General features: G+C 46.0%; 1 protein-coding gene across 3 annotated transcripts; it reads left to right on the top strand.

Moving 5' to 3' along the window:
• Positions 1-28,257: 28,257 nt before the first annotated feature.
• On the top strand, positions 28,258-45,848 carry ADNP2 (ADNP homeobox 2). 3 transcript variants are annotated; one of them, XM_088475883.1, is made up of 4 exons: positions 28,444-28,574; positions 32,879-32,996; positions 37,631-37,720; positions 42,109-45,848. In XM_088475883.1, exons 1-4 carry the CDS (start codon positions 28,444-28,446, stop codon positions 44,887-44,889), a joined length of 3,120 nt encoding a protein of 1,039 aa, XP_088332009.1. In that variant the 3' UTR covers positions 44,890-45,848. The 3 variants fall into 3 exon arrangements, with proteins under 3 accessions (XP_088332008.1, XP_088332009.1, XP_088332010.1); XM_088475884.1 differs by lacking the exon at positions 28,444-28,574 and adding an exon at positions 28,580-28,674; XM_088475882.1 differs by lacking the exon at positions 37,631-37,720 and having other exon boundaries at positions 28,258-28,674.
• Positions 45,849-68,583: the final 22,735 nt, after the last annotated feature.

Below are 68,583 nucleotides of genomic sequence, written 5' to 3'. Positions count from 1 at the left end.
AAATGTTTAGATCACAGGTTCCCAAACTCGGTCCTCAGGAACCCAAACTGCATGTTTTCCAGGTCTCACAGAATCAAGTGAAATAATTAGCTCCACCTGTGAGTACACCTGTGCACATATGAGTACACCTGTGCACATGCTGTACCAGAAGTGGATGATGGATCCAAAGGACCAGGATACCCAGAGGAGCCTTCATGGTGAGGGGCTGTCATGGGAGGATTAGGATTTAGACCCAGAGTGGAGCTAGGAAAGGTCTTCAGGGCAGATTGCTGGTACTGGAAGGATGCAGGTTTCAGAGGAGAATGATTCATGAGTGGCCCGCTGGCAGGTGGTAGCCCAGACGGAGGTAAACCCAACAGATATGCTGAGTACTGCCGACTGGTAACTGGCTGACTGGGGAGAAGTGCAGACTGTTCGGATGTCAGCAGGAGTCCCCCTAGGAGTGGCAGCCTGGAGAAGCACTGCTGTCTCACAGAGGTCTGACAGGAGTAGCTGGAGTCTGGAGCAAGCAGGGTCTGTGGATAATAGCTAGGAACAGGTAACAGCAAGGGAGTACAGAACTAGTACCCAGCTTGCACTGGGATTAACCGCAGGGTCTCGTCGCAAGCCCGCAAGCTCGATGGTCGCGATGGTCTTGACCATCGCGACCATCATCATGGACGCTCGCATAAGCTGTGGGTGGTAACCCACAGCTATTCGAGCGTCCAAGAGGCCGCTCCAATATTAGGTAGGAGGGCCCTGATTCAGAGCGAGCGCTCTGGTCAGAGCATCCAGCTGTGAATCAGGCCCACAGTTCCGTTAAGGATACGGTTTCCATCAACTGCTGACAGGGCGATTTCATGGTCAAGAGTCTCAACAGGTATCCAAAACTTCTCGACAAGTTCGGCTGTGATGAAATTCCTCGAGGCTCCTGAATCAAGGAGAGAAAGCACAGTTTTATTATCCTGTACCATCTCCAGAGAAAGAGATAGTCGATTCTTTTTTGGATGGAGACGAAGTCATAGCTCCTAACCTGGTGCCCTCAATGCCAGTTAGGAGCGAAAGTTTCCTGGACGCTGAGGGCAGGACGCCACCAAATGTCCATTGCCACCACAATACAGGCATAGATTCTCTCGGCGATGTCTCTGTCGTTGTTCGGAAGATAGATGAGCTCTATTAATTTGCATAGGCTCGTCTCTGACTGGTTCTGGCGTGGGAGTACTGGAAGGATTCGTTGGGTGAAACCGATAGCGGTCCCCTTTTGATTTCTCAACTTGGCGTTCTCTGAATCTCAAGTCCACCTTGTTACAGAGGGAAATAACCCCATCCAGAGTAGAAGGAAGGTCTCTCATAGCCAGGTCATCCTTCACTTGATCTGAGAGACTGACCCAGAAAGCCGCTATCAGAGCTTCCTTGTTCCATCCCAACTCAGATGCCAGCGTCTGAAACTGAATAACGTACTGGCTCACAGGACGGTTGCCTTGACGAAGTCGTATAATCTCAGCAGCAGCTGAGGTTGTTCTCCCTGGCTCGTCAAAAATCCTCCTAAAGGAGGCCAGGAACTCAGAATAAATGTCCAGGATCGGGTCGGATCTTTCCCAGAGAGGAGATACCCAGAGCGGACCCGGACAGAAGAGACACGATGTAGGCCACCTTGGACTTAGCCGTAGGGTAGTTCGCTGGTTGCAGCATGAAATGTATGTCACACTGGTTGAGGAATACCCTGCACAGTTTTGGGTTCCCATCAAACTTGTTGGGTGTTGGAAGGTGCAGGTGGGATGGAGCAGTCGGAGCGGGTATCACTGGGGAAGCTGTCTGACTAGCGGAGGTTGGCATGTTTATGGTGACCAGCGAAGTCTGTAAATTGTCTTGGCGGAGGGACATCTCCTGTAAAAACTGGGCCAGCTGTTGCTGCAAAGCTTCCAGCCCCTCCAGGCGGCTGACGATACTTGGAGGATATCCTGTCCACTGGCCGAATCCATTTGGCCAGTGCAAACTGTCACGGGAGAATTAAGACTTGGACCCAGAGTGGAGCTAGGTGAGCCCTGTGCCCCCCTAGTCCAGTCAGCCTTCCCAGCCCTGTGCCCCACCTAGTCCAGCCAATCTTCCCAGCACTGTGCCTCCCCTAGTCCAGCCAGCCTTCCTAGCCCTGTGCCCCCCCTGTTCAGCCATCCTTCCCAGCCCTGTGTCTCTCCCACCCACCCCCGTCCAGCCAACCATCCCAGCCCTGTGCCCCCCCTGGTTTTAATGAAATCCATGCTTAAGGACCGATGGTTAAATCAAAATAACTGAGGTACTCATTAAGTCACCTGTGCTCATCTATGACTATCCTTAAAACCTGGACTGTTAGTGTGCCGTGAGAACCGTGGTTGGGAACCCCTGTTCTAGGGTCTGCAGTTTCCACAACCATGATGTTAACTAATCCTCCTTGTGGAAGAACCTTTATAATTCCTAAGTTCCACAAGAGACTGCAAATTTGGACACATTGTTCCAGTTTTTCTGGTCACACCAGGCTTCATAAAACTCTGGAACTCATGCTCCGGGATTACTTTGTCAATATGTGAAACAGTTAATTGAAGCCTGCTCTATGTATGCCCAACATAAGGTTCCTCACCAAACCATATGCACTCCATTACTCTCTCTGCCAGTTCCACACAGACCAGGGACACACATGTATAGCGTTACTGACCTGCTATCTTCTGATAGATAACAACACCATCTGGGCAAGAGCATTTAAGAGAGGAGGGGGCCCAAGTACAGACTCAGTGCGGGCCCCCTCCTCTCCGGCGGTGCCGAGGCATCTATTCCGCATGCGCGGGTCGCCAGGAAAATGTTGCCTGTGCCGTTTTTACAGGGACAGCAGTCCTGCACATGTGCAAGTCACCGGGAAAAAGGCCGCCGCCATTTTTTCAGTGATTTTTGCTGCTCTGCAGCACCGGCCCGGCTATGCAGAGCAGCACTCTGGAGACAATGGATAGGTAAGTATAAATACTATAATAAGTGCAGGTTGTGCGGTGTGGACCCCCCTGGACCCAGGGGCCCATGTGCACCGCACATCATGCACCAATTATAGATACGCCCCTGCATCTTGGTAATGGTGGATTGCTTCTCCAAGATGGCTCACTTTATCCCTCTCAAAGGTCTAACTTCTGCAGCCATTTTAGCAAAACTTTTGTCAGGGCTCAGCCGGGGATCGGCGCCCGCTTACCGCACCGCCGGCTTCCCCTTTCATCCTGGGTGGTCGATCGGCCTGCGCGACAGCGGGGGAGAAGCTGAGTATTTTCCCCGCTTGCTGTGGCTTCCTGGAGGGCTGGTGTCCGGCATCACAAATCCGGACATGGGCGCCGCTATGACAGTCGGCCCATGTGACTGGATCCTTCTTCCTGATAGGCTCGTTTCCAGCTGATGCTGTGCACCTGTCTAAGGGTTCCCCTGGGTATAAAACTGTTCCACAGGTTATGGGAAATTGCCTGAACACCGGTTGTCTCCTAGCCTGCCTTAGTGAGTTCCCGGTCCAGGTTCCTATTCATCCGTACAGCAGCAGTGTTACCACCTTTACCTGTGTGCCTAAACATCTCTGGTGAATACCCGTGCAGCAGTGTTACCTCCTTTACCTGTGTGCCTTTACGTCTCTGGTGAATACCCGTGCAGCAGTGTACCCACCTTTACCTGTGTGCCTATACGTCTCTGGTGAATACCCGTGCAGCAGTGTTACCATCCCCACCTGTGTGCCTCACGTCTCCAGTGAACATCCGTGCTACAACGTATACTGCCTCTACCCGTGTGCCTTCTATCTCTGGTGACGTCTCAAGTAACCGTGAGTCGCTTCCCACTTGAAATCCTTATTGACGTTTTGATCCTTGTGTCAAGGTGTTTTCTATACAGTATTTTAAGGGACTGTTTTGTGCCTAAACAGGCATATCCTCGCTGGGCACGGGTGTAGTGTCTCTATCCCTGCAGGGCTTGGGTACCTGGTCAAAGGACCGCGACCTGCTCACGGGGTGCAGCTAAGCCCATATCCCAATTGGGGGGGTCACTGGCGAAACCATCCTGTGGGTTAGACTCCGCACCTTTGCCCAGGTCTCGCCAACACTCAAGACCTGTGGATGAGGAGAACGTACATCGAGGCCCCTCGTCTCCGCTTCTTTCCCCAACTTAGGCCCACCACATCCTCTTCTCCAGTTTCAGACGTGACAGTTTGTTCAGGCCCAATGGAGGCTGCAGGATCCCAAGGTACTGGGTCTCTGCAGGAGTTGACCTCTCGGATGGACAACCAGGAGGCGCAACAACAACAAGTGGCTCAGTATTTACAGGAGCTCTCGAGGCAACTGGTTTCGATCCAAACCACGTTGGCTTCTATTCTCCCGGTTCCCCCGCCTGCGGTTCCTGTACCTTCTCCATCAGGTCCTCCAATGGTGGTTCCTACTCCCAAACCCCGACTACAGCTTGCCACTCCAGAAAGGTTTGATGGCGACCCCAGGCGGTGCCGCGGGTTCATCAACCAATGTGAAATCCAATTCGAATGTCTTCCCCAGAACTTTCTCACGTCTCAGGCCAAAGTAGCATATGTGATTTCATTATTAACAGGAGCAGCGTTAGACTGGGTCTCCCCTTTATGGGAACGGGCCGACCCCATCGTATCTACCTACGAGGAATTTGTTTCCGCATTTAAGAGAATTTTTGACGAGCCAGGCCGTTCTGCATCTGCATCCTCTGACCTCCTCCGAGTGCGACAGGGCACACGGTCCGTGGGGCAGTATGTAGTCCAATTTCAGACCCTGGCATCTGAATTAAAATGGAACGAGGAAGCTCTTAAAGCGTCCTTCCTTCATGGACTCTCTGAGAGGATGAAGGATGAGCTTGCCTCCAGAGATTTGCCAGAATCCTTCGCTGATGTTATCTCTCTCTGTATCAAAATTGACCTTCGCCATCGGGAAAGATGGGCTAGTAGGGGAAGAGGTGAACGTCTACCAGTCCGCTCTTCTGCTGTTAGTCCACCTATACCCACCCTAGCTAGTGAAGAGGAACCGATGCAGGTCAACAGAGCCAAACTCACCCCGGCAGAGCGCAATAGACGCTTCCAAAATAAATTGTGTATCTATTGCGCTGCACCTAACCACATTCTGAGGAATTGTCCTTTACTTGCGGGAAATGCGAAACCCTGACTGAAGTAGGGAGCATTCAGTTGGGGGTTATTCTCAAGCCATCCCAATTATCCGAGAGTCTTTTAGTAGTGTCGCTTTCCCATAAGTCCAGGACAAGAAAGGTTCACGCTTTAATTGATTCTGGAGCCGCTGGTAATTTTATTACAGAGAGATTGATTCACACCTTGGGTGTTCCAGTCGTTTCCCTACCTAATAAATTGTTACTGTCTGGTCTAGATGGTAAAACTCTGGTGGGGTTACCCATTTCTTCACTCTCTCATCCTGTGTCTGTCCAAATTGGGTGCCTATATCATGAAATGCTGGAATTTTTTGTGTTACCCGAATCCTCCTATGAGCTGGTATTAGGGCTGCCCTGGTTGAGAAAACACAATCCTGTGTTCAACTGGGATGCTATGCAAATCCTATCCTGGGGTTCACAGTGTTTCCAAGATTGTTTGACCAAGGTCGTTCCAGTATGTAACCAAGCGACGGTTTCTAACCCGGCTAAGAAGTCCCTTCGAACAGAGTCTTCTAAACATTCCCCCCAGCCGGGCTTGCCCGAGACTTATCAAGACTTTGCTGACGTATTTTATGAGCAAGCCGCAGATAAACTTCCTCCGCATCGACCTTGGGATTGTGCCATCGATTTGCTTCCTGGGAAAAGTCCTCCACGTGCCGTGTTTACCCTTTGTCCGTGCCTGAGACCGCGGCCATGGAGGAATACATTAAGGAAAACCTTGCTAAAGGATTCATTCGGCCTTCTTCTCCTGCAGGGGCAGGTTTCTTTTTTGTAGGGAAAAAGGATGGTGGACTCCGCCCCAGTATAGATTATCGAGGATTAAATCAAATCACCATAAAGAATCGGTACCCTCTACCTTTAATTTCAGAACTGTTTGACAAGGTTCAAGGGGCTCAGGTTTTCACGAAGCTGGATCTACGTGGTGCGTATAATCTGATTCTAATTAAAACCGGGGACGAGTGGAAGACCGCGTTCAATACCAGAGACGGACACTTTGAGTACCTCGTAATGCCCTTCGGTCTTTGTAATGCACCAGCTATTTTTCAAGGTTACGTCAACGAGATCTTCTGGGATATTCTTCATAAATTTGTTGTGATTTATCTCGATGATATTTTAATCTTTTCCAGAGATTTACAGAGCCATCGTCTTCATGTACGGGAGGTATTGTTCCACCTTCGCACTCATTACCTCTTTGGGAAACTTTCCAAATGTATGTTTCACCAAACTTCAGTACCTTTTTTAGGCCATATTATCTCCGGGGGGAGTCTCCAGATGGATCCTGATAAACTAAAAGCAATCTCTGAATGGCCCCTGCCTACTTCGTTAAAAGGTACTCAGCGTTTTCTAGGATTCGCAAACTATTACAGGAGGTTTATTCCACACTTTTCTACACTGGTAGCACCCATTACCTCCCTCACAAGGAAAGGAGCCAATCCTTCTAAATGGTCTGTTCCAGCAGTACAAGCCTTTCAAAACCTAAAAGGTGCCTTTTCTCGAGCTCCCATTCTCTGTCAGCCTCAAATAGACAAACCATTCATTGTGGAGGTGGACGCATCCTCCGTTGGAGTAGGCGTTGTATTATCTCAGTCTGCTGAAGATGGGAAGATGCATCCTTGTGGATTTTTCTCCCGTAAATTTTCCCCTGCTGAGAGAAATTATATTATAGGCGACCAAGAACTTCTAGCCATGCGCCTATCCTTAGAGGAATGGCGGTATCTTCTGGAAGGGGCCAAATTTCCTGTCACGATTATTACAGACCATAAGAATCTGATCTATCTGCAAACTGCACACCGGTTAAATGCCAGGCAGGCACGATGGTCACTTTTTTTTTCTAGGTTTGATTTAAAACTCCAGTTTCGTCCTGGTGTGTTGAACAAGAAGGCCGATGCATTATCTCGCTCCTTCATGACTAACTTGGAGGAGGAGGAGTGTTCTCAAGTTCGTTCCATTTTTGACCCAATTGTATTTGCTCCTACTCAAGTAGTGTCCTTGCCACCTGGGAAAATTTTTGTACCTCCTAATTTACGTAAAAAATTGCTGGTTTGGGCTCATGCATCCTTGTTCGCAGGTCACACTGGAATCACCAAGACCTACCAGTTGTTACTTCGATCGTACTGGTGGCCGACCATGAAGAAGGATGTCACGGAGTTTGTCCGCTCCTGTATCAAATGCGCCCAACAAAAAACTCCGCGTAGACAGATGGTTGGTCCTCTTCGTCCCTTGTCTATCCCAACTGCTCCATGGACCCACATCTCAATGGATTTTATTTCTGAATTACCTCGGTGCAAGGGACATAACACGGTATGGGTGGTCGTGGATCGCTTTTCTAAAATGGCACATTTTATCCCGCTCATTGGCCTTCCTTCTGCTCCTCAATTAGCAAAAATTTTTATTCGAGACATCTTCAGATTACACGGTCTCCCCAGGGAAATAGTCTCTGATCGAGGTGTTCAGTTTACAGCCAAATTCTGGAGAGCCCTGTGTAGTACCTGTGGAATCAAACTGAACTTTTCCTCAGCCTACCACCCACAGTCGAATGGTCAAACGGAAAGGGTCAATCAAGAGCTAGAGACCTTCATTAGGCTCTTTGTGTCATCTTCCCAGGATGATTGGGTGGACCTCCTGCCATGGGCAGAGTTTTCTCATAACTTTAAATTCCATTCTTTCTCTAAATCCACTCCTTTTTTTACGGTTTTTGGTAGACATCCACGAGTTCCAGATTTCCAGAAGCTTCCATCTATAGATGTTCCAGCTGTGAATCAAGAGATTCAATCCTTTTCAGTTTTATGGAATAAAATTCACTTATCTCTAATGCAATCTTCTAGGAATTACAAGAAATTTGCGGACAGGAAACGTTTGGCGGTTCCTCTGTTGAGAGTCGGGGACAGGGCCTGGTTATCTTCCAAAAATATTCGCTTAAGAGTCCCGTCCATGAAACTCGCTCCGCGTTTTATCGGTCCATATCGTATCATTAAGATAATCAGTCCAGTAACTTATAAATTGGAACTTCCTCCTCAAATGAAGATTTCAAATACTTTTCACGTTTCTCTCTTACGGCCCATGGTGCTCAATCTTTTTCAGAAGTGTTCCCCTAAATTGCCTCAAGTCAAGACATTACAAGGCACTGAATTTGAGGTGGAAAAGATCTTGGATTCCCGGCACAGATTCCACACCCTTCAATATCTCATCGATTGGAGGGGCTACGGCCCCGAGGAAAGGGCCTGGATCAGAGCCTCTGATGTACAAGCTCCGCGACTAATCCAGAGTTTTCATAGGCGATTTCCAGATATGCCTGTTGGGTGTTCAGTGCCCACCCTTAAAGGAGGGGGTACTGTCAGGGCTCAGCCGGGGATCGGCGCCCGCTTACCGCACCGCCAGCTTCCCCTTTCATCCTGGGTGGTCGATCGGCCTGCGCGAAGGCGGGGGAGAAGCTGAGTATTCTCCCCGCTTGCTGTGGCTTCCTGGAGGGCTGGTGTCCGGCATCACAAATCCGGACATGGGCGCCGCTATGACAGTCGGCCATGTGACTGGATCCTTCTTCCTGATAGGCTCGTTTCCAGCTGATGCTGTGCACCTGTCTAAGGGTTCCCCTGGGTATAAAACTGTTCCACAGGTTATGGGAAATTGCCTGAACACCGGTTGTCTCCTAGCGTGCCTTAGTGAGTTCCCGGTCCAGGTTCCTATTCATCCGTACAGCAGCAGTGTTACCACCTTTACCTGTGTGCCTAAACATCTCTGGTGAATACCCGTGCAGCAGTGTTACCACCTTTACCTGTGTGCCTAAACATCTCTGGTGAATACCCGTGCAGCAGAGTTACCACCTTTTGTCACTAGCAGTCCCTACACTAAACGGTTCACGTCCGGGGCGCAGAGCACCCCAAAACTACGTCAAGCCCAGGACCCCCCCAGGGCATCACACGAAAAATGGAAAAAGAGTGACAGTGCAGTGTAAAGTATAGTAGTGTGCAAGTAATTACTAAGTGTTAAGGGGTTAAAATATATGTGAAAAATTACATGAATAATAAACAAACATAAAAAGGTGATGTGAAAAGTAACTATGTGTATTAAGTGGTGATGCCCTCAGGAGGCCCAGCCAGAGCAGCCTCGGCAGCCCTACGCCCAAACGCTCACCCCAAATGTAATGTATGCCAATTAAAGCCTCATAATAAAGGCACATATATATTTTTGGCAAATGTAAGGCCTCATGATAAAGGCACATACATAAATGCATCCGAATTGAGAGCCAGCTTACCTGGGAGTCACCCCTGGGAACTCCAACTAGCACTACTAGAACCAGCATGCCCTGCTAATCCTGGCTCATTCATGCATCTCATAACCACAAACAAAAAATGGCAGCTGCTCAATCAATCAGGTAGCACTTTTTTCAGGTGCATGAAAGGGAGGGGTCATACCAAGTAGAAAAGAGAGGGGGGTTTAACCCCCTATTGTTCCTCAGCACACTGAATTATACTAGCAACAATATATGAACACTATATGGTAATAGAATTTCAGAGATATTAGTTGCATGCATTTGCAAATACATGGCATGCTGCTAGGCCTAGCAGCATCCCATGTATTTGCAAATGCATGCAACTAATATCTCTGAAATTCTATTACCATATAGTGTTCATATATTGTTGCTAGTATAATTCAGTGTGCTGAGGAACAATAGGGGGTTAAACCCCCCTCTCTTTTCTACTTGGTATGACCCCTCCCTTTCATGCACCTGAAAAAAGTACTACCTGATTGATTGAGCAGCTGCCATTTTTTGTTTGTGGTTATGAGATGCATGAATGAGCCAGCATTAGCAGGGCATGCTGGTTCTAGTAGTGCTAGTTGGAGTTCCCAGGGGTGACTCCCAGGTAAGCTGGCTCTCAATTCGGATGCATTTATGTATGTGCCTTTATCATGAGGCCTTACATTTGCCAAAAATATATATGTGCCTTTATTATGAGGCTTTAATTGGCATACATTACATTTGGGGTGAGCGTTTGGGCGTAGGGCTGCCGAGGCTGCTCTGGCTGGGCCTCCTGAGGGCATCACCACTTAATACACATAGTTACTTTTCACATCACCTTTCTATGTTTGTTTATTATTCATGTAATTTTTCACATATATTTTAACCCCTTAACACTTAGTAATTACTTGCACACTACTATACTTTACACTGCACTGTCACTCTTTTTCCATTTTTCGTGTGATGCCCTAGGGGGGTCCTGGGCTGGACGTAGTTTTGGGGTGCTCTGCGCCCCGGACGTGAACCGTTTAGTGTAGGGACTGCTAGTGACAGAGAAGCCTTGACGAGGCCTAGCAGCATCCCATGTATTTGCAAATGCATGCAACTAATATCTCTGAAATTCTATTACCATATAGTGTTCATATATTGTTGCTAGTATAATTCAGTGTGCTGAGGAACAATAGGGGGTTAAACCCCCCTCTCTTTTCTACTTGGTATGACCCCTCCCTTTCATGCACCTGAAAAAAGTACTACCTGATTGATTGAGCAGCTGCCATTTTTTGTTTGTGGTTATGAGATGCATGAATGAGCCAGCATTAGCAGGGCATGCTGGTTCTAGTAGTGCTAGTTGTAGTTCCCAGGGGTGACTCCCAGGTAAGCTGGCTCTCAATACAGATGCATTTATGTATGTGCCTTTATCATGAGGCCTTACATTTGCCAAAAATATATATGTGCCTTTATTATGAGGCTTTAATTGGCATACATTACATTTGGGGTGAGCGTTTGGGCGTAGGGCTGCCGAGGCTGCTCTGGCTGGGCCTCCTGAGGGCATCACCACTTAATACACATAGTTACTTTTCACATCACCTTTTTATGTTTGTTTATTATTCATGTAATTTTTCACATATATTTTAACCCCTTAACACTTAGTAATTACTTGCACACTACTATACTTTACACTGCACTGTCACTCTTTTTCCATTTTTCGTGTGATGCCCTGGGGGGGTCCTGGGCTGGACGTAGTTTTGGGGTGCTCTGCGCCCCGGATGTGAACCGTTTAGTGTAGGGACTGCTAGTGACAGAGAAGCCTTGACGAGGCCTAGCAGCATCCCATGTATTTGCAAATGCATGCAACTAATATCTCTGAAATTCTATTACCATATAGTGTTCATATATTGTTGCTAGTATAATTCAGTGTGCTGAGGAACAATAGGGGGTTAAACCCCCCTCTCTTTTCTACTTGGTATGACCCCTCCCTTTCATGCACCTGAAAAAAGTACTACCTGATTGATTGAGCAGCTGCCATTTTTTGTTTGTGGTTATGAGATGCATGAATGAGCCAGCATTAGCAGGGCATGCTGGTTCTAGTAGTGCTAGTTGTAGTTCCCAGGGGTGACTCCCAGGCAAGCTGGCTCTCAATACGGATGCATTTATGTATGTGCCTTTATCATGAGGCCTTACATTTGCCAAAAATATATATGTGCCTTTATTATGAGGCTTTAATTGGCATACATTACATTTGGGGTGAGCGTTTGGGCGTAGGGCTGCCGAGGCTGCTCTGGCTGGGCCTCCTGAGGGCATCACCACTTAATACACATAGTTACTTTTCACATCACCTTTTTATGTTTGTTTATTATTCATGTAATTTTTCACATATATTTTAACCCCTTAACACTTAGTAATTACTTGCACACTACTATACTTTACACTGCACTGTCACTCTTTTTCCATTTTTCGTGTGATGCCCTGGGGGGGTCCTGGGCTGGACGTAGTTTTGGGGTGCTCTGCGCCCCGGACGTGAACCGTTTAGTGTAGGGACTGCTAGTGACAGAGAAGCCTTGACGAGGCCTAGCAGCATCCCATGTATTTGCAAATGCATGCAACTAATATCTCTGAAATTCTATTACCATATAGTGTTCATATATTGTTGCTAGTATAATTCAGTGTGCTGAGGAACAATAGGGGGTTAAACCCCCCTCTCTTTTCTACTTGGTATGACCCCTCCCTTTCATGCACCTGAAAAAAGTGCTACCTGATTGATTGAGCAGCTGCCATTTTTTGTTTGTGGTTATGAGATGCATGAATGAGCCAGCATTAGCAGGGCATGCTGGTTCTAGTAGTGCTAGTTGGAGTTCCCAGGGGTGACTCCCAGGTAAGCTGGCTCTCAATTCGGATGCATTTATGTATGTGCCTTTATCATGAGGCCTTACATTTGCCAAAAATATATATGTGCCTTTATTATGAGGCTTTAATTGGCATACATTACATTTGGGGTGAGCGTTTGGGCGTAGGGCTGCCGAGGCTGCTCTGGCTGGGCCTCCTGAGGGCATCACCACTTAATACACATAGTTACTTTTCACATCACCTTTCTATGTTTGTTTATTATTCATGTAATTTTTCACATATATTTTAACCCCTTAACACTTAGTAATTACTTGCACACTACTATACTTTACACTGCACTGTCACTCTTTTTCCATTTTTCGTGTGATGCCCTAGGGGGGTCCTGGGCTGGACGTAGTTTTGGGGTGCTCTGCGCCCCGGACGTGAACCGTTTAGTGTAGGGACTGCTAGTGACAGAGAAGCCTTGACGAGGCCTAGCAGCATCCCATGTATTTGCAAATGCATGCAACTAATATCTCTGAAATTCTATTACCATATAGTGTTCATATATTGTTGCTAGTATAATTCAGTGTGCTGAGGAACAATAGGGGGTTAAACCCCCCTCTCTTTTCTACTTGGTATGACCCCTCCCTTTCATGCACCTGAAAAAAGTGCTACCTGATTGATTGAGCAGCTGCCATTTTTTGTTTGTGGTTATGAGATGCATGAATGAGCCAGCATTAGCAGGGCATGCTGGTTCTAGTAGTGCTAGTTGGAGTTCCCAGGGGTGACTCCCAGGTAAGCTGGCTCTCAATTCGGATGCATTTATGTATGTGCCTTTATCATGAGGCCTTACATTTGCCAAAAATATATATGTGCCTTTATTATGAGGCTTTAATTGGCATACATTACATTTGGGGTGAGCGTTTGGGCGTAGGGCTGCCGAGGCTGCTCTGGCTGGGCCTCCTGAGGGCATCACCACTTAATACACATAGTTACTTTTCACATCACCTTTTTATGTTTGTTTATTATTCATGTAATTTTTCACATATATTTTAACCCCTTAACACTTAGTAATTACTTGCACACTACTATACTTTACACTGCACTGTCACTCTTTTTCCATTTTTCGTGTGATGCCCTGGGGGGGTCCTGGGCTGGACATAGTTTTGGGGTGCTCTGCGCCCCGGACGTGAACCGTTTAGTGTAGGGACTGCTAGTGACAGAGAAGCCTTGACGAGGCCTAGCAGCATCCCATGTATTTGCAAATGCATGCAACTAATATCTCTGAAATTCTATTACCATATAGTGTTCATATATTGTTGCTAGTATAATTCTGTGTGCTGAGGAACAATAGGGGGTTAAACCCCCCTCTCTTTTCTACTTGGTATGACCCCTCCCTTTCATGCACCTGAAAAAAGTACTTACTACCTGATTGATTGAGCAGCTGCCATTTTTTGTTTGGAGTTACCACCTTTACCTGTGTGCCTTTACGTCTCTGGTGAATACCCGTGCAGCAGTGTACCCACCTTTACCTGTGTGCCTATACGTCTCTGGTGAATACCCGTGCAGCAGTGTTACCATCCCCACCTGTGTGCCTCACGTCTCCAGTGAACATCCGTGCTACAACGTATACCGCCCCTACCCGTGTGCCTTCTATCTCTGGTGACGTCTCAAGTAACCGTGAGTCGCTTCCCACTTGAAATCCTTATTGACGTTTTGATCCTCGTGTCAAGGTGTTTTCTATACAGTATTTTAAGGGACTGTTTTGTGCCTAAACAGGCATATCCTCGCTGGGCCACGGGCAGGGGCGGATTGGCAGGTATTTTTGGCGGGAAGAATCCCGGTGGGCCGAATGGTTGCGGGGCCGCTTTTCTGTGAGGCCCCGCCCCCTTATTTACGTCACCCGCCGCCGGGCTTTCACAGGCTCCCGGCTGCCTGTCAGCTTTGTCTGGCCCCTGCCTCGCGCGAGGAGAGGCCAGCGGCACCCTATTAACCCGCCCTGTCGGCGTCACACGCCGCGGAAGATACAAGAGAGGAGGAAGGTGGCGTGGACCCGCGACCAGTGGCGGGACATCAAGGGAGGGAGCCGGTAAGCTGCAGCGGAGGTGGGGGGGCCGCGCAGGCAATCTGTTAGCCTGATTGTCTCCTCTCCACTCTTCCCTTCCCAGGCTGTGAAGTGTAAAGTTTAATTTCACAGCCTGGGGAGAGAGTGCAGAGCGGAGAGGAGACAATCTTTGTAGCTGCAGCAGGGGCGGGCAATGGGGCTGCAGGTGACAGCGGCGTCAGCAACGGTGGATCCAAAGGGGGGGGCGATAAGGGTGATCACCCCCCGCCCCCGTACACACATGCCCAATTTCCAAAAGTCCCGCCCATTTATTGTGTGCTGCTGCCTGTCAGCTGCTACCTGAGGGCACTGTATAAAGGGGGCTGCTACTTGGGGACACTGTATAAGGGGGCTGCTACTTGGGGACACTGTATAAGGGGGCTGCTACTTGGGGACACTGTATAAGGGGGCTGCTACTTGGGGACACTGTGTAAGGGGGCTGCTACCTGGGAGGGCAGGGGCTGGGATCATGTTATTCCCCTACTCTGCACGTGTGACGTCAGCGCTGAGCGCGCTTAAGAAGAGAGGCTGTCAGTGAGGAGCCTTCAACCACCATTAGGAGGAAGAGAAAATTCAGGTAAGTGAGGAAAACACACAGGGAGGGATGGGCTGAGATTATGGAGATCCACAGATGACGAGCTGACACTATAAACTAGAAACACACAGAGGGGAGGGCTGACGCTATAAACTAGAAACACACAGAGGGGAGGGCTGACGCTATAGACTAGAAACACACAGAGGGGGGGGCTGACACTATAAACTAGAAACACACAGAGGGGAGGGCTGACGCTATAGACTAGAGACACACAGAGGGGGGGGGGGAGGCTGACACTATAGACTAGAGACACACAGGGGGGATGTGGCTGGAGACACCAAGGCGATTGTGCAGGAGACACACAGAGGACGATAGGACTGCTGGTATTATTAGAAGAAAAGACTGAGGGATGGACAGTAATCTTCAGTAAGACAACAATTCAAATGAAACCATATCACTGATGCAAATGGTACCAAATTAACAAATGTATTTTATTAATATTAATTTGTTTGAAAGGGAAACTCACATTTGTCCTGCCCAAAAACTTCTGTTACTACGGGGCCTATTCATTATGTTAATTATCAGGGTCCGAATGGACCCGGATAATTAACATTCCATCTCGCTGCGAGCGCCAGAGCAATTCATCATTGCTCCGGCACGGAGACAGCTGATCCAAAAATCAGCTGTCTCCCCGAAGTGTTTCATTGCTCCTTTCGGAGCAGTGAGACAAGTGCACATGAGTGACCTACATGTTACGCATGCGCACAAGAGCCCTGACGTCCGGTAGAAGGAGCCGGACAGGGGGGGAGGGATCCAAAAGGACCCCTCTTCACAACCCGGACCTGTTTCCCTGCAGTCAAGCTCCAAAATTATTGCATTTTCGGAGTTTGATAAAGTCTGTCGCCATACTATTGTATGGGGTCAGCGGGCCATTCCGCAAGAGGATGGCCTGATATCTCCTGCTGTACCTTCTTGATGAATGGCCTGATAACTTAATTTCTACAATTGCAGGTGAACATGTTAATTTTCACTTGCTTTTGTAGAAATTAAGTGATGATGAATAGGCCCTTAAGTATTATCTAGTTGAACTACTGTTGCATGATGGTGACATTGGCTTTATTGCTCCACAAACAGGTGGTTTCCAGACCATGTGATCTCCTGCATGAATAGTGACTACCGACTTAAGACACGGCCTGTCCAGGATCAATTTCTTCAGAGGTTCCCCATTGCAGAGAAATCATATAGGTAAGAAAATGCTCATTCACCTGCTGTGTTTATTCACTTGAAAGAGGGGCTGTGGGCATTCACATCAGCTCCTCGAGCGGTGAGTATGCCCCCAGCATGACGAAAATGGCAGGGAGTGGCTTGCGGGCATGGCATATCATGTGAGGCCACACCCCTTTCCATGAGGCCACACCACTTTCCGTGAGGCCACACCCATTTTTTTGGCGCGCGCCGTTGCCGCGTGCACGCGGGGCCTCTTTTTCAGATTTTTCCAGGGCCACTTTCAATTCCCAAACCGCCCCTGGCCACGGGTGTAGTGTCTCTATCCCTGCAGGGCTTGGGTACCTGGTCAAAGGACCGCGACCTGCTCACGGGGTGCAGCTAAGCCCATATCCCAATTGGGGGGGTCACTGGCGAACACCATCCTGTGGGTTAGACTCCGCACCTTTGCCCAGGTCTCGCCAACACTCAAGACCTGTGGATGAGGAGAACGTACATCCAGGCCCCTCGTCTCCACTTCTTTCCCCAACTTAGGCCCACCACGTCCTCTTCTCCAGTTTCAGACGTGACAACTTTTCGTCAGTGAGATCTTCTGCCTCCATGGTTGCCCAGAAGTTCAGTTTTTGGCAAATTTCTGGTGGTCCCTATCTAAAGCTCTTGTTATTCTGCTCAATTTCTTCACTGCACACCACTAACAATCTAACTACCAGACTGAACGAGAAAATCAAGATCTAGAAACGTTCTTTAAATGTATATTTCATATTCACAGGAGAATTGGTCAGTATTTGCTCATAACAATCATTTCCTCTAATCCTCTACATACACTTCATTCTACATTGTTTATGGTCGTCATCCTTGTGTTTCTCTGTCATCCTCTCTACCTGCTGTACCAGGCATTGATTTTTTACTCTGGCACTTTGCAAAAATCTGGCAGGAAGTCAGAAATAATATAAAAAAAAAACCTTTGATACAAATTCTATGCAGATAAGAATTAGAGAGCAGTTCTCAACTTAAGACCTTTAGATAATATGTGGCTCTACTCACAACTTTAGGCTACAAGTACCTTCAATAATATTTGATATATTGGACCCTACAGCATTCTGCAAGTCATTAATACAGAGTCCTATAAATTTTGTTTGCTTCCCTATCTATGGATCTCTAATTCCTTTCATATTTCTCTCCTCAAACCACTAGTCATTAACCAGCTCTACACTACAAACTGAGGTTCTACAGAAACCAAACTTAAGTTGCCCACACACTAGGCGATATTTTACACGATCAGCCCGATTCCGACGCATCGGGATGACAGATCGTGTATTTGTCCTAATCGTGAGTCTCCACTCATGATTATGATGCTAATCGTACATCGCATCTTCAGATCTTGCCTGCAGCAGGCAAGATCTGAAAATCTCAGTAACGATGCACTGGAATAGTATTGGATGCACGATAGATCGTGGGTCAATTTGGATAGTTTTTACACCAAATCTTGCCCACAACTGCCGGGGAGCTGCTGTGGGGAGAAATCAGACACGATATTGCATCGTCACCAGATCGCCTAGTGTGTGGCCACCATTAGCATGAAGAGGAATTCAAGGTTAAATAAATACTGGATTCTCAACTCTCACTGGAAGCTTCAAAACCTCATAAATTGGAAAGGTTATGGTCCTGAAGAAAGAGCCTGGGGAGAGGTGCTTTGACACGGCAGACCACAAGTGCAGCTGAATGGGTCGGGTGGCAGGTAGTCTTCCTTGATCGTCTGCTCAGGCGCTGCCTCTTCTCTGTATGTCTAGCGCACCGCAATATGATATATGCAGACCATTATCTTGGTTCCTCTTCCAAGGAGTCACTGGCCAATTAGCTTTTTAGCAACTCTGGTCATGTAATCAGTTCTAACCAATCTCAGGGACTCTTAGAATTTAGGTGCCTTATATAAACCTCCTAGTTGTGTAAATTATTGCCAGAACTTCTTCTCTTCCTTTGTGTCCTAATGTCTCCAGTTCCTTTTTGGCTCTGCAACATTCCAGTCTGTTCCTGTGATTCTAGCTTTAGTCCTCTCTGCGCTACCACAAACCTTGCTAGTCCATTATTTGCCAACATGTACAAAGCAAAATGAACAAAGCAAAACATAGGCCCTCATTCAGAGGCGGTCGCAATAAGCGATCGCTCTCTCTGAATGAGGGCGGCCGCTTCTTTTTTTTAGTGCGGCCTCCTGGTCGCTAGCTAAGCTGTGGGTTATCACCCACAGCCTAGCGACCGACCAGGGTGATGGTCGCGATGGTCAAGACCATCTCGGCCATCGGGGCTTGCGACAAGACCGTAAAGTTGGGTCTCAGCAGCCACAAGCCCCAGGGAGCTTCCTGCTCTGATCCAGCAGGAAGCTCCCCACTGACATCACTGCTGATGTCAGTGCGGTCGCCCACAAAGTGGCAGGCGTTCGCTTGTGAACGCCTACGTTTGTGTAGCTACCCTCCCCGCCCCGCCTACAAAACGGGCAAAGCTGTCGATCAACATCGACAGCCACCCCTTTTGTAGTGAGCTCCGGAGCGAGAGAGTTTCTCTCTCACTCCGGGGCTTGCACACGCGCAGTGCGGCCGCTGCGCATGCGCAGGGCCTAACCATCGACCCGGTTGCAAGTGCTCAGCGCTTGCAACCGGGTCTGAATGAGGTCCATAGTGCTTACATCCGGTTTCCAGTCAGAGGATCGACAGTCAGAATGTTAACACCAGAATGTAGACAGGTTCAACTTGGAATCCCTAATTCATGTGGTCTTTATTAATACTTACAAAATGACTGGATATCTTATTGTGCAGCCACTATTATAGTTATGCATTATATAATGTAACCAACTGTTATTAAATCACAACTCTACCAGAGTAAACTTATCATACTCACACAGGCTGCAGGAGAGCAATGGGTCAGAATGTAATTGAATAAGAACTAGTATTAAATAATAGCATAGAGGGGATGAAGTCAGGATACCGGTTGGTGCTATCCCGCCCGCCGATATCCTGACACTTACATCCCGACATGGAACTAAAGACAGGCGTCGAAATACTGACGCCTATCAGCCTATCATTAGCTTCACTACGGAATCCCGACATCCGACATATTGACCGAAAGTATGCCGGGTGTCTTAGTGTCTAGCCGCGGGGGGGTTAGATTTAGGGACTCCCTGGGGGACTTATGGTTAGGCACCCCCCCAGGAGGGTTAGGGTAAGGGAAGGGGGGATTAGGTACCCCCCCCGGGAGGGTTAGGTTTAGAGTGTGGGGAGGGGAGATTAGGTTTAGGCACTAACGCGGGGAGGTTAGGGTGAGGCACTAGGGGGGAGGTTGGGGTTAGGCACCCCTAGGGAGGGTTTGGTGTAGGGGGGGAGAGGGGAGGGTTAGGGGACTTACCTTCAGCTGTTGGGATTTCGACCCGCCGGGCTGCTGCTGTCAGTATTTGATCTGGCGGCATTACATACCGATTCCGCAAAGAGACAGATGTTACCACCTGCAGATAAAATTCAGTGCACTTTCCAGCAATGCGTAAGCAATAAGCCTACAGGTGAATGTGGATAGCAACATAGGAGCCAGTTCTGTGAGTGCTTCTGCTGTCGCTACCACTATACATGGTATTTTTCAGTCATATGGGATGGGGAGGACATAGCACCGCCCCAATAATTTCCGAAGTATAACCAATCCAAATATATACAAACACATAAAAGTAACCTCAATGGAAAACAAACATTTCCATACAAAACTGGTGTTTTGGGGCAGGATAATATGCCTAATGCTGGCCATACAAACTACAATTGTAGCGTGTGTGCGGGCGACCGAGGGTTAAATATCGCTCGGTCGGCCATGCCGGATTGTCCAGCATGCCCGTCAGATGCGATATTTATGAGGTAAACTGTCGGCTACATTGGGCAGTGTATGCCCAGCCGCAGCTGACAGACAGACATTTCCTGTGTTCCTTTCCATGGAAGGAACAGGGAAATGTCTCCTCCCCCAAGGGGCGGAGCGCAGATGTCAGGCTAATACACTGAGATATCTCACAGTGTATGCCGCGGACATTTGCGGCTGGCAGGCTGCCAGATAAAATGTCTGTCGGTCTGACAGGCATTTTATCAGGACGTGTATTCCCAGCTTAAGGAGGAGACTTCTTTACAATGAAAACAAGTTTCCGGGCTTACCAAGAGTTCAAACTTTATTGAAGTAGCAGGGCCCAGGCCAGAACATATGCACATTACAGTGCAAAGTTACATGTTATTCATACAATTACTTCATTAGGGGTATGCAATCAGGAAGCCGACTGCCTAAATACCAGCAGCCGGCTTCCCGACTGTCATATCCCGGCAAGGGTGAAATGCCAGGCATCTAGATGTAGACGCCCGGCATTTCCCCGATGCCGGGAGACCGGCGCCCGGCATCCCGATCGTAGTGTTGCTGGGCGCCGCGAGCGGACAGCCGCGGGGGGGTAGGGTTAGGTTTAGGGCTCCCGTGGGGGACTTAGGGTTAGGCACCCCCCCGGGTTAGGGTTAGGCTAGGGGGAGGGAGGGTTAGGCACCCCGGGGGGGGACTTAGGGTTAGGCACCCCCCGGGGGACTTAGGTTTAGGCAGCGGGGAAGGGGGTGGTTAGGGTTAGGCACTTGGGGAGGAGGTTAGGGTTAGGCATCCCTAAGGAGAGTTAGGTTAGGTTAGACAATACTTACCTATCCACGATCGGGATTTCCAGCGCTGTCGGGCTTCCGCTGCCATGCGGCCGGCGGTATTTCATAGCGATTCCTCATTAGGAAACCCCACCAAGCTAGTGTTTTGTCCTCATTATGGGCCTGATTCTGAGCTGAGAACAAAGCAAAAACGAGCAAATTTGCACCTTGGTAAAACCATGCAGCACTACAGGTGTGGCAGATTTCTAACATGCAGAGAGATTTAGGGGTCTATTCACTGACCAGTGTTAAGAGACAGAGTGAAAAGTGATAAGAAAGTAATAAGGTGCCAGCCAATCAGCTCCCAACTGTAATTTTTCAAACACAGCCTGTGAGATGACAGTTAGGAGCTGATTGGCTGGCACCTTATCACTTTTCACTCTGTCTCCTAACACTGCTTAGTAAATAGACCCCTTAGACATAGTTGCCAACCTTTGCTGTCTCTTACCATGGAGAAGCCCTGGGAGGAGAGGCAGGTGGGTGGCGACGGGGGCAGGGCCTGACAAATCGCATCATTAAGCCCTGCCCCTCGTGGTAAAATGGCCACAATTGGCTTAAATTTAAATAGGGGGCGGAGCCAGATTACAGATATTGTGTCATTAAGCCCCGCCCCCTGCACGGACACCCGCGATCTCCGCAGAAAATCTCCTAATTCTGTCCACTACACTAGGAAGTGGGCAGAATGTGAGAGAAATGCCTACCCTTCCGGGGTTGCGGGGGGTTACCCGAAAAATCGGGAGCCTCCCGTGAAAACCGGGAGGGTAAGCATGTATGGATTTAGATTTGAGAGGGTTTTATCCAAATTCACTTCTAAATTGAAGAAAACAAATAGTGAAGCGCCGTGTGGAATTCAGTAAAATAATTTATTAAACATTTGATGCATAATATTCCTAAAATGGCATAATAATGTTCTCAGCCAAGGACTAAGAAGGTAATTATAAGCTTAAAAGGTATTGCTAACAAGATGTAATGATACACACTGTTTCAATTTCTAAAGGTCTGTATAAACATATACAGTATATAAAAAGCATTGAAGGTTTTGTATACATCAAAGCAGTAAGTTCCTGTGTGGTTATTTAGGATAAAAGTTGCTAATTAGCCACACTATTGATATGTGGTAATGCACAATACATATCAGAACAATAGGTTCCTGTAGGGTATTTTAAAAATGAAGGTCAATAATAAGCTGCACTATTAATCGCATGGCAGATGTTTTTTTCACCATATCCTATTATTTGGGTAGAAATAATAGGATAGTTCTCCTGAAAACACATAGGTGCCGCAATAAGCTCGCGCACATATGTGTTTTCGCCTTTTTCAGGTGAAAAAACGGCAGTTATCGTGGATTATTTTTTGGGACACATCAGGTCCCGAAAACCCCCCCCAGTAAGTGCTGGCATCAGGCTGACTTCGGGCCTAATTGAATGGCCCGGGGCGAGGTAATTAGTCACGGTAAATTACCGCGGCTAATTGGATACCCCCCTTAAGCAGAGGACTGTCTGCTGCTTGTTGGGGAGGCCGCGTGTATCATTACAGCTACGGTTACAGCTAGATCCCCTTCAGTTTCTGTACCCTGACATCATCAGTTACTCAGCAAAAAGAAGAGGGGGTCTCAGCATGGTAGCACCTATTATCATGTTTAATATTAGGATGTGCAGCCCAGCCCCTCCCGTCATCAGTTACTCTCAAACTTAATTTCCTACTATCCATGTGGGCATAGAGAGGGAATATAACCTTGTGGCGAGCAAAGCGAGCCACCGTGCCTGAAGCATGGTGAGCGGACTTCCGCCCTCACTGCACATCACTTCCAGGTACGAAAACAGAAGGGGAAATATACCTTACCTCACAGCCACAGCAGGAGCCAGCCCAGGACCAGCACTGGCGGAGGCCGGTACATTCATGACATGCGTTGGCTGCAGTGACGTAACTAGGGTATTTGGAGCTCAGTGCAAATCTAAAAATGGAGCCCCCCCCCCCTATGTGCAAGTGCCAAAGGTGCGCATGGTAAAAAAAATGGGCATGGTCACAAGGGGCGTGGCCACTTAATAATGGGGTGTGTCAACATGACACACACCCCTTTCTCGTCACTTTGAACATCCTTTCCATTCCATATGCACTTTAATGCAGTGCCCCTTATACAGTCCGCCCTATGCAGTGCCCCCAGTAGTGGTCCCCATTATGCAGGCACCCAGTAGTGCCCTTATACAGTACCCCAGTATGCAATGTCACCAGTAGTGGTCCCTCTTATGCAGGCCCCCAGTAGTGCCCCTTATACAGTACCCCTAGTAGTGGTCCCCCTTATGCAGCCCCCCATTAGTTCCCCTTATACAGTGCCTCAGGTAGTGGTCCCCCTTATGCAGGCCCCCAGTAGCGATCCCCCTTATGCAGTGCCCCATGTAGTGGTCCCCCCTATGCAGTGCCCCAGTGGAGCCCCTAATACAGTGCCCCCAGTAGTGGTTCCCCTTATGCAGGCCCCCAGTAGTGATCCCCCCTATCCAGTGCCCCCTGTAGTGATCCCCCCTATCCAGTGCTCCTTATACAGTGCCCCCTGTAGTGGTCTAGTGCAGTGCCCCTTGTGCCCCCAGTAGTAAGCCCCTTATATAGTGCCCCCCAGTAGTAGTCCCACCTATGCAGTGCCCTAGTGGCCACCCCTATGCAGTGCCCCTTATATAGGGCCCCCAATAGTAGTCCCCCCCATGCAGTGCCCCAAGTAGTGGTTTCCCGATGTAGTGCCCTTTATATAGTGCCCCCAGTAGTTGTCCCCCCCTATGCAGTGCCCCCAGTAGTGGTCCCACGATGCAGTGCTCCCAGTAGTAGTCTCCCCCCAGTAGCGGTCCCCCTCCGATGCAGTGCCCCCAGTAGTAGCCCCCCAGAAGTAGTCCCCAGTAGAGATCCCCCCGATGCAGTGCCCCCAGTAGTAGTCCCCTCCAGTAGTGGTCCCCCCGATGCAGTGCCCCAATTAGTAACACCCCCAGTAGAGGTCCCCCCCTCGATGCAGAGCCCCCAGTAGTGCAGACAAACACACGGGTAAGAAAACCCCACTTACCTGAATCCTCGATCTGGCTGTTGCTCCCGCCGCCGTCCGCACAGCAGTCCTCCTAGGCTCTCCCATCATCCACTGCAGGAGTTGGAAGGCAGAGCTCATGACTGAGCTCCAGCTGTCTGAGTCTCATTGGCTGCTGAAACACACACATCGCCACCGCACTGGCGGCGATGTGTGTGTAAATGTGTAGTGCGACCACACTCACTGCGGTCTGCTCTACACAGGCTAACTAGGACATGCCGATACCGTGGCAGCCCCACCCCCACCCCGCCGGTCCCAAGGAGCCTGGGGCAGGAGCCCCAGCGGCCCTGCTCTAGTTAGTTACGCCACTGACCACAACCCCACAGACATACCCTATTAGGAGCTGCAATAATCAATAGTATTAAAACACTATACTAGCTATACTCATTCCAGTCCGTCTGAAACATTGTGTAATATTGCTATACATGTAGCCCACAAATGCTGGACAGCTTTATACTTACACTGTAACCAGAGCTGGTCCTAGCCAAATGAGTGCCCTAGGCAAGAATTTGGCTGCTGCCCCCCTCCCCTATGTGGGATCCTGAAAGGGGTGTGGCATCACGGAAGGGGGCATGGTATCACTGTGCCCTGCTCCCCTTCCCCAATAGTACAGTGCTCACATTCCATGCAACCTCATTCCCCCCTTATGTCTCTCCAGCCCCAGCCCAGCATCTTCTTTCTTGTGTAAATAAAACATTTATAATAAAACATGATGCTTCTTTTGTCTTTGCTAGGGCACTCCTTTTCAGGTCCTTGATGTTCCTCTCTCTGTGTCAGGCTCGTCTTCAGCCGTCTGCCATTACAGAGCCTCCTGCTATCTTCTCTCATTAGTGCAGCACTCCTGACATTCTATAGGGCCCATTCTCCCTTTACAGCACAGCACCCCAGGTTTTCCTCACTGCACAGCACCCCTGTCTCCTCACTGCACAGCACCCCTCATCCATCACAGCAATTCTCACCCCTCACTGCATAGCAACCCTCACCCATCACAGCACAGCACCCCTCTCCCAGCACAGATCACAGCATAGCACCCCTTTCCCAGCATAGCACTCCTCATCCAGCACAGATCACACCACAGCACCCATCACAGCAACTTTAACCAAGCACGGTTCACAGCACAGCACCCATCACCCAGCACAGCACCCCTGACAAGGAACCACTCTCCCAGCACAGCACCCCTTATCCAGCAGAGCGCCCCTAGCCTCTATAATTATGCACCCCTTTCCCAGCACAGTCAGCACCCCTGCCTCATTAATTATCCACCCACCCCTTTCCCAGCACAGCACCCCTCAGTCATCCAGCACCCCTGGCCAAACTAACCTATCTATGCACCCAGCACCCCGGCCCTTTCCAGCACGGTCAACACCCCAGTCACAAGCAGCCCGTCTCAATCAGTCTTGTCAGATCCAGGCTCGAGCATCACCCCTATTGCCCCCTCTCCCAGATGAGAGCTCAGCTTCAGATTATCAGATAATTTAGTTAAGAGACAGAGAGGTAGTGACTCACACTCTCGTCCTGGGAGTGGGACCAACAGTGACTGTCCCTGCAGTAGCCACTGCTTCTTTCTCTGCTGGCCTGACAGTGGCCACTGGGCGGCGGTGGAACATGGAGGTGGAGCCATTATCTCTGCAAAGGCCCGTGGGAGAAGCTGCTGCTGCTGGGCATGCGCAGCATGCCCTCCCACGGCCATCTTACTTGTAGCAGAATTAGATTCTGCGCATGCAGAGCTGAGCTGCAATCGCGGTAGCCAGCGGCAGTGGCAGTTAGATAGATGGTGGTCACCGACGCCCTCACAGCTTTTGGGGCTGGCTCTGTGAATAGGTAGTTGGTAAGCACTGTAGCCAGCGCCATCACAGCTGAGCTCTGGAGATGCCCCTGAGGCAGCCACAAATGCCCTAGGCATTTCCCTAAAATGTCTATGCCTAGGGCCGGCTCTGGCTGCAACTTAGATTTGAGTTTGGATACACTCCTCTCATATCTACATTTTCACATGCATATGGTTTCACTAAAGGTATAAAGTTACTTTTTTTTTTTAACTGTTTTGCATTGACCCCAACTCAGAATCAACCCCTTTATGTGCAATTGAACAATGGACAAACGTAGATATTAATAGATTTTTTTTCACAGCAAAATGTACGTTTGAATGTGGTCATTATTTAATATCACCATTTGCTAGCTTTATAAGGCAATAGATGGTGTTTGATTTATGAAGAAGCTGTAATAAATGGGATCGGTATCTAACACCGCCGGACCCAAGCCCGGCGGATGAAATCCCCACACTGGAAGGCCGGCACATGAAGATCCCGACTAGGGTAAGTAAGTACCCTAACCCTCCCTTAGTGGTGCCTAACCCTAACCTCCCCCCAGGGGAGAAACCTAACCCCCTCCTCCCCGCACCCTAACCCTCCCAGGGGGTGCCTAACCCTAAACCCCCCTTCCCCTAGTCTAACCCTAAACCTCCCGGGGGGTGTCTAACCCTAAGTTCCCCCGGGAGTCCCTAAACCTAACCCTCCCCCGCAGCTAAGAGCTCCCTACGCCCGGCTTACCTAAGTTCGGTATGCTGGGCGTCAGGATTTTGGCGTGGGGCTAATGATAGGCATCTGTATTTAGACGCCTATCATTAGTCCCATGCCGGACTTTCACTGTCGGGATTTCGCCGGTCGGCATTTCCATCGCCGGCTTCCTGGTTACATCCCTAATATACATCATTATTTGCTTTTCAATGTCAATGTTCCCCTTAAAGTAGTAGAGAGCAAAAGAAAATTACAAATGGTTTCATGACTTCGACCTCTGTCCTTTCAAAATCTTTCCAAATATTGAGAGTGATTTTTCAGGGAAATGTAAAAATGATGAATATTTAGCTTAACAATTTCTTTAGACTGTATTATACTTCAAGATTTTCCAGTGCAAAGATTCTGACTTGTATTGTGTCTCATTCTCATGGATTGTAGTTTGGGGTTCTAAAACAGGATTGTGGTAAAGTGCAGTGTTTAGCAACAAATTGTACATATTATTGTACTTTTGTAATAGAGGGTGTTACAGCATAGTTATATTCTGTGTCAGGGGTCATTGCAATAAACTAAAATAATGTAGTGATTCCATAACACTGTATAATGCTATTGCAAGCATTTCTACTTATCAAAAGATAATATTATAGTATACAATTTACAGTTATTTTAAACTAAAGTAGCAATTTCCGTCACTGGAATGTAAATGCAAACATAATATATTGCTAAATGGTATATATACAGTATGCAAACATATTTCATGTCATCCCGATACTTTCTACTTAACTATTTGCAAGCAGTTCTCATGTGCAAGATTTAGAATACATTTAGGTTAGAATGCTATAATGTTACCTTTTGCTGTTACAGGTTTTAAACATGTTTCCAGTTAAATGTTTTAGGTGTTTCAAGGCAATGTAGTGTTACAGAATGTCTTGTAGTTTTATGGATTGCATTTTTTTTATTTGTAATTAAAATGAAGTGTAGATAACCTAATGTATTAAGTGTTAGATGACCAGGCAACATCAATAAAACCACTCCAACTTATAAAATTAATAAAACAATAAAAACAGCAACATTATGCAACATCAGTCTACTATTTGTTAGAATTTCTCTCAGCCGCTGGCAACCCATAGTGCTTTGCAATACAATGAGTGCACCAGATCATGGCGGCTTTTAAAACTAAATTGAATCAGTGGAATATATATATATAAGCTCTAATTTGGCCAGGCACTCAGGATGAAATAAACAGCAGCGGGGTTCCTTCCTCCGCAAATGTATACTCCAAGGTTCCCAATAAAAAGAACAAGGCGGCACTCCCAGTAATAGGTGAAAAATCAAAGATTCTGTATTCCAATAATGTGACATCAACGTTTCAAAGTCCATAGGCTTTTTCAGCAGGATCAGTCACAACCATAGTGCAGTGAAGCAAATATATATATATACACCCACACACATACACACTGAAGAATAGTACATTAACCCAACTGAGATTAATATATTCTTTAAATGACAGGAACATGAAAGTAAAGTTTTTTGCTCACTCTCCCAAATTGTGTTCTTCAGTTATTGTGCCATTAATTTCACAGGTGTTCCATTTTGCTCCTCAGACAGTTACATGCATTCCCATTAGTTGGTAATATATTCTAAAAAACTCAAAGTGGTTCCCTCCAATAATGGAAAAAAATAATAAAAAGACGTCCATAGCTTCATTTCTCTATTGGCTGTCTGACTGAGGGCGGGGTTTACTGTACCACCCATAACATTTGCATAGAAGGGGCAGGGTTTGTATGTAAATCACGTGACTCTGGATGTCATAATGACGTCACGATATCCCGCCCATTTGCGACGTCAGACTTTTCAATAGGAAAGCAACGCGAGATTTTAAAAGCTGAGCAGCAGCTTACTCTCCTCATACTGGGCACAGAGCAGCAGCAGTGGAGGGGGCCGGTTATTTTAGGGAGCAATTTAAACTCTTTTGACCCCCTCAAACTTAATGAAGCCCCTGATAGTCATTACACAACAGCCATACTGTGACTGATAGGGAACCCTAAGTCCCCCCAAAACAATGAGAAGGGGGCGTGGCCTGATTGGACACTTAGTGCATGCAAATTGCATGGGCCCTGACGTCACTTCCTACCTATATACCCAGCCGCCATTTTCTGGCGGTGAGAGAGTCGGGGGAAGGTTCGTCGGTGACGGGAGAGGAGCGGACACAGTTCCCCGGCCAGCACGCCCACCCACACGGTAACTCTTACCCAGGAAGGCGGGGGGCGGGAAGAGCGGCGGCTGATCCCTACGGGAGGCGGGTCCTGTGCCGGTGCCCCAGTGAGCGGAACGCTGCCGGGTAAGTGCACCACGTGCGGCCATTGTGTGCGCTGCGCCGCCGCCGCCCTGCGGCTCCCGGGGATAACGAGTAGCAGCAGTCCCGGCTCTGGCGGAGACTCCTCCCCCCGCTCTCTGATGGGGGCGCCATATTTCTGGAGCAGACACCGGGGCAAGTCCCCAGCTCGGGGCGCCTGCTGCCTCCTGTGCTGCTGCCCCATAGGGAGGGGACAGTGCCGCCTGCACCGAGGAGGCAGAGTGTTCCCAGCGCCGTCTCTCCGCTGCCGCCCGCCTACTGAGCCGCTCTGTCCCTTCACACTGCCCGAGTCAGTGCCCCTCCTCATCCCCGCTGCGGGAGCCTCAGGCTGGCTGTGGTGCTGCAGCCTATGGGAGCTCTCTGCCGAGCCGGAGCCTGGCTGCTGCCGCTGCATTACACGTAGTATTGTGCAGGGGACAGAGCCCGCCAAGCGCTGGCAGTCAGTGTGCGGGGCAGCAGCTCCCTGACACCATCCTGCCTCCTCCTCACCACCTTACTGTATATATGTGTCATGTGGCCCCCAGCGCTGTATGCTGCTGAGGTTCTCATCACTGACTCATCTGCAGGGTACTTATCATTTAAGGATCTATCAGATGTTTAGTTTTAATGGACATAAATGCCTGTTTGGGTAATTCCTAATGTAGGCTCCCAATCTGTGTCCCACACGTGTGCATGTAGTTACTACACTTGAAAAGTCAATGAATTCCCCACTGCGGTGACCTGATGGCATGGAGTCGTAATATCATTAATATCTAATGACACAAGTATCCATTTTTTATTTGGATTACCCTTCGAAAAGAGCAATACTGTACTGCATATACACTGGGTGATTTCAGGATAACACTCCTGTGTGCGTTTTTATCGTATTAGTCTTATAATTTGCCAACTGGCTAATGGTTATATCTATTCACACAGGTTGTGTTTTTTTTTAAACATTTTTCAGATGTGCCCTAAATGTTCTGGAAAGTCTTGCTTAAAAATATATACAAGAGATGTAGATTTTGACTTGCATTAAATAAGATGACATGGGGGATGTTGATTCAACCCCAACCTTTTAGTTATTAAAAAAGTAATGCTGGATATACACTGGCTGACATATCATTCGTATAGCCATCAAACGGTATAGTGCCCTGGCCATCGACCAGTGTGTATGCCTGATATATCTGTGAACGACACAGTTCTCAGAGATATCTTGTTTGCCGTGCAGTGTGGCAGATGCGATATATCATGCACATCTGCCTTTGTGTACAGACAACGACCGACCCATTTGCTGGCTGCAGGAACTGAAGACAATTGTCACTACTGGTTCCTATGGCCAAACATGGTCAGTTGTTAGTTTGTGCGCACACCTGCATACAGGGATGGCTGATCGGTCTGCCAAGTGTGTACCCGGCCTTAAGGCTCCCATACATCTTGCGTTCCTGGGATGCCAGGTTGGAGAATCAGTGAAATTCAACATGTTGGATTTTACAGATTTGCCGATCACTATCAAAATATTGTGATTCGCAAATCTGTGAAATTTCACAGATCCTCCGACTGATCGTGGAACATTGATGGCCGACGGTCAGTATTTCCAACCGGCTGATCGCTTTTTACGATCCCATCGCAGGATCGCGAGACCTGTCGGTAGATAGATGGGGGCCTTAACTTATTTACTTAAATTTATTTTTTATAGAACACTTTGGGCGGTATTCAATTGTTATAGTGCGCCCAATCTCCTGTCTAAAGTGACTGGAGATTGCGGGGCGCTATTCTATTGTTGCGGTTTTTCGTTCTGATCTGCGCCCAAAGTAGGTTGGGTTTAGCCGTGTAAAACAACTACCCCTGACCAAAGTGCTGGGTGCGATCGCAAAAAAGCGATGTTTGGGCGTCCAAACATGTAACTTTTTGCCCATTTCAGCTCGCACCCACCTGGGGCTGAGAGCTGAAATGGTGGGCCGGAAGCTGAACGCGCCCGACTGGAGAAACAATTGAATAGCTCCTGTCGGACGTGTACAGGGGCGCAACAATAGAATACCGCCCTAGATATTCTAACGCAAATGGGTTTTCCCTTTAGTTACACTTGTTAACTACTTTAGCAGCTATAAACCGCTCTTAACCATGAGTAGTTGTCACGTGTTAGTTTCCAATTTAATAACTGAACAGTAACAACTAAATCATTGTATGCCCTAATGCCACACGTTAGGAGGAGAATGCTGCCTTTTTACCATCTAAGCCAAAAACTTACATTGAAGTTGAGTGGAATGTATAGTAACACAATATAGTTCCAATTTGTGCCTCAGTGCTGGACGCTCTGACCAGAGCGCTCGCTCTGAATCAGGGCCCTCCTACCTCATTTTGGAGCGGCCTCATGGATGCTCGCATAGTGAGCGGCCATGATGATGGTCGCGATGGTCAAGACCATCGCGACCATCGGGCTTGCGACGAGACCCTGCGGTAGGGTCTCGCTGCTGCAAGCCCTGGAATGATTTTGGCTCGATCAGAGCCAAAAGCATTCCCACTGACATCACTAGTGATGTCAGTGGGGCCGGCCCCATGGGAACGCCTACGTCTGGCACCCACGCCCCCGGCACGCCCACCAAAGGGGGCGTGCTGTCACTCACCAGCGACAGCACGCCCCCTTTGGTGCGAGACCCCGAGCGACGGATTCACCGTCGCTCGCCGGGTCTCGCGCATGCGCACGAAGGAGCTCCCTCCGTCGTGCGTATGCGCAATTAGGCACCATCGACCCGCTTGCGAGCATCCAGCGCTCGCGAGCGGGTCAGAATCAGGCCCTCAGTTCTTGTATAAAACAAGTAGCTCGTATATAATGATTAATGCTCTTATAGTAGAAGTACACTCAGTTATTAAACATTTAACAAAACTGAAAATTGTACTCCCGCCCTTTTTCATGGATTATCATATTTGGGTGGATATTGTTTCATTTATTTTATGACCTTGATGAGGTTTAGCTGTAGTGCTTTAATATGTTGTACAAGTATCTTATCCAATTCAATATGTATACGGCTTTGGCAATCCTAAAAATATATGACAACACCTCTGTACCACCTTTTCTCTTTTACGCCTGCTTGTTTCCTTCTCCTTTTGCCTTTATTTCTGTTCTTTCATCCTATTCTTTGTACCTCTCCATCCCCTTTTTCTTTCCTCCTACATCTCTACCTTAATTTCTGTTCACACTCCATCCCGCTCATCCTCTGAATGCCACCTTGACTCCACTCTGGTTACCACCTCTTATGCCCATCTCCAAGATTTCTCCTGCTAAGACTTCCTCTGTAACTCGCCAGCTCAGACTTTCTCGTCAAAACACACCTGTTCAATAAAGCCTACTATCCTTCTACTTACATCTCTTTTCTGCCTTTATCCCCAGTTCACCCCCCTATCTGCTTGTAAGGTCTCACGAGCAGGGCCTTCCTTCCTCATGTTCATCCCTAGAAATATCTTTGTTTCCAGTACTCCTTGTCTTCTAGACCCTTTCAGCAACTGTACTTGCACTTCTCTGGTCACATTCTTGTTGAGTATTGTACTGCCCTGTGAGTCAAAACCACTTGCCTGTCATTTTTTACATTGGGGCAATTCAACTGCCTCACTCTCGGAACTTAGTCGGGAGATGCAGGTCAGCATGCCTTAAATCGCTCTGCGAGCTGAAATTCTTTAGTCGGACTTAACAACGCGGTCAGTTGAATAGCTCTGGGAACCCCTTCCTGGCGTTATTCACATTGCGCTCAATTGAAATGCCCCCATTGAGTTGCCAAACTGTTGTCACTTGTACATATCATACCTATTTGTTGGTTTATTACTGTGTTGTACAATGATATTTCCTCTTAATTTACTGTACCATCTATAAGTCAGTTTGCTATTTTGTATATTTAGTTTATGGTGCTACAGAAAAATATAAGATAATACTAAGGGCGGGAGATCGCGGGGCGATATTAAATCGATTAAGATATCGCACCCAAAGTGGTCTAGTTTAGCCACGTAAAGCGTGCTGGGTGCGATCGTCCAGCACGTTTTGAACAACAGCAAATAATTGAATAGCTCCGTCGGGCGTGAGGGGTAATGGGGGGGGGGGGCATAATTCTTCTGTCTTCACCTCTAATTTCCTCCTCCCTCATTTTGATGATAAATGCAGTGTTTTAAGTACATGATGACTCTACTTGTCCTTCATTATAATGTTTAATTTCTTTTTCAGCACTGCCAAAATGTTTCAATCACCTGTTAATAATCTGGATAAAATAAGAAGGGCACGGAAACGGGTGAAACAGTTGCTACTGCAAATTGGTTTAGAAACTTGCAGAGATGCAGTCGAGGTAAGCATTTTTTAGGAAGACCTAAGAATCTGTATATGTTTGTTTTGCTCATTAATTGAATTTGAAGGGGAAAACTCACCTTGCAACTTAATTCCACCTAAGATCCATACATTAATAAAAGACCATAATTAATAATTGAGGAAATGCAATGTTTTAATAGAATGTCAAACCGCTTCTAGAATAGAGCTTGGTTTTAAACAAAAATGTTATTCTCTACAAATCACATAACATATGTTTGTATATTTTAAGTTTAATGGACTTAAATAGTTCTAATTGATGCATATGTTGATACACATAAGTCATGTACAATTGTAAAGGCAAACGGAATATGCTGGCGCTATATAAGTAAAGGTTAATAATATGTACATAACCCAATCTTGCTGTGCAGACTGGGATCACCATATACCCATGGAAACATGTTTACAGTAATATAGGGCTCTTTCTTCTCTGCATATAAATCTACTTCATATTGGTTAGTAATTTTCCCTTGATTTGCGTGCGTCTGGTGTTTGCCAGATCATGTGATAGAGCTGAGGTGTGTTGGCTCATGTCCAAATGTTCTGATTTGTCTTGATTTAAAATAAATGTAGTTCTTATTTTTTACAAAATGCAGCTTGTTTAAATTGTTGGCTTAGTTTTGTATGTTTCCGGTGGGCAGGGCTGTTTTCATATCTTATGTATGTTATTTGATCACACACAACCTTAAGATCTGAAATATGTAAAAGTGATCAGTCTGCTTCATCTGATTGGTTAAGCAATTCTAACTTTAAATTGATGCCAAATTTTAGCTATTGCCACTCATCTGCAATTTTGTCCATTTTCTCTTTCTATATTCAGATTTATTTTGGTATTGGATTTAGATTCAAAGATAAAGACAGACAAAATATGCAGCTAGTATCAAAAACGGCTAAATCTGAGCTTAAACTCGAATGCACTTGAAAATTGGTTTTACACGTTCCCAGAGTTTACTACATAGATTCCACATTTTAGAATGCTAGAAGCTTATTTTAGACTTATATTGTGGCTGTAGTTTTAAGAGAGAAGTTTCAATCCATGTGTAATGTATCCAGTTTCTCATCTGCACAGTCTAGTCTACAAGCTGCACCACTTGTGTAATGATAGATGTCAGTTCTATTCACTATTGTACCATTTCTGTGCTGTACAGAAGAGAACATTAATTGAAGACTAAACACATCTAATGGAGAACTCTTTGTAAAATGTATGATATTGCAATAACTTCACTTCTAAAATAGTAAAACCAGAGTTCCTGGCACTGTTGTGCTTTGGGAAACACGTCTGCTGGAACGTGCAGTTCTGGAACTCATGTTCTGTGTTTTAGTTGCTTGTCCAGTCAGCTGTGTCAACAAACTAATGGGGTAGATGTACTAAGCCTTGGAGAGACAAAGTGCCAACCAATTAGCACCTAAATCATATTACAGTTTGTTTAATCTCTCTCCATGCTTAGTACATATACCCCTATGTCTTCTAGAGTTCACTTCCTATGTCCAGACTCATGGGACCGCAGCACCTACATTGGGTGATTCAACGCGATTTGAAAAGCACTGGGAAGGAGATCCCGGAGCTATTCAATTCAGCACGCTGTTATCCCCGACTAAGGATTTCTTCTTCTCTTCCATTCTAGGGTGCGAGCAAAAATCAGACAAAACTTCAGGCGCAATGCTATTTTCTGCCCTTAGTGCTGTGGAAACAGCATCGTGCTGGGCAGTTTAGTCGGAGAATGCCGTTTCTCGCAACTAAACACCATGTTAAAGGCGCGAGAACCGCCATTTGACAAAACACAGCACTGAATTGAATAGCTCCGGGAGCTCCTGGCCGGCGCTATTCCATTTGTGTTGAATTGAATCATGTCCAATGATTAGTTAGTTCTGTGCATGCTAATATACTGCTGTCATGGCCTAAGTAGAGATGTTTTGCTAAGGAAACAATTTATTATAGTTCTTTAAAGCACCGTTTGATCATTCGAAGTTGTTACTTTGTTTCCTGATCTGCACTTGCTCATTGAAAGCGATTTGCCATGCCAATAGTAGTAATTTTACCATTTTACTTGCCCTATTGTAGCCTATATGGGCTTTTATTGTGCATATTGATGTGGTGTATGCTGCTACTGTAGCGATGTGGAAAAAAATTCTGATGCTATTTCCTTTTATATTCTACGGAAAAGTGTTTATAGTATGCTGTATGTATGCTTTTGATAGTCTGGATAATTTGAGATGTCTTTTGTGAATTGGGAAAATAGTACTGTACAAAATTATCCTACTGGTGAGGTTCATTTGTATTGGGCTGTTTAAGATGAGACCTTGGCTCGTATCGTTAAAACAGAAAGTTTGTGGAAGTGGAGCAAGCAGTCATTTAAGTTGAACAAAACTGGTGTACATCAGAGTCTAAATGTAAGCCCTAGATAGTGCCTTCACTTGGAGTGGCACGCCAACCACACAATTTCCCTATAAAACACTATGGGCGGAATTCAATTGTTTCAACCCCACTTCAGGCCCGACTGAGCTTTTCAATTGTTGCTCCTGTCGGGTGCGATCAGTTGCCGGTGCCGGCATTTAAGCTTGCACCCCCCGGTTGTGCGAGCTGAAATGCACAAACAGTGACTGCACTTTTCTAGAGAGCACCCAGCACTTTGGCCGGGTGTAGCTGTTTTACGTGGCTAAACTTGACCTCTTTAGGCACGATCGATATGAAGATCGGCATCAATTTAATAGTGCCCTGCGATATCCCGTCACTTTAGATGCGAGATCGGGCACTGTAAAACAATTGAATACCGCCTTATGTAGACAATCACTTCCCATTTGCCTCTCCTGGAAACCTCTACCAGAGTTTCCATAAAGGAGGAAGCAGACTCAGGGAAGCTCTCTGGACTCTGTGCACAGTTGAATTCCCCCCTTAAGGGGGGGTATCAACTACCAGATCTGAAAACGACTGCATGATTATGACATTGTAATCGTGCATTCTTTTGTCAGTTGTGTGATGAGCCTGCACTGAACGAGCAGACGTTCAGTGCAGGGTCATCAATCATCTGGAAACATGCTGAACCTGATGATATCGTCAGGTTGACTAGCATGTTGGAGGGATCATAGATGTCTAAACTACCAACAGGCACGCGCATCGCTGGTCGTTTTAGACATTTTTGCAATAGATTTGTAAACTATTTATGAACGATTGAACGATCAAACAATCGTTATCGTTCATAAAAATCTCTAAGTGGATAACCCCCTTAAGACAATGTTCCACTGTGATGCCCGGCAGCACATCGAAATCCATTTGGCCAGATGCGTTAGTGCCAATATTGCTAGTTTCCCCTGGCACCTCTATGGGGAGCGAGAAAGACCTTGTGATGCAGATGGGTGCAGTGTTCCTTTTTCTGATATTGCATCAGATCGTAGAATTGTGTTACAGTATGCGTTACATTTTTAAGTTTAGCTGGAATGCCATACTCTCCTAACACAAAATAAGTTGGTGAGGGGAGAAAGTGGGAATAAAACAAAAATCAAACCATACACCATTTATGTCTGACCTATTAGTGAGCATAAGCTCTAATGTACATATTAGTTATCCCTATAAACATTAGAATTAATAGATTTCTAGGAATAGATTTGTGGGGTTCCACTAATTATGGGTCAAAACCATGACTAGGTGCAGTTTTTTTTTTTTTTTTCAAAAATGATCAGTAGGTACAACCAGTCAGCTTGGATGCCATATTCCCATAGCACCATCATATTTGAAAATTTTGACAAACTGTGCTCCCTACCCCTCTTTAAATATTAAATTGTGACACGTGCCCCCTGCTGAACATCTACACGAATAGGCGCCCGATGGAGCAACTGAATTACTGCTCCGTTCGGATGCCTAAAGCTGCGGGGGGTCACATTCCTTCTCGCAGCCTGCTGAGGTGCTAGAAGACATTTCTAAAGTCCCGCCCTAGCCTCCTCTTTAGTCTGGTTTTGCCTTGCATAGTGAGGCTTGTGGGCGTGGTAAATGCTAATGGACACCCAAACTGAGACGCAATTGCACCGTCTGACACTTATTCGCATAGACACCAAGCAGGGGACGCACACCACAATTGAATTGCCCCCTAGGTGTAACTAGGCACATGTTGACAGGCACCACCTGCACCCTGTTCCCTGTACTATGTGAAAGGGAGGAGCTTACTGTGGTGTTCTCCTGTTTGACATGCATTGGAGTTTGGCATTAGATTCAAGTAGTGCTACATTTACATATTTTATATTTGCACGTAGCATAGCACAATTCATAGCACAGCTTATTATCCACTGATGAGAAACTGACATTGTGGAATGTCTCATTGTGCTTCGCCATGTCAAACTGTCACCACTAGAGAGAAATTCGTGAGTCGCTTGAAGGGGGGGGGGGGGGGGGAGGGTTGTTTACAGATTTCCTATCCCATTTAAAAGGTACTAAGCAGGAATAGAATAACCTACATGATAAAATGGGGGGGTTGAAAAGCTTTGACTAGACTACCTGTTGCTAGGTTATTTGCTAGTGTCTTGTTAGCATTGCATGGGCTTTATTTGGAGGCTTAGTTAAGTTTGCAAGAGTGTTAATTAAATACATTAAGTATCAAAACGTATATTCTTTTGTTTGTTTTTTAGGAAATCAACCCTTATAATCCAGGAGACACACATTTTTCCAGTACATCATGGGAGGATGTCTCGCTTTGGGAAGCTAATGGACGCAGAAATGTATGTCTAACACTAGTGGTTGGCAAATAGAGTAGAACAGATTTTTAACACTATCCTAGTCCTTCACAGAGGCACAGATGATGATTAAACTGCTTGTTCCAGGTTTCTGTTACTATCATTTTTTTTATATGGAGGAAATGGATTTAGTTTTTTGTGCACTGAATTTAGCTTTGTTTGTGGAATAGTCGAAATTTTTGTTTTTAAAATAGTACATTTGAAAAAAAAAAAAAGGTACCACTGGTATGTACATATTTTCTTTTTATGCTTTTCCCTCCTAAAGAAAAAGTAGATTATATTTTTATTTATTTTTCCTTACAAGCAACTCTAAAACTCTTAATTTGCATGTTGCAAATCTAATTAGCATACTGACATTTAATCCTGGTGATTGAAATGCAAAATTAATAGGAAAAATTGTAAGTTGTCAAAACTTCCAAGAGTCTCATTCAGCTAATATCCTCCCTTGATGTCACTGCCTTGTGTAATTTCATTTAAATAACCTTTTACTACTGTCTAGTACTTTGAGAAGAAAACACAATACTGCTTTTGTTTTATCCCATCATGATTAAACCCATGAATAAAGTGTTACATGCCATAACATCCATTGTTTAATCACTGGTGCTGTAGTTAAATTAAGTCTTACTAACACACTAGTGGTTAATTGAAGATGAAAGAAATCCTGTGTTTCTGGCCTGAGTCCTGGAATAGGTGATTTCAGTCCTGAATTGTAGTGTGTTGCCTTTCATTTGCCAGAAGGTGAACATAGCTCGAGGTAAAATAGTATAATAGGTCCTTATGAAAAATGTAATGACTGTTCTCTCAGTACTTTTATTAAACTTTCAACAAATTTAAAAGTAGACCAATTACAATGTTTCAGGTATATTAGTATCATCTTACTCCACATTTCTGACCACTTTTTTTTTTTTTCCATAAGGCATACATTAGGGGTGATTCAATTTAACGGGAGTTGATTAGTGCCGGGAGGGAGCTCCCGGTGCTATTCAATTCAATTAGTCCGACTAATGATTTCTACTCGCACCCTCCTGAGGGTGTAAGGAGAAATCGGACTAAAGGCCGCAAGGTATTTTTTCAGTTTATCGCAGTGCTAATAGTCTTTAGCGCCAGCACTTTAGTCGAAAAATGGCATCCTCGATACTAAACACAAAGGTTATGTCGCGAGAACCGGAATTCTCTGACTTGACAGCTTCTAGTCGGACTAAACAGCGCGCTGAATTGAATAGCTCCAGAAGCTCCCTCCCGCTGCTATTCAACTCCCGCTGAATTGAATTTCTGGAAAAAATACCAAAGACAGATTAAAAGTTTTATGCGGTACATAATCTCGAGGAAATGTGGGATCTAGCATTCGAGATGCTTTGCACTTTAAGTTTCCCAGTTAGAGATTTTTAGCCTAAAAGTAATACTAAATTCCAAGCGTTTTATCCCTCGCTGCCCCAGTCATTGCTCCAAAATGTTGTTGCAGTGTTCTCTGTCACTGTAAGATGAGCCAATTAATGGTTTATTTTTTTATTTTTTTGTATGTGACATTATACAGTGTTTTTTGCTGTTTTCTGTGTTTGAGCTTTAATACTGAACTTTTACTAGAAAATGCTGAATTGCAACATGCGTCTATGCCTCAAACTAGTTTGCAGCATATTTTAGACTTCACCACCCTGTTATATGTAAGAAGCTCTTTACCATGGAAAATGCATTATTTTGGAATATGAAGACAAAGTAGCATTTGTAAAGTTTTGACAATGTACATCACTAGTGCATTCATTGCATAATTTATATTTCTATAACTATTAATACAGCAGGACAGAAATAGTGTCTATAAGAAATGGGTCCCAGATAGTCAAAATTAAATTGTGCATCTTTAGGAATATATTTTACCCAAGTAAAGTGTTATGTGATTGTGGCAGACATGTATTGATTTACTACAGGTGTGCCCTCATACTTCGTGCCTTAATACGCCAAGCAGCGTGACTTGCCTAGCGTGAGCCTCCAGGTCCTGTGCTACTCTGCTAGTGCCGGGCATCTTAATTTGATATGTGACAGTTGTATATTTGTGTGCACCTGAGTCTATATGAACCACAATGGAACTGTGGCCTCTACATTGTAGCACTTCGTATACAGATTCAGAGACAATTGCACACATATATACAAGTGTTGCATATGAAATTGATCAGTACCATCTGCTGGTGCGTCTTTGTCGCATCTCAGTGACACATTTTTGGCGCAAAAAAGATGTCCGATGGCAGCAGAGTCTTGCGCGCCAAGAGGGGCTTTTTAGCACGACTACAGCAAAGATGTATAAGGACACATCTATCTGTATATTATGCCTTACACACCCGCTTCTAGCGTTCCCGCTAGGTTGTTTTAGCGGGGCGCGGCGCCCTGCCCTCCTCCTGGAGGGCAAAAAGCTCCCTGCCGTCCAGGAGGAGGGCAAAAAGCGCCCTGCCCTCACAGCCTGCGGGTGCCGTTCTCACCCGCGGGATGCAGTGTCCCGCGGGTGGAGAAACATGCGGTGTCCCGGTCATCTATTCTCCCTTTCTGCAGCGCTTGGGGGCTGCCCGGCGTGTCCGTAAGCGCCGGGCACGCCCCCAAGTATGACGAAAAGGGGACGTGTCTTATAGACACGCCCCCTTTTCATGACCGCGCCTTCGGCGCGCGCATACGGTTGCCCTCTCTAGCTCCGGCGCCCTGCCTGCCGCCGGAGCTAGAGTGAACACTACACTTCAGCTGAATCATTGTCTTTAATAGAGGTACTACTCAATCCACTGAACGTGCTTTAGAAAAATTAATTACTAGTTTTACCTGCATCCTTGCTGCTAAATTAGTATAATTCATGCCACCTATAGCTCTTCTGTAGAGTTTTGATGGGCTGTAGTTGTACTAAATGCTCTAGATTCAGCTCTCCGCTTCTGAGGGAGAAATTCAATTGAATGCGTATTTGAGGAGCTGTTCAATTGGGCGCGTTGTAAATGTGACTAGAGGATTTATGCTCACATCCTCCTGAGCTGCAAGCAGAAACCAGACTTAACTAGTGCTGCGATACTAGTTGCGGGCTTACCGCATGCGCTAACAGCATTGAGCCCTGCCCTTAAGTCGGAAAATGCAGTATACCGTGAGTAAGCCCTGGGCGTTAATTGCAGTAAATTGCATACCCCAACTAAAGTGCCGGACACGATGCGGGCACTCGTCCTCGGAGCGCAGCAAAATTGTGTTTAATGAATTTCCATCTGATATGGGGTACCCTACTTCCTCTAAATGGGGTTCCTGTTTGGCTTAAGAAAAGGCTGTTTACAGTGGACATCCTTTGTAAAATGTATTGATGATTAATTTTAATCAAATTGCAATTTGGCTGCCCAAATGTTACAGGAACCTGTGTTTCAAATCACTATCACTTTTAATTATAAACCTTATGGTGACAAATTCTGCTTTATATTAAATGGCTTAAACTCCATAGTGTACATAAAATAAAGCTGGACGACCTTCTCTTCTGATTGATGGGATAGGTATTGAACCTAATGACATATATTACTATTATGTGTGTGCTATAGAAGGAGCACTACACTGTTTTATGGTACTAGACTTGCTCATCCTATTTAGAAAATTAGATTTTCAGCTATTCACATTTAATATATTAATTACATTTAGAACAAGTGGTATAGTTGGGAAAAGATGACAGATTAGATATGTATACTGGAAATTTCCAGTATCTGAAAACATGCTGTCTAAATTTAATGTTACTAACTTACAGATATATTTCATATTTATTAATGTCAACTGTTGCTATGTGCCAGCAATTAACCACTGTATTCTCAATTTCCTCCAATTATCAATAAAGACAGCAACCTTAAGGTGCCCATACGGATCGTGCTGTCACCGCCGGCATTCATGCGGTCCCCGCAGACTGCACGATATGCCGGCTTCCCCCTCCATCTGAATGGGCTCGTACATTGCACCCCAGATCGGATGGTTTTGCAGGAAGATCTGGGGATGCGATGTACGACCCTGTGGGAGCGCGCAGAACGATATCTGGTACGATATCGTGCCCATACACAGCACGATATAGCACCTATATCCTGCCGTGTATGGGGGCCTTTAGGCACAGCTGGCAATGTTACTGGAAAGGGCTGTGTGTGTGCAACAACTGGCTAGAATGTGTCCAATTACAGATGTGGGCTAGTGCAAATAACCACAGTTCTCAGTTTTCTTTTCCATTTTATTTTAAAGTGCTAATATTTTTTCCTGTGAGTTCTTATTCTAATTTGCTTATTGTGCAATTGTTTATTATGCAGGATAAAATAATGGTAAGCGAATTGTGATGTTTATTGTGTAATCTTGTCTAGGATGAGAACTAACTGTCTTTGTTTTTACTTTCTTTTTAGGGTTACAGATCAAAGCAGTATTGCTGTAGTCTCTGCAAATTTTCAACCAAGCTGCTTTCTTCATTCAAAAGCCACCTGCAACGTTATCATGAAGATGAGAAGGACCAGGAGCTCATGTCAGCTTGCCCAAGTTGCCCATTCACTTCACAAACAAAGAATGTGATAAAACACATGCGAATATTTCACTCTAGCGTTCGTAAAGTTCCATCCTCTGCTATGAAAGAGAGTCCAAATATGGTTAAAACCATCAGATTTTCTTGTGTAAAATGTGCCTTTACGGACACACTGTATTACAGTATGAAAAGGCATGTTCTTATGACCCATCATCAAAGTGAACTAGAAAATTATTTTGGGGAGAAATCTGAAGAGGAACTCAGAAGCTCTGCTGCATTAAAAATCATTCAAGATAGTAGGTATTTTTGTAAAAAATGCCATTGTGTAACTAGTACTCCTGATGCATTGATTTACCATATTTTGACAGCTGACAAACACAGAGACCTGGAACAGAAGTTGAGAACTGGCATTTCTGATATGAGTCGTCCACACGTTAGAAGACCATACAAAAGAACGCTAGCTCCTACTGCAGCGCCTTTACTTAAACAGCCAGTATTGTCAAAGTCTACACCTGTGGCTCCACCACCCAGTCAAGAAGTAAAGGTTGTTTCACTTCCACAGAATGGTCCTAATCTGCCTTCGTTGGGGGCATCCAATGCTCTTGTACCAAATATAGTAACATCAATATCTTCTGTCTCAGATCCTGTTGGAAGTTTAATAAATAAAACCTCTACTGCAGTTGCCACTACTACTACTCAAGTTGGATTTGTTACCTCTTCCCTTTCTCAAAACCAGAGCTTTACCATTCAGGCTTCTCTTCCTCAGTCTGTCTTCCTGACGCCAAGATTTCCTCTGAACCAGTCTGTCACTGCAACAGTGCTCCCTCCAGGGTGCAATATGGGTGGACAGATTATCCATGGTGCTCAATCTGGCGTGGGACCTGCAGTTTTGTCTATGAACCAAACATTATCGGGAGGACTGCTTCGTATGAATCAGTCGACAGTTCTTACTTGTCCACAGTCTTTACAATCTAATGTAATAAATGTGAATCGGACGATGCAACCTACTGTCTTTCCTGTGAATCAGCAACTAAAACCTAACAATCTTGCAATTGGTCAAAACACTTTTCTTACAACCCCCGTACTTAGACAGCTAATTCCAACAGGAAAGCAAGTAAATGGCATACCCACATACACCCTTGTAACATTGCCTGTTACCCCTTGTGCTATACCTACTGTTAATGCACCAAAAGTGCCTGTTCAGCTATCTCAACCTGATAAAGTGGTTAAGGTTTCAACCTCTCCAGCCAGTGCACCATCTCCACCAGTAGTCCAACTGGCAAAAACCACATCACAACAGACTCAAAATTTCACTCTTACTCTTTCTCAATGCCCTATTGCTGCACCAAGCATTTTAGACAAGGAGGCAAAGCAATGGAAAACATGTCCGGTTTGCAATGAACTCTTCCCTTCAAATGTCTATGAGGTTCACATGCAGATTGCTCATATAAAACCAGAAACTGGTCCTAGTAAGAAAATAGAGACCCCCACAAACAATGAAAAACCAAAAGAAGCTGTAGTCATAGCTGCACAAGCATCATTTTTGAAAGTGCTGAAAGGAAAATCCATCAGATGTGCCACTTGTAAGATGTTCCCACAAGAGGAAGAGGTGTTAAAACACTTGCTGATGCACGGTATGATATGTCTGTACTGCAAAGCCGTCTTTCATGAACTGAGAAACTTTGTCTATCACATGAAAATCCTACATGTAGGCAAAAAGACAGTGCATCCAGATTTTGTCAAGAAAGGAATAACAATATCAAGGGATGCTAACGGTGATGTACTTTTCCCTCATTTTGACCTCACCATGTGCGTGTCCAGAGAAGAGCTTGGGGATAAAGAAATGCACCTTGCTGTAGTTGCTGGAGTCAATGCGAACAATGCTACTTCTATTTATATTAAAATACAACATACAGCGGATTCAAGTAGCACAGACGAAAAGCAATCTAAATGTCGCTTTTGCAATTGTGTTTTATCCAAATCTGAGGTATACGAGACACATTTAAAAGAGAGGCACCATATCATGCCCACCGTGCATACCATCCTGAAGACTCCGGCTTTTAAGTGCATCCATTGCTGTGGTGTCTATACTGGTAGCATGACTCTGTCAGCAATTGCAGTGCATCTTCTGCGTTGTCGCAATGCACCAAAAGATAGTACTTCTGGAGTGGAGTTTACTCCTGAAAATAATGCTGTGCCTAAAGGGCAGCCGAGGGGCGGAATGCATGATTATGCAAAAACAAAACTAGGTTTTACTGCAGATACTCAGGCTACCTCAAGTGAGACAAAACCTGGAGACCAATCGCCAGTGCCTTCTAAAAGGAGGAGGATCGAAGGCAAACCTGATTATTCAGAGGTGCCCGTTACAGAATTGTCTCTTGATCTCCTTGTGTTAATTCCAGATGCTTCTGCAACTGCATCTCAAGAATCTAAAAAGGAGTTTTTGTTTGAGTATTTCCACAAAAAACCCTACCCCAGCAAGAAGGAAATAGAATTGCTGTCTACTGTACTGGAAATGTGGAAGAGTGATGTTGCTTCATTTTTTGGTACAAGACGATATATATGCATGAAGTTTCTCCGAAGTCACAAACAGCAAGTATTGCTTGGGTTTAAAATGGATGAACTTAAAAAAGTGAAGCATGATGTGGAATTGCAAGAAGACTATTAAATATCCAACTAGATTACCAATTTCTTAATCAATATATATTTTTACTCTTCTTCCTCCATTCCCTTCAACAAAGCCATGACTTTGCAGCACGACATGCACCTGCGTAGTGTTCCATATGGGTTTTATAACCTCATTTAGGAAGTCTAAGAGAATGAGGGAAAAAAAAAACTGGCAAACACATAAAAATTAAGTTCACTTTGGTCTTTTCCTATTGCAGTGCTCACATTTCCAGTCTGGTAGGTCTTTTCTTTTAAGCTGTCCGTCTTTGCCGGAACACTACTTTACCTGAATAGTTTGTATTCATTCTTGTTTTCTGGTTTTGTAAGTGTATATGGACATGTGCATTTGTTTTGACACATAGTTACGTTACATTTCTGTTTGACGTTTATCACAAATTGTTTGGTAAGATGTGTTTGATGCAGGTCAGCTGTCAGAACGATTACTTTTAACAGGCAGTCTTATTAAGTAGTCAGACCTCTGCATAGAGATTTTGATTTCCCCATCCTGTCCACCCCTGAATGTTAGGCAGAGTTTGGAAGGTCTATGGCTGTTTTCACGTAAATATATCAGGGTTAAGAAAACTGTATTCTTGGGATGCAGTGTGTATCTTACAGATTCTTTGGTGTACACTTTATGTATAATTTTGGCTTTGTTGTACAGAACAGTCCCTTGAGAATCTGTGTATTTAAATTTGCTATTTTGCTTTTTGTAATTTAGGTGCAATGTACAGACCTTTTTAAAACAATGGGCTGCTCTTAAGATGCGTAATTGCTTGTATCAAAGTTTTACATATATCTGTCTTTCCTCTGATAGTTGTGAATGTTAAAATACATGTCCACGGCGCTGTCTTAGAGCAGCTAAACAAATGGCATTATATAATTCATCTTCACACTTGTGGAGCACGATTTATGTATCATTCTGGGTGTAGTTAACAATACTGCGCCCCCCCCCCCCCCCCCCCCCCCAGTATGGAAATTACAGTTCAGTTTTTAATGTGTGATACAGAACACTTTTATATACATATATAAATATTCTATAATTTATTAGTAACTTTGGGAAATCAGGACCCCTAGTTGTAGAAAGTGTGTATGTAAAGTGCCAGTTAGGCTAATTCATTTCTACTTGTATTATGTCTAGTACAAATAATATGTTACTCTTGCCAATTTGGACTTGCTTTTGTTTAAAATAAACTTTTAAAACATTTAAGTGTACAATGTCTTCTCTTGACAACTTAGCACTATTCATAAGGTGACCAGGTATTTATTGCAGTCATTAATGATGTCATTAGAGTTAAGGGACTCTTATGAGCGGAAAACCTTCTGCCTAGAAGATAGACACCCATATAGTGGCTGTTGTGTTACATCACAATATGCTGTGCACTCACTGCACACCTTATATTCTTACAGCAAATATTTCTCTTTCATCCACTAGGGGACACTGGAGGTGCTTACGCTGGGGTATAGAGGCGTGGATAACTGGAGCTGGCACTTTAAAATAATCTAGAAGTGTGAAGCTCCTCCCCCTCTATGCCCCATCAGCCCCCAGTTTAGAAAATGTGCCTACTAGGAGCTGATCACATTATGCTGTGCTCCAGCAACACATCTATTTTATTTATTTAAAGCATCTTTTACAGTCCAGTAGGTACCCTTCGCCACCTATCTAAAAGGTGGGGTCCGGGTACCTGGCGCCCTGGTGTTTTAGCAAACACCAGGAAGGAGTGCACGGGGCTCATTACAAGAGCTTCTGGCAGCTCCTTATCGCCACAGCTAAGTCTTCACACAAGAAGAGAAGACTGCTGACCTGCCAGAGAGAGACTACAGGGGACACGCAGTGAGTAACAAGCTGCGCATCCCCCAGCTCCTGTCCCGCTGCCCGGCGCTGACACAGCATGCTGCGCTGTTAGGTGTGCATAGCGCAGTTAAACAGCGCTACACCTGTGCAAGGGAAGCACGCTGTCGGTGCTGCCCTGTTCTGAGGGAAGCTGTGTGTACACAGCGCTACACACGCCCTGCTGATACACGCGGCTCCCTGCTTCTTCCCTCTCCCAGCTGATACACGCGGCTCCCTGCTTCTTCCCTCTCCCCGCTGATACACGCGGGTAGCACGGAGGGGAGGGGGGGATGGGCCACATAGCCATAATGGAGCCCTTAGTGCATGAAGAAGGGGGGCGGAGCCTAAGCAGCGCGGGCTGTCTCTCCACTATACCTGGCAAGCGGGTGTAGATAACAGCGTGGCTGCCGTTTGTTAACTGTTTCATGCCAACATCTCTCCCTTATCCAGGAAGTGTGCAGCAGAACTGAAGGCTGGATTCTTTTGCTCCCATTCCTGGCTACAAAGCTACAAGTTAAGCACAGAAGGCTCTGGTACAGAGGCTGTGCATAATACACTGGGGGTGCAGGGAATCTCATCTGTGGGAAGGGAGTGGGGTGTATCTCCTCCTCTGTGTCCCAAGCCAGCCTTCTGTTTTTCTTTACTTCTGTTATACTCTGTCCCTCTGTGTGTGGTGACTGTGTGTATCCATGTCAAACAGAACAAAGGCATCTCAAAAGATATTTGTTTGTTCTAGGTGTAACAACAAACTAACCAAGCCGCATGCTGCTGGGTCCACGTTATGTGATGCTTGTATAGCAATTGATCCACCTGTGGCTAATACTGCCTCACCTGCGCCTCCATGGGCCGCTGACACGGTAGGAGTAATGACGAATTTAACGTCTGAGTTAGCTGAGGCATGTAAGTCTCAGCCTCCCTGGGTTGCTGGGCTAACCAAGTCTCTTGACACCCTGGTACAGGTTTTGGGTACAGCTGTGTCCGCACCCGCCACTTTCTTACAAGGACCGACACAAAAGCGTCCTTTATCGACTGTTCTCCAGTCAGAAGAGTCTGACGAGGAATTCCTCGCTGAGGAAGGGGAATTGTAGGAAGCGTTACAGGACGATACCCCTCTAGAGTTAGAGTCCACCTCTCCCGGGGTGGAATCTCTAATTTTGGCGGTCAGAAAAATCCTTAAATTATCTGAAGATGTTATTTCTGCATTCCAGGAGTGTGAATTATTTCATGAACAACCAAAGAGCTCGGCGGTTTTTCCGTTCTCACTGCATCTTCAATAGCAGCTCTCAGTGGCCTGGAAACAACCGGATAAACTGTTCCAAATTCTGCGCCGGTTTCCTTCTAGCTACCCTTTTCCATCATCCATGATGGAAAAGTGGGGAACGCTCCCTCCAGTTGATGCGTCCATCTCCCGTCTCTCTTAAGAAAACAGCACTCCCAGTACCGGGAGCTACAGTACTAAAACATCCTTCGGATCGTAAATTGGAGACAACGCTAAGATCTATTTATACTGCAGCGGGTGCTCAGCTTAGGCCCACCCTTGTTACTGCTTGGGTTAACAAGGCTTTGGTTTGCTGGGCTGACCAGTTGATTACAGGTTTGGACTCTGGTACTTCCAGAGCAGAGTTACGCCTACTAGCAGAACACATCCGTGAGTCTGCAGTTTTCCTGGGAGAAGCGTCAAAAGATATTAGTCAGATTAGTGCTCGCATATCTGCCTCTGCTCTTTCGGGCCGCAGAGCCCTCTGGTTGCGCGCCTAGCAGGCGGACGCAGAATACAAGCGTGCGGTGGAGGGTTTACCATTCAATGGTGACATGCTGTTTGGCCCGGAATTAGACAAATGGATATCCCATGCCACGGGGGGGGGGGGGGTAAGTCTTCCTTCCATCAACTGCACCGGCTCCCAGAAGAGCCTACGCTGGACCTTCGTTTCATTCCGTTCGTGCGCCACATTCCTTTCGTGGGAGAGCCAGAGGGGCTTCCAAGCAAGAGGCGACAGAGGTAGAGGCCGCCCACACACGGTTGCACGTAGACAGGAGCCTAAGTCAGCTGAGAAACAGGTGGCATAACGGTCTTCCGTCCCACCTGGGACCACCTACAGTGGGAGCCCGCCTGCAAAGATTTCAACAAGTTTGGAACCAGACGTCTCCAGAACCGTGGATCCGCAGACTAATTTCCATGGGGTACCGAATAGACTTCGAGGTCCCCCCTCCACCTCGGTTCTTCACTACAAGTCTGCCAATACCTGCAGACTGGGCCAGGGTTCTACAGGAGGCTATCCATTCTCTAGTAGTATCATCTGTGCCAGTTCCGGTTCCATCAACGAGGTATGGGGTTTTACTCTAACCTGTTTGTAGTACCCAAACCGGATGGATCGGTCAGGCCCATCTTGAACCTCAAGTCATTGAACCTGTATCTGAAGATGTATCGGTTCCAAATGGAGTCTCTGCAGTCAGTTATTGCAAGCTTCGAACCAGGAGAGTTCCTATTATCCCTGGATATCACGGATGCCTATCTCCACGTTCCCATCTGGGAACCACATTCCAACACTGTTGGATAATAAACTTCAAGAAATCAAATCTCAATCCTTCTTTGTCTGCGTTTCCTGGGGAAGATGGTAGCGGCCTTCGAGGCACTACAGTTCGGGCGATTCCACTCTTGGGTGTTTCAGCTGGACCTACTAACACAGGGGTCAGGGTCTCATCTGCTTCTACATTGACAGATCCATCTGAGCCCAGCTACCAGAGTGACCCTTCTCTGGTGGACACAATCCAACAATCTTTTAGCGGGCCGGAGATTCAGACAGCCTTCGAGGATGGGGAGCAGTAGTCCTCGATTATCACTTTCAGGGTCGATGGTCCCCTCTAGAACAAAAGTGGCCCATAAATGAGTTGGAACTCAGAGCGATTTACAATGCTCTGATAGAAGCAACAGAGTTTCTAAGAACTCGTCCGGTAAGAGTTCAGTCCGACAACGCGACGGCCGTCACGTACATCAACCGCCAAGGAGGGACTCTGAGTCGCAGGGCCATGCGAGAAGTAACTCAGGTTCTCAGGTGGGCCGAGAGCCAGTCTGTAATCCTGTCGGCGGTATTCATCCCGGGTGTGGACAACTGGGAAGCAGATTACCTAAGCCGCCAGGATATCCATCCCGGGGAATGGAAGCTTCATCCAGACGTGTTCAACGCGCTGATACGTCGATGGGGATGTCCTCAGGTGGACCTCATGGCGTCACTATTGAATCGTCTGCTCCTGCTATACGTGTCAAGAACTTGAGATCCGCAGACAGTGGCAGTAGACGCTCTGACAGTTCTGTGGATCTAGGACTTTGTTGACCTTTTTCCTCCGATTCCACTTCCTCGACTGCTAAAAAGGATAAAACACGAGTCATTCTCGTGGCTCCGCACTGGCCTTGGAGAAGTTGGTTCTCGGACCTTCGGTCCCTATTGGCAGATGATCCGTGGCCCCTTCCTCTGTGCCCGGATCTGCTGCAGCAGGGTCCTTTCATACACTCCAACCTAGCGCAACTGCGTTTAATGGGGTGTCTCTTGAAACCGATGTCCTAAGATAAAGAGGAATCCCAGACTGTTATTCCCACCATGCTACGTGCCAGGAAACCAGTTTCGGCTGCGCATTATCATCGCCTCTGGCGTTCTTATATCTCGTGGTGTTCCAGTTGGGATCTTCACTCTAGGACTTTTCGGTGTCCCGGTTTCTGTTTTTTCTTCAGACTGGTCTGGATTCTGGCCTTCGTCTTGGAACTTTAAAGGGTTTCTGCCCTTTCCATTTTCTTTCAACGGAAACTGGCCCTCATTCCTGAGGTGCAGACGTTTCTTCAGGGAGTCCTGCGTTTGCAGCCTCCTTTTTGTACCTCCGATAGCTCCCTGGGACTTGAACTCGGTGCTTCTGTTTCTTCAGTCGTCCATGTTTGAACCTTTGGAAGAGGTTGATATTAAGTACTTGTCTTGGAAGACTGTCCTCCTCCTGGCTCTAGCATCGGCTAGTAGAGTTTCAGAATTGAGTGCTCTGTCCTATAAGCCACCTTACCTTCTGTTTCATGCTGATAGGGTGGAACTCCGGAAGGTAGCCGCCTTCCTTCCCAAGGTAGTGTCGGCTTTTCATATTAATCAGCCTATTGTGGTACCATCTTGGGTGAAGGACTCTGGTGGTTCTTCTACCTTGGATGTGGTTGAAGCTCCCCGCATCTATGTTGACAGGTCTGCTTCCCTCCGTAAGTCTGTGTCGCTTTTTGTCCTCTATGATGCGGTTCGGAGGGGTTGGCCAGTGTCTAAGCAGACTTTGGCACGTTGGATCCGGCTGACATTCATCAGGCTTATGTTAATACCGGCCTCCTTCGTCCATTTCGGCTCATCCCACACGTTCTGTGGGTGCGTCAAGGGCGGCCGGTAGGGGAGCCTCCACGTCATAATTGTGCCGTGCGGCCACTTGGTCTTCAGTTCACACGTTTGTCAAGTTTTACCAAATTGATACGTTCACTGTTTCGGCATATCGTTTTGGCCGCCTAGTTCTGCAGGTGCCGCAGAGCGCTCCCGCCCGTGGGGAAAACTTTGGGACGTCCCCAGCGTAAGCACCTCCAGTGTCCCCTAGTGGATGAAAGAAAATGGGATTTTGGTACATACCGGTAAATCCTTTTCTCTGATTCCACAGGGTACACTGGACGCCCACCTCAGCGCTGTTCGCCTGCCTGTTCGGTTTGTTCCGTATGTTGTATGTTTTGATTATTGTGTGTTCTTCTCTCCTTTTTACTCCGCTTGTTCTCCATCTCCTCTCGGTCTTCATTTTCTAAACTGAGGGCTGATGGGGGCATAGAGGGGGAGGAGCTTCACACTTCTAGATTATTTTAAAGTGCCAGCTCCAGTTATCCACGCCTCTATACCCCAGCGTAAGCACCTCCAGTGTCCCCTGTGGAATCAGAGAAAAGGATTTACCGGTAGGTACCAAAATCCCATTTTCCAAATTACCCCAGCAAAGAATTATGAGGAGCTGTAATCCTGCTGCTAAATAATACATGATAGCATTGCACATCTGAACATAGGCCAAGGGCTACACACCCCCTTCCCCATCCAGAAATCAAGAAATAACTGATATGCCTTTTCTATAACTGGTGAACCTGACACAATGCAAATATGTGATGGGTATGGTCCTTCGCTTCAGTCAACTACTTTGTGATGGATGGTATATATCCATCATATAGTGTAAATGTAGGTAAATATAATATGTCTATCCTGTGAATGCATTTACAATTGTATAAAATACAGGCACTTTAAAGTCACGCATGAAACAAAATCATAAGGGAAGGGAAAAAGAATTTACAGATGTGCTTTGCTATCGCCTCTGTTGAAGTTGGTGGGCATGTCTAAGACAATCATAATGACAAAAAAAAAATGTAAATGCACATACTATTCCACTGCAGATGCCATCTTCTCAGAGCCTACTCTGATTCTTAGGGCCTGATTCGGAGATGGACGCTGCTGTTGCGTCTGCTCTTGTGCTTGTTGCCAAAGCCGTGGCTGCGATATGTAGATGCTAGTTGCAGCCTTCCCCTGGTGTAGTATCCTGAATGTGCAAGCACCGAGATGCCCACTTTCAGCGTCTCTGCGTGATGTAATACCACAGGTGTTTCTTTAGATGGCACAATCGGCACACCATGGACAGTTCACCAGACCTATTGCAGGTGCAGTTTCTCCATCTGAACATGGCCTCTGTGGCTTAGTGTTTGGGGCAGACTTCTTTGCGTTAATTTCTAGTCACCGCCCAGGAACGCCCACCACTTTGCCATCCCGTTTCTGATATTGGGACATATTAGAAATGCTATTCAACACAATGGACCAATAGGAATTTCTTAGCAACTAGACCTCCAAATCTGTTTGTAGCTCTATTCCTTTCTTTTAGAAACTGATACTCTTTCTATTATAACAGGATTACGATTAAGACTAGCGGAAATATTATACCCAATAACAAATATAACCTCACTATTATATACAGGCAGTACCATGTTTTGTTGTTTTTTTTTCTTCACTCAGCCAATTACAGATCATATGCCAATATCAGTCTAGAAAAACTGTTCTCTATTGCATAATTGAAATACCATTTTGATTTCCCACTACTTCCTGGTTGAGCTGACCAGTGATCATGTCCTGTTTCAGATGGAATGCACGTATCTTCCAGAGTCTCGCATGCGCAAGCCTGGTCTTTTCTCATATTGGCAATTTCATGGGGGCCTAATTCTTGTGCTGGTTTCAACAGGGCTGTCTGTAGTAACCTAGTCTCAAAGCAGGTACCACCACTATTTCTGTGGCCAGTATTAAAGATTAAGAACAATGTATGATTAAAAAAAAAAAAGCTTTCATTTAAGTTATATTCTCCCAAAAATATATTTCTTCTTCGAGGTCCATGGGGTCCACAGCCAATACGTTGGTATGTGATCCGGACACCAAACTGTTAAAAAGTAGCTCCCAGGATGCACTGGGTCCTCCTCACATATACCCCGGCCAAGGTAGTCAGTCAGTTCTTCTGTTTGGTGTGGTTGACACCACATGGACAGTGGGACTGCAGGAGCAGTCCCGTAGATGAGAAATAAAAAAATAGTTTTGACTCGACAACTGAGCAGGAGGCACGTGCTGACGGAAGGGAAACCAGAAGCAGCTAAGAGTCCGCCGGACGCCCATGTAGCCGCTCCACCTACGCCCTCCGGCGCTGCAACACTGGTGTGAAGCCAGTGATTTCGGTAGGGGCGCAGAGCCCTGGATTGCAACCGGGACAAGGGGATGCAGGTAAGGTGATGTTGGCGGCCGCTGACGCCGGGACCACGTGGTGGTCTGGCCTCCGGCGGTGGAGACTGGCCGGGGGCACGCTGCAGTGAGGACTCGGGCAGACTGTCTCCCGCACTAGACCATCGGGACGTGAGGGATCCTGACAGTTGGGGACTAGTGGTGGCCAGGTCAGTGTGCCGGGTGGTTCCATGCAGCATAGGGGAGATTCGCTTTTCCCCGGCGGCCCCTCCCCCCTACCCTCATGCTGGCCCAGTCCAAAGGTTCCCGAGTTCGGGTTTGCTCCCCCCAGCCTCCCTCTATATGTGTCAGCCAGAGACCACTCTCATGCTCTCGTGGCTGTACACTCAGGAGGCTGGATCATTCTCCCTGTATACCTCTCCTACGGTGACAGGTTTTTACAGAGCTCTCTATCCTACTAAGCCTGAGGCTGTTCGTAGTGACAAGAGCTTAGAGTGCATATATTCACAAGGGGGTGAAATATTTATGCATTGCATGTGATTTGAATGTGTGTGTGGTATTGCCTTTTATGTCAATAACTGTCAGCTTGTAACCTATCACTACTGTTTCTCCCTATAACACTCTACTACAGGTGTGTGGGCAGTTGGAGTGAAACAAAATTGCATGTATACTCAGAACTTGACATAAAATATTATGTCTAAGGAGTCTGAAAGACAGGTGGCTGAAGCCCCTGTGCTGGTATCTTGTATGGGTTGCAAAGCAGGGTTATCTCCACAGGACTTCATACAAAATGGATTATGCAGTAAGTGCTTTAGACAATCACCGCATCAGTCATGTTTACCAGCCTCTGGACCAGAACCCCCTTGGGCTTTTTCCCAGATTATGGCACAAGTGGCGGAGCGTTTGGCTGCCCCAGCTCCCCCGGTATGGGGGTACCCTCAGGAGATGCAGCGCCCCTATAGTTATGCCATCTATGCACCCATCGTAGGTGGCTATGTATGCTGAACGGGGCATGGCATCATCTTCAGCAGCTTTTCAGCAACCGCCACAAGCTGCTAGATCAAAACAGCCAAAGGCCAGACGGCATTCGGCCCCTCACGCAGGCCACGCCACAGAGAAAGGAGATGACTCCGATACATCCTCGGAGGATGAAGAGATACATGATTCCTCTCAGAAGTCTGTCTCCGGAGAAGGGGAGGATCATTTTTCAGTGTCTGACGTCCCTTTTTTGATTAGGGCGGTCAAGACTGTTCTGAATATAGATGAGGGAGAGCCTCCGCAGAAAAAAGCGCCGGTGTTTAAGCGCCAGAAGGTGGTCAAGGCGGAGTTCCCCAAATCAGAGCACCTGTTGGAGCTTATGGAGGAAGCATGGAGTTGTCCAAGTAGGAAATTCTGTCCTTCAAAAGAGGTGGCAGCCTTATACCCATTCCCGTCAGAGGAGTGTGCTAAGTAGGAAATTCCGCCGTCTGTAGATGCACATTTGGCAAAGCTGGTAAAGAGTGCCACTCTGCCCATACCATCTGCTTCCTGTCTCACGGACTCCACAGATAGGAGACTTGATGGTTATTTTAAAACAATCTTCTCGCTCTTGGGAGCAGCCACTCGTCCAGCTATGGCTACGGTTTGGGTTTCAAGGCCATTGAAGAATGGATGGAGGCACTAACAGTCACTGCCAGAAGCATCCAAGGAACAGCTGGAGATTATTTCCTATGTTAAGGAAGCAACATCTTATCTGGGAGACGCGGCTTTGGATGCTGGTATACTATCTTCCAAAGCATCACTGGTCTTGGTGGTGGCACGCAGAGCCGTGTGGTTAAGAGATTGGAAGGCGGACGCTTGGTCCAAGAAGGCCCTAGAATCCCTTCCGTTTACGGGAGGCGTTCTCTTTGGCACAGAATTAGACAAAATTGTGGCTACGGTGGCAGCCTCTAAAATGGCTGGCCTACCATCAGCTGTGACCAAACCTAAACTATCGTTCTTTCGGCGACCAGGTAAGGCCAGAGGTCAGCCCTCGGCGATATTTAGTTCGGCAAAAAGACCGGGGTCTAAGAAACCCTGGCCGAACAGCCGTCCTGCTCCTAGAGCCCAAGCTAAACCAGTGGCCTGATGGGACGGGCCTCCCCCTGGGGGACAACAGGGTAGGAGGCCGACTTCGGTTTTTGGACACCTGGCATCGCACGACAATAGATGCCTGGGTTTCGGGGAGTGGTCTCTACGCCCTGACATTCTGGAGGAGTCCTCCCCAAAGATTCTTTTGCATAAGCCCAGTGGTGGGTTCTGTAAAGGTCTTGCCCCTTCAACAGGCTATACAATCCCTGCTAACGGTGGGAGTCATTATCCCGGTTCCAGAGAATCAATTACAGATTGGAGTAAAATCCTATTATTTCTGATTCAGAAGCCAAATGGGTTCAGTTTTGACGGGAAAGGGGAGGGGAACCACTGCACTAACCACTATGATGAAACCCCAATTGACTATTTCACACACATTTTAATTGTCTGGGGGTGCTGCCTGGGACACAAACCAATAGAACCAAATCAATATCTCAAAAGAAATGAGAAAACAGAATGTCCTTTATAGGCGCACAAATACAAATAACGCATAAAATATAACCTTTATTGGTATATATTAAAAACCTTATTATGTGAAATATAGTTAAAATAATATAGATAGAAGAAATAGTGAAAAAAGATAGAATGTGAAATAAAATATCAAGACACTTGACTCACTGGGTGCTGCTATTCTTATTGTTACTATGATATTAGAGAATCTATGTCTCTTTTATATAGTAGTAAATCATAGACCTTATAAGCCTTCACAGTAAATAATCGTTACTCAATATGTCTTATATTATTGTATATTCTGAAACATACCATAATATGTATTATAATTGAATATATGTAACTTATATAGACTTGGTGATTATACCAGCTCAATTGCACTACTATATATTCTATCAATACAATACATGGATTCCTTGTTCCAATATAAGATACATAATGGTAACCATATTTCTATGTGTTGCGGTTAAACAGTTGTGAATATTAATTATAGTTACTGCGTATTATATTCAACTCCTTCCTAGCTATGCTAATACACACTGTGTTGGAATTTAATTAATACATACGCACTATCAAACTGTCAATTCAATTAAATTCACCCTCCTATATCATTGTGATATCGTGCGTATCATAATATGCACGTGTATTAACATAAGATAAAGGTCCTTTGGGTAGAACCTAAATAAGCTAATTAGAGATCTGAAATGATCGTATTAGGGTATTATATAGAATTTCTGAGGGTATAAGATAACCGGTCAGAGTAAATGTTGATCATACTATATTGCTTAATGGTTAATTGATGTTCTCCGTTAGAAACTCCTGTATTACTGATATATCAGGTCTCACAAATATTCATTACAGGTGTAGCGGTAAGGTACTAATCTTTATGATTATAAGATAACGAGTAGTCACGTATCTCCTCTAAGCCTTTGACAGATTTAGCAATTATGTAGCTACATTTAGTTATATTGTAACCTGCACCTGATCTCCAGCTAATTACACAACACGAGATACAATGGAGATGGCTGATAATTAACATAAAGCGTAGTATAATCACATGTGATCCTATTTTTAAAGGAGAATGCCTGGAATTAATCATCAGACAACGTGCAATCTCAGATTGTTCATAACATATATATTAAATATACTCAAATCCGATATGATAGTGTTAGGTTCAATTAAAATTATTTGACAGTTTATGATTGTATATAGTTCACATACACTTAATGGATTTCACCAAGTATATGGTGGTGTTCACATATACAGAGCAACGAATCTCCAGCTGGTCATTTAATGTTTAATACATGGAGTTGCCCATTAGTGATCATAGAACAGTGTGTAATATTGACAGAGCATTAAACACATAGCACGAGGAAGTGCCAACAGCAACTATATATCAATGTCCGTTTATGAGTAAACCACAACACATTCGGTGGATATAAAATTCAGGCTACGGTCATTTGAACTACTAATAGTTCATATTAATTGCAGCATCAGCGGTCAGCGCCTAAAAACGCCAACGTACGTTTCACAAAAGGCTTTGTCAAGGCAAACCCGAGTGTGCTGTTTGCCCGGGTTAAGTAGATTCCAGCATCCAATTAGATCCAATCTCAAGATCACCTGTCTCCAACTTCCAATAGGAACATCCCCATAATATAGAGTCTGGACACAATCACTCCGGACTTAAGCTGTCCCTCATAACAAATTCTGTCAATTATCCAGAATATATGTGCGCATAAATCCCATACACTTCTTCTCAATGAATCGTCATCTGCTTCAATTTACTGATGTTAACCGGGTATATATTCTACATCATAATAGTGCTAAATATGCTCCCGATTATCCCAACATATTCATTCTAAATTCATCAAATCCCATATATATAAATGTATATAAATCAATTACAATACATATATAAAACTATAATGTGCTGTGTGTGTAAAATAATTAAATCATGATTTTATGAATCAAATAGATATAAATTAGTGTAATATTAATTGATCATATATATAAAAAATATATTTAATCTAAATAAAATGATAAAAATAAAATTAATAGTGTTATGATAACGTGATCTAAACTTTTAATGTAAGGTGATAACATCATAAATCTAATATAATGATGTTACCATACAGTGCCATGAGTGAAAACATAAAAATTTATAAATAGATATTATTATATAGTGTCCAAATATGATTAAGTGAACAAACAAATTATGTGAAATACAATAAATTAAGTTAACTAAACTAAAATAAATAAAAGTGAAAATATCTCTAAAACTACCTAATCTCTATATATCACACCTTAAAAATTACATAAAAAACAAAATTACAATGACATACAATAATATTAATAGATCATGATACTCTGGTCTTAACTAAATCCCCTCTAACCCTGAATATCATTCTCTATCATAAGAATGCTTGTTACATTGTATTCTCAATGTGGTTATTGATTTCTTCTGAGTATTATACTCTTCTGACACTCCTAGATATTATTAGAGCATCTCATTATTGATGAAGAGAAAAGAAGAAAAAGGGAGTGAGAGGAAAGGGTAAATAAAGAATATTCTTTAATTCATATAGGATATGATTAGTAAAATAATATATATGGAATAGATGTAAATAAATATTCATAATATCGATCCAGTTGTAGATAGTATTCCAGTCCAGTGATAAATGCCCAATGAAATTCATGAAAATTATAAGAAAGGTAAATAGCTATTATATTCATTCAAACCCTTTGGAGACATGCAGTCCATTAGGAATATCATCCTAGTTTCTGCCTTTAACAGTTCCTTGTCCACATCCCCACCTCTAATTCCTGTCTGTATATGTTGCATCCCAAAAGCCTTTAATCCCAAGGGATTACTACCATGATGCCGTAGAAAGTGATTCGCCACAGGTGTAAGTGTTTTAAATTTAGCTACATCTTTACTGGCATTACGAATACTGTTCACATGTTCCAGTATTCTTACCTTCATTGGTCTAATCGTCTTCCCCACATAAACTTTCCCACATGGGCATTCAAGTTGGTATATGATGCCCATCGTGGTACAACAGATATATTTGGTTATCTGTTTTTGGCCAAATTTGTCAAAGAAATGTAGTTTTGGGACCATGTATTTACATGCTTTACAGCGTCCGCAACTAAATGATCCTTTCTTGTTTAGTGTAATATTTTTCTTTACTGGTTTTAAATGGCTCTGGACTAAAATGTCTCTAAGATTCCGAGCTCTTCTCCAGCTCGTCTGTACCTTTTCAGGGAGAATTGATCTTAGGTCTATATCCGTCTGCAGGATACCCCAATGTTTTTGTAAGATGTCATTAATCTGTCGCCAATTAGAATTAAATGTACCAATAAATCTCACAGATTCTTCTTTTCTGAGTTTCGTCTTTGAGATTAATAGTGTATCTCTAGGATATGACTTAACATCATGTACAGCAGATTTGATCATATTCCTGCTATATCCTCTCCTCTTTAGTCTCTCACATACTTGTAATTCCCGTGTACGGTATGTGTGTATATCCGTACAGTTCCTTTTAGTACGTAGGAGTTCTCCCTTGGGGATTCCTTTAATGGTGGCAGGTAAATGTGAGCTAGTGGAGTGTAGGATACTGTTAGTAGCAGTTGATTTACGGAAAGCATCTGTGCTAATCCGTCCATCATCTTCTATCCTAATAGTCAAATCCAAAAAGTTGACTTCCTTCTTACTTATTTCACCAGTTAATTTCAAATTAAAATTGTTGCTGTTCAAGATGACTATAAAGTCATCCAACATTTGTTGTTCTCCTTCCCAGAGAATGAAAATATCGTCGATATATCGAAGATATAGTAAAACATGTTTGGTATACTGTTCAAGATCTTCATTAAATACGAATTCACGTTCCCACCAGCCCATATATAGGTTGGCATAGGTGGGGGCACAGGCGGTACCCATCGCCGTGCCCCTCACCTGAAGATAGAACCGTTCTTGGCAGATGAAATAGTTCTTAGTAAGTATGAATTCCAAGAGTGATATAAGGAATTCATTAAATTCCCTATGTGTTCCCATATCTAAAAAGTATTTTACTGCTGAAATACCCTGTATATGGTCAATGCTTGTGTACAGGCTTTCAACATCAAAGGTTGCCAGCCAAGTGTCTTGATTCACCGTCAGATCCTGCAATTTCATCAAAACATCCAACGTGTCTCTAGTATAGGAAGGTAAGGATAGTACATAGTGCCATAAATATTGGTCAATGAAAATACTGGCCTTTTCAGACAAACTCCCCATACCTGAGACAATAGGTCTGCCTGGCGGTGTTGTTTCATTTTTATGTATTTTAGGCAGCAAATACAGCGTGGCCACCTTAGGTTTGTCAACTTTCAGAAAATCATACTCTTTTTTAGTAATGACCCCATCTTTCGATGCTCTGGTAATCAGAAGCCAAATGGGTCCTACCGGCCTATTCTAAACTTAAAAGGGCTCAACACATTTATCCACGTGCCCAGGTTTCGTATGGAAACACTGCAGTCGGTTGTGTTGGCAATGGAACCAGGGGATCTAATTGTGTCCCTGGATATCCAGGATGCTTACCTGCATATTCCAATCACCCTGCCCCACCAGCAATTTCTACGATTTACGGTAAGGGGCGAGCACTTCCAGTTTCAAGCTCTGCCATTTGGCCTGTCGACAACTCAGCGGGTGTTTATCAAGGTTATGGCTGTAATAATGGCATGTCTCAGGCGCCAGGGTGTAAGGATTCTGCCATACTTTGACAATCTCCTGATACTGGGGCAGTCTCCACAGGAGTTGCAGAATCATCTGGGACTGACTGTGTCCTGTCTGCAGTCACGGTTGGGTCATAAACTTGAAGAAGTTGTCGCTTCTCACGGGACAGCAGATTATTTATTTGGGGGCACACTTGGACTCCGTGGTTCAGAGGTATGCCGTCAGAAAGCCGGCGGACGTAATCCCGACAGCCGGCTTCCCGACTGCTTTATCCCGACGAGGGTAAAATGACAGGCGTCTTAATCTAGACGCCTGTCATTTTACCGACGTCGGGAGACCGGCGCCCAGCATCCTGATCGAAGAGAGGCCGGGCGCGGATAGCCGCTGGGGGGAGGGTTAGGTTTAGGGCTCCCGGGGGGGACTTGGGGATAGGCACCCCCCCCCCTCGCCCCCTGGGAGGCTAGTGTTGGGCTAGGGGAAGGGGGGGTTAGGGTTAGGCACCCGTTAGGAGGGGGAGGTTAGGTTAGTAAATACTTACCTTGGGACGATTTGGGATTTTCAGCCATGTCGGCCAGCCGCTGTCGGGGTTTGAACCGCCGGACTTGCGTTCGGCGGGAATTCATACCGATTCCGGTTCAGAGGATATATCTGCCGGAGGATAAGATTGGGGCCCTGCAGTTGCGGATACGCAGATTGCGGCACAACAGGTGGATATCGGTGCAGTCAGCGATGCGGGTGCTGGGGTCAATGGTATCCACCTTCAGCATGGTGGAATATGCCCAGTTTCATTCCCGACCATTGCAGCTGTCAGATTGGGTGCTTCTCAAAACCGATGCCAGTCTTCACGGTTGGGGAGCAATGACAGATCTGCAAACGTTTCAAGGCATATGGACAAAGGAAGAAAGATGTCTGTCCATAAATATCCTAGAACTAAGGGCAGTATTCAGGACTCTAGTTCAGGCTCAAGAAATAATAAAAGGCAGACCTGTTCAAATTCAGTCCAACAATCGCACCACCGTAGCCTACCTCAATCATCAGAGAGGCACACTGAGTCGAGCGGCCATGACAGAAGTATCAAGAATTCTGGTTTGGGCAGAGCATCACCTCCCGAAAATATCGGCTGTGTTTATACCAGGTATACTAAACTGGGAAGTGGACTTCCTGAGTCGTCAGGAGGTAAATGCCAGAGAGTGGGCTCTGCGTCCACAGGTATTTCAGAGCATGGTGGACAGATGGGGTCTTCCAGAGATAGACCTCATGGATACAAGGAGAAACCACAGGGTACGCAGATATGGATCCAGGACCAGGGATCCAAAGGCCGAGTTTGTGGATGCGCTGACAGTAAGATGGCATTACAGGCTAGCGTATCTCTTTTCGCCGTTTGCTCTTCCCATGGTCATCAGGAAGATCAAGCAAGAGGGCAGTACGGTAATCCTGATAGCTCTGGCGTGGCCCAGACGCCATTGGTTCACGATCTAGTGTCTCTCCATAGACACTCAGTGGCCTCTTCCGTTAAGGCAACATCTGCTAATACAGGATCCCTGCTTGTATCCGTTTCTGTCTCATCTGTCTTTGATGGCATGGCTCTTGAGGCCTCCGTCTAGAGAAAAAGGGAATTTCTGAGTCTGTGATACAATGTTGAAGGCACATAAACCGGCTTCGGCCCGTATTTATTATAGAGTTTGGCACTCGTTTTTTCAGTGGTGTGAACTGAAAAAATATGACCTTGAGGTATTTAGGGTCTCAACTGCTTTCCTTTCTTCAGACTGGGTTAGAAAAGGGGCTCCGCTTGGCCACCTTGAGGGTTCAGGTTTCTGCTTTTTCGGTCTGGTTTCAGCCAAAAATCGCTCTTCTGCCAGATGTGAGGACGTTTTTTCAGGGGGTTTTAAGAGTCCAGCCTCCCTTTGTTCCCCCGGTAGCCCCGTGGGATTTGTCATTAGCCCTCAAGGCTCTACAGGCGCCGCCTTTTGAGCTCCTGAAATTAGTAGACCTCAAGTGGATAACAGCAAAGACAGTGTTTCTTCTTGCTATTGCAGCTGCCCACAGAGTCTCTGATCTTTTTTAGTATTTCATCGGGATAGAGCGGTTCTTCGTACTAGGGCGGGATACCTTCCAAAAGTGGTATCTCTTTTTCAGATGAATGACGAGATTGTGGTCCCAGCCTTTTAGGCTGCAAGCCTCTCGGTAGGTGAGGCTTCCTTGGATGTTGTGCATACACTACGAATTTGTGGATCGCACCAACGGCATGAGGAAGTCTGATTCTATTTTTTGTGCTGTATGGCTGTCGTAAGCGTGGATGGCCAGCCAATAAGCAGACGTTGGCCAGGTGGATTCAATGGCAATTTCTCAGGCATACACACAGTCCAAACTGGTGGTGCCGAACTCGGTAATGGCACATTCCACACGATCAGTGGGACCTTCGTGGGTAGCTCACCGGAGTTCCTCTGCTGAACAGTTGTGTAGGGCAGCCACATGGTCTTCTGTCCACACTTTTGTCAAATTCTACGCATTTGACACCTTTGCCTCTCAGGATGCTTCCTTTTGGGCGTAGGATTCTCCTTTCTTCCGAGACAGGAGCGTCCCTGCCCTTTGGGATATCCCCAAAGTATTGGCTGTGGACCCCGAAGAAGAAAATAAGAGTTATGGTATAACAACATACAGTACCTTTTTGTTAACTTTTTCTTCGAGGTCCATGGGGTCCACAGGACACCCACCCTAACGCACCTGGTGTTTTTGGATATCTCTATAATTTCCCTCCTCTATGAGAGATTGGTCTAGAGACCAATCTTTTATCTTCTCCTGCTTGGGCTTGACTACCGGGGGCCGGGTATATGTGGGAATGGCCCAGTGCATCCTGAGAGCTTGTTTTTAACTGTTTGGTGTCTGGATCACATACCCCAACATATTGGCTGTGGACCCCATGGACCTCGAAGAAAAAGAGTTAACAAAGGTATGTTATACCATAACTCTTATTTTTGGCAACCAGCCTATTTGTGACACAACATGGCTACTTGCAGGCACATAAAGCTTTAAAGCAAAATCTGAGTCCAACCCCAAAGTTCTCACATTTATTCCTGGAATACAATAGCTATTTAAATCTGCATAAGCAAAAATTTGGATTTCCAAGAATTAGGTAGTGTTAAACAATAAAACTGACAAGACTCCATTGTAATTTGCCCTGTGAAACATTTCTCAAAAGCCCATTGAGGGAATTCAATTGATTGCGATTTTAAATAGCCCCGGGAAGGAGGTCCCGGGGCTATTCAATTGGCTGCAACGTTAAGCCGCCTTAGGAGGTTTTCAGCGCGCACCCTCCAAATCCGACTAAAGTGCTGACCACGATGCTAACCGCATCCCGGGCGGAACCTAAGTCAGAAAATGCCGCGTCTCGCAACTACACACCCTTCTTTAGTTGCAGTAAACCAGTATTCTCTGACTTAACAGCATTCTGTTAAGTCCAACTCCAAGAACTTAAGATGGTGAATTTAATTGCTCCAGGACCTCCTTTTTGGGGGCTATTCAACATCACAAACAATTGAATCGCCCTCCATGAGTGGTCACAACATCACTCTTCCAGGTATGGGACATTACTACAAAGAAGTAATGTCCCATACATATTGGCTGTGGACCCCGAAGAAGAAAATAAGAGTTATGTTAGAACTGCTGTGTCACTTAACTTTGCCTTCTTTGTTTAGAAATGCCTTTGGTCAGTACACTTAATGTCCAGAATCAGATAGTAAGTCCATATATGGTAGCATGTATATGCTAATACACATCCCTCCTGCCGCACAGGAGATAAGATTCTGCAGTAGTGCAAGAGGCGGCAGTAAACAACATTGAGCTAATATAAATACATTACCTCTCTCTGCACACTAAATATGACTAGCAAAATTATATATATAATACACTTATTTTAAAAAAAAATACCTATTAGCTAAATACAAATGCCACCATCATCACTTGTTATTCTTATTGCTTTAACACCAGGCTCAGGAGAGTTCTCTCACCTTGTATCACCGCACATGCAGGGCAGCAGAAGCCCACTTGAATTTCTCTGGCTACATCCTGATTTCTCTATTATCTTACCATCTGAAAAGTTAGGGAAAGCTACAGATATTTCTCTTTCATCCACTAGGGGACACTGGAGGTGCTTACGCTGGGGTATAGAGGCGTGGATAACTGGAGCCGGCACTTTAAATAATTTAGAAGTGTGAAGCTCCTCCCCCTCTATGCCCCATCAGCCCTCAGTTTAGAAAATGTGCCTCATGGAGCTGGTCACAATCTGCTGTGCTCCAGCATCACATATATTTTCTTTTATTTAGGTTTATTTATTTTTTACACCATATTAGGTACCCTTCGCCACCTCTCTAAAGGTGGGGTCCGGGTACCTGGCGCCCTGTCCTTATAGAAGGCAGGAAGGAGTGCGCAGCGCTTATATGAAAAGCACTGACAGCTCCTTACCGCCACAGCATTCTCAACATGGAAGAAGAAGAGAAGTGCTGAAGCTGCAGAGAGACTCCATTGGGGACCACGCAGTGAGTAATCACCTGCGCATCCCCTGGCTCCCAGCCCCGCCGCTGCCCAGTGGGTTTTTACATAAATAGAATGCTGGGCAGCTAATGCAAAGGCGCTCCCACCTCCCGCTGGTAAGCGCGGCACCCGACTCAGCCTGGTGCGGGGCAGCTGATAAAGACCGCCCGGCTCTCTCCCCACTGTTCAGTAGCGCGGGGCAGCGGATAAGTGCGCTACAGGCGCGACCAGGTGCCTGCTCTCCCTCCTACCCGCTGGGCTCTCCCTCTCCCCGCTGTTCAGTAGCGCGGGGCAGGGGATAAGTGCGCTACAAGCGCGACCAGGCTACCCGCCGGGCTCTCCACTCTCCCCGCTGTTACACGCGGGGCAGCTCACAGGCGCCTACTCTCCCTCCTTCCGCCCGGCTCTCCCTCTCCCCGCTGTTACACGCGGGGCAGAGAGGCGGTAAAGCGGTCCGCTGTACACGCGGTGTGGCGCGCGGGGGGAGGTCAATGGCCACAGAAGCCATCTTGTAAAGCCCTTCGGGCATAAAGAAGGGGGGCGGAGCTTAAAGGCAGCGTGGGTCTCTCTCCTCTACGCGGTAAGCGGCTGTATACAGCAGGGCTGCCGCTCTTCATTGCACAGCAGCTTATACTGCATCTCTATAAGGAGATTGCAGTGTAAGACACAGAAGGCTGGATTCTTCTGCTGCCATTCCTGTGCTGCAGGACAACATCCCCTGATTACATCCCTGGTTGAGAGGCTGTAAGTAACTGGGGTGTAAGTGCAGGGGAATCTGATCTGTGGGAGGGGGGTTTCTCCTCTGTGTCCCACAGCCTTCTTGTTTTTATATGTCTGTGTCTTTTCTGTTTTATGCTGTGTTTCTCTGAGTGACTGTGTGTACCATGTCCAACAGAAACAAGGCTTCTCAAAGGCTGTTTGTCTGTTCCAAGTGTAACAACAAACAGACCAAGCCACATGCCACTGGGTCCAAGTTATGTGATGCTTGTATAACAACGGATTCACAGATGGCGATTACTACCTCTCCTGCTCCGCCATGGGCCACTGACATGGTAGGAGTTATGTCAAATTAACATCGGAGTTGGCTGAGGCACGCAGGTCTCAACCTCCCTGGGTAGCTGACTTAACCAAGTCTCTAGACACCCTGGTTTAGATGATGGGTACAGCGGTGCTCCACTTCCTACCAAAGCCCGTCTCAAAAGCGTACTCTAATGACTGTTCCCCAGTCAGAAGAGTCGGACGAAGATTTCCTCGCCACAGAGAATACCGTAGAGGTGAATTGGAGGAAGTTTTACAAGAAATTAACAGGGCCTGGAAACAATTCCAAATTTCAAGACCTGGGTTCAGATCCCACGTCCACTGACTATTTAATGTGTATCCAGAGATGGTGCAGAGGGTAAAGCGCCTGTTCTGCATCTGGGCGTAGTTTTCCGTCTAGCTTCCCTTTTCCATCATCCATGATGGAGAAGTGGGAAACTCCTCCTCCTGTAGATGTCTGTTTCCCGTCTCACTAAGAAAACAGCACTTCCGGTGCCGAGAGCTGTTTTAAAGGACACTTCGGATCGTAAGTTGGAGACAACACTAAGATCTATATATACAGCAACGGGGGCTCAACTTAGTCCTAACCTTGTTACCGCCGGGGTTAACAAGGCTGTGATTTGCTGGGCTGACCAGCTGATTCCAGGTTTGGACTCTGGTACTTCCAGAGCTGAATTACGTCTATTAGCAGAACACATCCGTGAGTCTGCAGTTTACTTGGGAGAAGCTTCAAAGGATTAGTTAGATTAGTGCTCGCACGCAGAGCTCTGTGGTTGCGCGCTTGGCAGGCGGACGCAGAGTCCAAGCGTGAGGTTGAGGGTTTACCATTCACGGGTGACATGCTTTTTGGCCCGGAATTGGACAAGTGGATATCCCAAGCCACGGGGCGGTAAGTTCTCTTTCCTCCCGTCTACTGCTCCAGTTCCCAGAAGACCTTATACTGGACTTTAGTTTCATTCCTTTTGAGCCCCTCATTCCTTTCATGTTAGAGCCAGAGGTGCTCCTACGCAACCGAGAGGAGGTAGAGGTCGTCCACACACGGTTGCACGTAGACCAGAGTAAACCAGCTGAGAACAGGTGGCATGACGGTTTTCCGTCCCACCTGGGGTCTCCTGCGGTGGGAGCCCACTTGCAAGAATTTCAAGTTCTACAGGAGGCTATCAGGTCTCTAGTAGTGTCATCTGTGTTGGTTCCGGAGCATCAGCGAGGTATGGGGTTTTACTCAAGCCTGTTGGTAGTGCCCAGACCGAAGGGTGCGGTCATGGCCATCTTGACCCTCAAGTCCTTAAACCTGTATCTAAGGATGTATCGTTTCAAAATGGAATCTCTGCAGTCCGTTGTTGCGAGCTTGGAACCAGGGGAGTTCCTATTATCCCTGGATATCAGGGATACTTATCACCATTTTCCCATGGGAACCACACCAAGCTTTTCTGCATTTTGCCATATTGAAAGATCATATCCTCGGCTCCCTGCATATTCAACAAACTAATAGCAGTCATGATCGCTCTCCTACGGTCATCAGGAGTGAACATAATCCATTTGGACGATCTGTTGCTTCAGTATCTCTTCTATCAGATCAAGCACAGAGGTTAGTCCAGCTGGTCCTCAGACCAAAGAAGGTGTCAATGCTTCTTTGTCTGCTTCTCTTAGGAAAGATGGTAGCTGCTTTCGAGACACTACAGTTCGGCTGGTTTCATGGTGTCAGGGTCTCATCTGCTTCTACAACGACAGATCTGTCTGAGCCCGGTTACCAGAGTGGCCCTCTCTGGTGGACGCAATCCACCAATCGTTTCGCAGGCCGGAGATTACCACTTTCAGGTTCAAGGGTCCCCTCTAGAACGAAAGTGGGCCGTAAAAAGGCGTTGGAACTCAGAGCGAACAATGCTCTGATAGAGGCAACAGAGTTTCTAAAGGGCTCATCCGGTAAGAGTTCAGTCTGACAGCGCGACGGCAGTCGTTTTCATCAACGGCCTGAGTCGCATGGCTATGCGAGAAGTAACTGAGATCTTCCGGTGGGCCGAGAACCAGTAAGTAATCCTGTCGGCGGTATTCATCCCAGGTGTGGACAACTGGGAATCAGATTACCTAAATTGACAGGATGTCCAGAATGGAAGCTTCATCCAGACGTGTTCAGCGCGCTGATACGTCGATGGGGATGTCCTCAGGTGAACCTCATGGCGTCACGACTGAATTGTCAGCTCCCAATATACGTGTCAAGAACTCGAGATCCGCAGGCGGCAGTAGCCGCTCTGACATGTCAGTGGATCTACGACT

Source organism: Taudactylus pleione, unplaced genomic scaffold (genome assembly GCF_031769625.1).
Source record: "Taudactylus pleione unplaced genomic scaffold, aTauple2 ptg000179l, whole genome shotgun sequence".
Lineage (NCBI taxonomy): Eukaryota > Metazoa > Chordata > Amphibia > Anura > Myobatrachidae > Taudactylus > Taudactylus pleione.
The sequence above is the reverse complement of the archived record's forward strand: the minus strand, read 5'-3'. Positions and strand labels throughout refer to the sequence as shown.

Excerpts from the sequence above, each read along its gene's own strand:
- ADNP2 (XM_088475882.1), top strand. The coding sequence starts at position 28,433 with ATGCAAATTGCATGGGCCCTGACGTCACTTCCTACCTATATACCCAGC. Across the intron at positions 28,675-32,878 it reads AGTGAGCGGAACGCTGCCGG|CACTGCCAAAATGTTTCAAT; the intron begins GTAAGTGCACCA and ends TTTCTTTTTCAG. Across the intron at positions 32,997-42,108 it reads CTTGCAGAGATGCAGTCGAG|GGTTACAGATCAAAGCAGTA; the intron begins GTAAGCATTTTT and ends CTTTCTTTTTAG.